We start from the raw sequence: 72,089 nt of genomic DNA on the forward strand, positions 1-72,089 counted from the left end.
AAATTAGGTCCAGATGTAACGGTTCGTAATTTTTCATTCGGTTGCGGATCAACTTCTCTCTTAAAGGGGCTTGCGGAGAGGGTTAAAGGAATGGCTGGTTTCGGACCTTTCGCAGTTTCAGTTCCTTTACAGCTTTCATTGTCCTTTCGTATCCCAAGAGTATTTGCAATGTGCCTGCCATCATCAACATCATCCAAAGGTGTCATATTTATTGGTGGGGGACCTTACATAATGCAACCAGGAAATGATCTCTCAACTTCACTTACCTACACACCATTCTATACTAATCCTATTGCGTTTTCAACATCAGAATATTACATTCAAGTAAACTCAATCAAAATCCGCGAAGCAAAAATTCCAATGTATAGCAATTCTACCGAGTATCGGTTCCGTATACTAACTACTATTAACACCTTAATTCCTTACACTGTTATGCGCACATCAATTTATAATCAATTCACTAGCATATTTAGCGAGCAAGCTAAAGCTATGAATATTCCTAGAGTGGCTCCGGTAGCACCGTTTGGCACTTGTTTTGATTCAAGGAATATTTCAGGTTCATGCATGGGCGCTGTTGTGCCAGTGATCAGTCTCGTCTTGCATAAAGAGAATATAGTTTGGAAGATATTCGGACCAAATTCTATGGTGAGGGTTAGTGATGAAGTATCGTGTTTGGGATTCGTCCATCGAGGTAATGACGCAAACATGCTAGTTATTGGTGGGTATCAGTTGGAAGACAATCTGTTGGAGTTCAATCTTGCTAAAATGAGGTTGGGATTTACTACAACACTTGGTAGACGTAGACAAACAAGTTGCTCTAACTTCGATTTCCAATAATAATAAGCAGTTATTGTTAGTTTTGCGCTTGGTACTATGATCAATTGTTTTTTGTCTGGTATTCGTTAGTTCTTTCGATTAGAGCGTCCACACTGGGCGACTAAACCCAGATATTTGGTCTTTTGAACAGACGTAGTGTGACATATTATAGATCAAATTTTGATCAACGATTAAAGTCCAGAGTATATTTGGTCTGGGACCAAGATTAAACCCAAATATAGTCGAGCGTTGGTATAGTCCACGCCCCATCACCAGACGGACGTATAGTCCACGTCCACACCAGGCGGACGTATGGTCCACGCCCCATACCAGGGCGAACGTATAGTGCACGCCTGGTTTTTTTTTCTTTTGTGTGGGGCGTGATTTATACCTCCGCCCCACTCTTTAAAAATTTCAAATTGCATGGGGCGGGCTTAATACCTCCGCCCCATTTTTTTTTATTTTTTTTAAATCTCCCTGCACCGGGCGAACGTATTGTCCCCGTCCCACACCAGGCGTTGGTATAGTCCACGCCCCACACCAGGTGAACATATAGTGTACGTCTGACCAAATTTAGTCTTTCCACCGTAGCGTCACACATCAGACTAAACCCAAAATTTGATCTTTTTTTCTCTCTTTAATTTTTGGTTATACTCGCACCACTACAGTCGCTCTTAGGCCGGACAAACAACTTGTTATAACTTGAATTTCCAACATTATTTGCTGTATTGGTTATTAGAGAGAGTTGTTAGTTGCTATTAAAATATTTGTAACTTGTCATGTTCTTGGTTCGGTTTTGATGTGATAGTCCTCTTCCTAATTATGGAGATGAAATAAAACAATCGAAAATCAATAACCACTTGATCCGAATTAGTAGGCAAGGTTATAGAGATACAACTTGCTCAGCCAATGCGCATTCGATCCCAAGACAAAGTTCAAAAGGATATAACTTGCACTTGGTATTTTCCCGGTCCAAGTCCCAGGCTGATGCGAGTTAATTCTTCAAACTTTCATGCTGGCATGCTGCAAAGCAGGTTTCATTGAAGAGAAGAACATAAGACGCTGGATGGTGATGATTCAGTTCTCAACTTCAGGAGTAATTAAGTTTCTAAGTTTTCTGAAGGTCCCTTGTTGTTTTCTTCGGGACCTTGATATCCGTTTTAACATATCGAGTTCGTGATCTAGCTAGCTCACTCACTGAGACGAGTCATTGATTGTTGAATATTCTTTATACAATTCGTCGGGTTAGGTCATAATTTTTAAAAGACGAAAGCGTTTCTATATTTCCAAAGGTACCAGCAGATTATGCTATATAGTTTCTCACCTCCTTTATGAGGCTCGGTAAACCAAGATTGACACCAATTCATAAAGTTTTTAGTATATACAAGAATATTCACATTTAGACCAAATCACACGGGTAATGAAAGCACGAGAGATGAATAAATGGGTTGCTGATTCATGACAATCATCATGCATAACACACAAAAAGGATCAGATTACCTAGTTATAGCATACAGTTTTGCGTTAAGAGATAGCATATCAACCTTCATTTTCCATATAATAAGATTAACTCCCGAAAGAGATTTAAATTCCAAATTTATGTCCAAATAGGATCATGAAGATGATTTGACTCTTGCTAGAAAGCCATATAGGCAGATTTTGTAGAAAATTCATCGTTTCGATTACCCAACAATAGAATCCTATCCTGGTTGTTGGCATTAAAAATAATATCTATCAAATCATGATTCCAATTTCTAGTTTCATCCATGAGATCAGAAACATTCTTTAGATCCATTGACCAAATACTATTTCTGTGATTATGGTCTTGAGTGGGATTCACATCGTTATTTCTCCTTTTGGCTTATTGTCTGATCCACTGAAACCATAAATCTTGTATGTTGATGGGATAAGTTCATCATCTCTTCCGCCCATAGTCTTGTAAGTATGGTAGAACAGTATATCAACCGAACTACCTGGATCAATTAGTATCCTATTTATTGCCCATGCGTCTGCATCGTCATCTTCATTTTCATCAGTTTTTGTTTATGGGTTGATGTCCAATTTTACCACTAGTGGACTCTCATGTAGTTCTCCACCTCATAGTACTTCTTCTGCGTTGAATGAAATTGGTTGCCTCTGCGAATCCTTCGATGGTGATATCATTGCCAGGTTGAGTATCTCTTTTCCGTCATTGTTTCTCGCATGAACTCGACTTAAGACATTATCGTGCAAATCCTCTATGCTTCTGAATGAGTGTATTATTGAGTTACAGTGTAAATTCTTTGCCTTCGCTCCCACTTCAATCAGATATGTCTACTTTCCATCTTCCATTCCTGGTGTCTGCCCTTCTAGTGGTGGCGGTGGTAAATTCTGTTGCTGCTGCATGCACTAGGAAATGACTTAATTTCCCCTGGTCTATCATTTTTAGTATGATTTTCTGCACATTCCGACATTTACTGGTGGTAAGAACAAAACTCCCTACTTCTTCCTGATACGGGTTCATGATCCATGTTTGGTGGTTCTGGTATGTATTCCATTAAGATCACTGGTTCCAAGATTTTATCTATTGCAGTATTTAGGTGCGGCATTTTGATCTCCTCCCATACCGTTCTATTTCCTCCTAGGCCTTGATTATAGTATCTTTTTTGCCCTCCAAAACCTTCCACTTGGTTATTAAGTCTTTGAACCTTGTTATTGCATATATTGTTATTGTATTTCCTTTCTCTATATTCTCTTTTGTACATCTCTTGATCGCTACTTTCCATAGCCACTAGATTTTGGTTATCTCCCATCATCCTCTTTTCTTGACTTCCTAGAGATGTGATTGCAACTTTGTTTGTTATCTTAGGGAGTAGACTTGTGTTCCCCTGTTTTGTGTTTGTATTCACAATGGGATAAGATTCCATTTCCTTTTGGTTTTCTTCAAGAGCGATGTACTCTTCTTGGTACTCATATTCTCTTCTCTTAGCTCATCATTCTGACGCGTCAAATTCGCAAGCGCTTATTCTTCTCTCCTTCTTTCTACGATTAGTCTTTGTCGGAGCTCCTCTATGGTCATATTCTCTTCGTTTTTTATTATTGGTCCTCCATCTCCAATTCTTACCTCGTCTTCTTCCGTTGAATCTGTATTTGCAGTATGAACACTTACCGCATCATAGTTGATGGTGTTGTTTTCCGCCGGTTCGCATTGGATCTGAGTTTGGACTTGCTTTCCTCGATTGTTCCTCTCTCTCATCCTTGACGATTCAACAATTTCACTTCTTCTTCCTGCGATTCTTCTGCTCCTTCTAGTTGCTATCACCTGTTCTGTTGTAGATTCTTGCCTCACCATTTGTTCTGTCTGGTAACAATATTTTTTCTCGACAAAGGAAAAAGTTATCTTTGAAGAACTTATAATCTTACCAAGGAAAATTGTTTTTCTGAGATTAAAACTTTTGGTTGAATTTTTTAGATCTAAAATTCTAAAACTTTCAAAGTTTGTTAATAGAGCGATGATAAATTATGAATAACTTTAAGCTTGCTTTTCTAGAAATTCATCAACAGGGTATATCATTCCGAGCTGATTTCTAGCGCCAAATGTAGTTGCGAGAAACCTCACAACCACACCATTAATAGAATCTATGAAACAATCTAAGAAATCATATCGAAATACTCAAGAACTCTTATTAAAATCTTAGAACAAGTACAAAGATATGAAGAAAACCTAACTCGGGGAGCAAATTACTTTCTCTCTCCTAAAATTCTTCCCTAAGCTCACCCAAAAAGATCTCTCCTTTTTACAAAGGTTCTCTTATATAGGAGTTTACATAGTGGAGGACAACTAATAAAGCCCCAAAATTTCGGATCTGACGTGCGTCAATGTCGCACAAGAGTTTACCACTGTCGCACAAATTCTTTACTACCGCATGGATTTTCACACCTTTCTCGTGAAATGGTTGTCATCTGGTTCGTCATCTTGGATACAACGTGTGCGCTTGTGTTCTCTTAATACTTACGGAGTTACTTCGCATATAAAATGAGTGTGCGATATTTTGTATCCACATATATTGAGACTTAGTAATGATATGCAACAAACAACTAGACAAAAACGGTGTAACTTCGTCTAACCCAAAACCTTTGGACTGGAATAGACAATTTCCAATAAATATACAAATGAATATACCCAAATGGATATACAAATGGTGTAATTTCCAATGGATATACCCTAAACCTTTGTGCAGAAACCTTTGGTTTAACCTTTGGGCAGAAATGGTGTTATGCAAAGGACACTTTGAGAAGTGGGGTTTTACTGTTTTAGGATATTTTGTTACCAATGGATATTTCAGGAAGCACCGACAATTTACATTTGCTACCGAAGTCGGATAGAGCAAACACAATGGTCTACGGGGTTCTTAGTTCTTACCCCACATCTCCACATGCAAGAAACTGGCAACCCCTATGAGAAAGTATGAGTTTTGTTCCTCCAAAGAGTGAACTAGGTACCGTGGAATTCCCATGCGGAGGTACTGTACAAGATCAACAACATAGAACTAGGTGGATAACGTATATATCACTGTAATATTATAGTGGTAAAGACCGTGAAGTAGTTATGTCATGAGTTCTTTTCTTTCTTTTTTTTTGCCGAGTGCTTGATACAAATTATGAAAGCGGGTATAGGTTAAGACCACTAAAGCTTTATTTCGTTTATTCAAACAACAGCCGTTTTTTTAGAGAAGGCCGATCAAACTCACAAGTCAAACACTTGGTACAAAATAGAATCAAATGAAAGAAATTGAAGGCTTTTATTTCAGCGAGGCAGTGAGTTTCATGCGCAACATGTGCATATGTGTGCTCCAATGTTAACTGAATCATAGTCGCACCTTACACTTCCATATCCACTAATAATATAGTGGGCGACGTATTCGTTACACGCGGCGTAACATAGATCACAGTAAGGCACATTTGCAATCCCTGCTACCCTTATACATTGGAATTCATAATCGCCTCCACCGTTCCCGCCCCCGCCCCCGCCATTGACGTATCTGCATAGGCAATACAAATATGACAATTAAAAAGACATATACTTGATTCTGCGTAGTTTTGGTTTTATAATTTATTTATAAGATGAACCTTGTTTTTGCCCAAGGAACTTTTACTACATGTTTAGATCAAATAATCCATGGATTTCCAAACTTATGCCAAATAAGAAAAGAAAAAAGAGAAGTAAATTTAGAGCATCGGTAGCTAGCCGGTAATTAACTTACCTGAAGCTGACAACAATCAAAAACACCAAGAAAAAGAAAGAGCGGAAACTTAAATGAGTTTTCTCCATTGCTTAAATTGACTAGCTAGATGTGATTTTGATCTTGTGAACTCGTTCGATTTATATAAGTTTATCGGAGTTGACATTTCGTTATTTTAAAGTGAAAAGCCAAGTAATCCTTTTTCTTCCAAGGGAAGATTATATCTACCAGCTGTTAGCGATGACATTATAACACTCATCACCATGACATAATTCTTGATTTTTAATTTTAATTTTTATCTTCTGTGATATTAAATATTACAATCTTGGGTTATAACTATTACATCATGAAAGGCTCTTCTACGAAGGAGGTGATAGTCAACTATGAGGATTCACCGCCAAGTGGTTGATTTTAAAATGTTAATCCGAAAAATAATGTTTGTGCTTAAGCAGCTAAATTGAACGTTTCCACGAAAATATGAGGATAACACTAGTCCGGCGCTTTGCTTACTTTTACAAGTACTTATAGTTAACAAAATGAATTTTTTAACAAAGTCTAAAAGTAAGAATCAGAAGCATAGTTACGTCACTTTCCATCACAGGATAAATAATAGAGAGTTGATCAGACCACCACTTCGAAAAAACTGCTGTGGACACTGGTTCTCCATGTTGCTAAAATATTTGCATAACCATTACTATCTCATAGTAGAAGTGTGAAAACCTGAAATTGATTTTAAAATATCATCACACAGTTGGTGTAACTGATGGGCGCAAGCACAAGTTCCATCAGCTTTCTTCTTTAACTTGTAAACCCATTTACAAGTTACCAACTCGGTATCTTTCGGCTTAGGCACAAGTTCCCACGTATTGTTCTTTTTGAGGGCTGAAATTTCTTCTTGCATCGCATTCTCCCATTCTAAAATTCCTTGAGCTTCTTTGTAGCATGAAGGCTCAGGACCAATCATATTTCCCGAAAGAAAACATGATGTCACAGTAATAGGATTTAGTTGTACCTCGTAATCTTTTAAATAATTTGGTTGCTTTATTTCTCTCGTTGACCTCCTAAGAAACCCTCCTTGCTGATTTGAGTTTGAAGTGTTACTCCCCCTGTCACTTGTAGTGTTAACATTAATTGAAATGTTGTCATCAACTGAAATCACTTGGGCACTTTCTGAACTTTTTCCTTCCATATGTACAAGGTCGTCATCATAATATTCCAACCTGGAAATATCATTAGATATTCCAACCTGGTAATATCATTAGAAACAGTGCAAAATGTCAATACCTCATCGAACATCACATCTCGAGAAGTAGCACACTTCTTAATTTCTGGATTCATACATTTCCACCCTTTCCTAGATGGATCATAACCCACAAAAATGCACTTCTTTTCTTTCGGGTCTAATTTAGTTATGTTACTCTTAGAAACATGCACATAACAAATAGACCCAAATACACGAAAAATAACTCACATCTGGCTTTTTATTAAACAAAATTTCAAATGGAAATTTTTCAGTACCTAGACATGGCAGTAGTCGATTAGCGACATGACAGGAACACTACTTTGCTTCAGCCAAAAGCTTTCTAGGAAGATTTTTATCGTCCAACCATGATAAGCTCACTGAGGTAAGGTGTGCATTCTTTCGTTCTGCTATTCCATTTTGCCGTGGGGTGCTTGGGTATGTCATTTTCCTACGAATATCGTGATGTCTGCAATAGTTAAGGAACTCATGTGACATATAGTCACCTCTATTGTCCGTTCTCAAACATTTAATCGTCGATTTGAACACCAGAAACTTTGAGAAAACTTCACTTTTATTTCCTATAAAATACACCCAAGTGTATCTTGAGAAATCATCAACGATTATCAACATATAAAGAAAACCACTGAACTTGGACCCATTACATTTGAATGTACAAACTCAAACATCTTAGATGAACGATTAACTGAATTTTTAAATTGAAGGTAAAGAGATTTACGGAATTGAAAACCTTGACAACTCACATCCTGTTGTATCCTGTCCAAATCAGGAATACCTACAAGTAATTTCTTTGAAATTTTTTTTGCATCAGCTGGTAGCCTATATGGCCAAATCTGGCATGCCAAATAGATGCGTGATTATTCCTACTATAGTATTTTCTACAAAAGCTTCACTTGCAGTCATGACAAACAAGGATTCTTTTTTCTTTCCAGTAAGAAGAACGTCCGCAGTTAAAGATTTTATATTCTAGAGAATTTTCACATCATTTGGACCAAAAAGAACATACTTTCCAGACTTAGTTATCTGATTCGACGGATAAAAAGTTCTTATTAAGTCCCGGCACATGATTGACATCATCTAGAGCTATCTTTTCGCAGCTTATGTTGTTAACTTTAATATTCAGCTTCCCTTCATTCACTACTGTATGCACTGAGTTGTCAGCAATAAGAATAGCTCTCCCTCCATAATGTCTGCTAACTGATGAAAGTAAACATTCATTTCCAGTTGCATGATGAGAACAAACAGAATTCACAATCCATTCCTTTACATAATCAATAGAAACATTCGCATCATAGAACTTCTTTGTTTCTTTGACATCAGCAACTTCAATTGAAAATCATTGCTCCCACTTTGGGTAATCTTTCCGCTTCTCATGAACTATGTTTGCATTTTCATCCACAAGCTATACACGACATCTCTACTGGGTATGACCTCGTCTTCCACACTTAACGCATTCAAGACATTCTTCATATTTTGTACGACACGTCCATGCTATGTGATTAGACTTCCCACACCTGTAACACTTAATGTTTTTATTCTTTTCTCGGAACTTCATCTCACCATCATCATGCTTTGCCTTTTATTTCGTGAAAATTACATCTTCTGAGCTATGCTTGTTGGAAATTTGCTTCATTGCAACACAGGTGTCAATCCACATTGGAAGCCAACTCGTCGTCCCTTCCTAGACCCGTTTTTTGCCTTTCTTATTTACTTAACTCAATAAACAACCTAAACGAAAATCAAATAATTCTGGAGAAATAATCACTGTGGCATGAGAACCAAATCCTGAAACATCAATATATAATCATATTTGATTTATAATAAAAGATCAATCTCTTCAAATATTATTCAATGAAATGCAATGGAAGACTCCTTATTGGTTTGGGGAATATGAGGGTTTTACAAAGAAATTGAATGGCTAGTTTCCTTATATCATTTTCTTTTTGATCAGTTATGTCATCTTGATCAAGAAATCAACAGTTAGACGGATTTATTTCAGCTTTCATATTCTTTTTGTCTTTGAGTTCGACAGCCATTCTGATTAGGCTCTATGATGCTTGATTGACAAACTTTAGAAAAATAATTGCGGGTTCAATCATGATTATATTTAACAAGATCCAAATGCACTTTACCAGGTGATTGATACAATCAAAATTAAGATTTTGATAGTTTGGATATTAGGATTTAATTAGGTTTCCTTGATTAACAATATTAATTTACAGGTGATGATTAGATTAATTTTTCTAAAGATAAAAATAATGAAGAGATGGATTCGTTTTAGATCTCTTTATGAAATCGATACTATAGTGATGAAAGAAAATAACAGTAACCTAATAATGGTTTTCTATGAAAATGAATACTTGGGTTGGTTTGGATGCCATCTATTGTTGGGTGTACTGGGTGCATAGATTCTGGGTGCCATATATCATTTTCGTAAATTAGGTTGAGGTGAGAAAAGCTCCAAATATGAGCTTCTGAGGCGGTGGATAAAAAAAAACGACATTGACTCAGGGCAGGCAAACCATCTGCAAAGTATACAAACCCATTGAAGACATCTTGATTTGATGAGCCATTTGTGGCTTTTAGTGAAATACTTGTTATCTTATAACACAATGACCAGTAATTAAATCTACTAACTTGTTGTTAATTAAGCTCACATATTCGGTATTAGGTAGTATTTGCTTGGAAGTTAGCACAAGACTTTCCCAAGTTGTTAATAATGACAATGACGAATTTGATTTATTTTAACTCAACTTGATCATATTTGCTTTCTTTTTATTTTCCAATCATAGTGGATCTGAATCATTAGATCGTTAATGAGGCGATGGGGAACATGAATGACCAAATAGAAAAGCAACTGCACACCAACTATCAGTGATTCTTTTATTTATCGGGCATTACCTAAAATCAATTTTTATAATTACATAAAAATGGGTGTATTAGAGCAACTGCAGTGGTGCGATCAAACTCAAAGACTAAAGACTAAAAATGGGGTCTAAATTTGGGTTTAGTCAGTGGTGAGACGCTACGGTGCTGGAGTAAATTTGGTGGAGCGTAACTGTTATTTGCGTCTGACTGTGGGGCGTAGATATAAAATACGTTCGGTGAATTTATTAACTGTTATTAACTAACCTCTCATCTATTTTGGAACATACAAAAAACTCTAAAACATCATCTAAAATGGAAAGAAGGGAATATGTTCGAAGTTATACAGGAATTTAAAACTGATCAAGCCTTTACTTTTAAATGTTTCTTTAATTAGGTGAATTTATTCAAATTTCTTCTCAAAGCTCTCGATAATTAATCCTACAAGTTCAGCATGATTTCCTATAATTTTTACTAAATATAATTTGTCCAATTTGGATTTTTCTCCTGCCTCCCACCATGAAAGCCGTCATCTACTTTAGTTCAAGTTTATATACTCACATCACAAAAGTTACAATAAATCCCGATTGATCCTTTACAAATCACACAAAATGTTGTAAATGACGATCGATTATTTATTTATGAGCAGCGCATTCATTATTACAACAGCAACACAAAACGGCGAACAAAGATTAATAAGCAGTAACAAGAAGATAGTAGCTAAGAATTATTAAAACAATAATACAATAAACAGGCGAGCAGCTTCCATGGTAGACTCGAGATTGATAGCTCCACACTTCACAGATTAAGGGTCACATTCAGTATAACAAGTGCAGACGTGCTTCCCTGTTTCTTCCTCATAGGTTATTTGGGCACACTTGATACGATTGTCAGTTGTAAATACAGTACGCAAACACCACCATGAACAGTCTTGGTCGGGATAATCTTGATACTCCGTATACGTACCAGTCCCGCCGCAAGCACCGTTCCATGGAACAAACCCCTCATACCCTGTACAGACTTTGCGTTGAGCGTTCAAACTCCTGTACATGGTGTAAACGACTTAGAATTGCGAATGAATACAACCATTACATACAGAGTATAGATGAAGTTACACACATAAAAAAGGAAGAAACAGGACTGGTCAGTACTTACACTGATTGGAGAAGAATTGAAGCAATGATGCAACCAAGGAAAAATGAAACTTTAGCTGCTGCCATGATAACTAGAGATATTGCTTAGTATCTTGATACTAGTTTGGTTTGTGAATACTAAACACAAGACCCTAACCTCTATTTATACAATAAAAGCGCTTTATTAAATTGTGATAAGATAAGATCCAAAATTGATTAATTAATGTCAATTAGTTTGGCTGAGCAAAGCTCCAACGCGGTGAACTATTTTATTTGCACGGAAACTACGTATTCAAGGATGAGGTATTAGCAAAGGAGATAACAATACGTGTTTGTGCGCATCCTGTGTGTCGTAGTCAATGTTAATCAAGAGGATAAACGTGAAATTTTTCTTGGGGCCTAACTTGATCTAGGAAGTGAATGTCATAAATCATAGATCCTAAAGTTTTAAATTAATGATGAGATTTCTCCGAAGATATCTAGGGGAAAAAACTGGATGAAGTATAAGATACCAGAGCATATATGGTCACAAAATTCAACATTTCCTTTCCCAAAATTTTTGTTACAAATTAAGAGTTCCCCTTGAAAGTTGGTTCTACAGAAGTGGGAAGGAAAACGGTACAAGTTTCTGCATTCACCAAGATGGTATACATAATTGGTAGATTCAGATAATTACACATATAAATACTTAGTATTTACTTGACTTGGTTTGTGAGTCTTCGTTTGCATTTAAATTCTGTCAAGGATGGCGATTTGCGAAGTTAGCTGAATATAACCTTGCGGCCGGCTAATTATTTTACTCGCACGGAAGCTACGTATATATGGTGTGATGATGAGCTATTAAGAAATGGAAAATGGAAGAGGCACAAGGAATAAAAAAAAAAAACACAAAGAATAATAAAAAATAGACTTTGAACAAAATGGAAGTTGACTTGCAACATTTGTAGGTGCTAACTGCTAGATGAAAGGACACTTGAATCTGTTTGCGAAAACCTTCATCATCCGATAGATGATACGGGAGGAGAAAGACGTCATGTAGCGAACGCTTCCTCTTATCTTGGCAAGGCTGTTGCGAAGTACATGACTGGCGGTGTACAATACTTGCGAAATAAAACTGAGAGACATTAATATTGCCTCTACGTGCGAGGAAACAAGCAGCTATTATGAAGTCCTTTCTCATAGGCCCGATCTTATCAGACTGGATATATGCCTATCTTTGGTGGGCTTCATGAAAGAACAACTCGAATTCTTACTTTTGCCTAGGGCCGAACAAAAAGTTCGGAATCGCGGATTACATCCGTATCCGTACGTAAAATTATGGGTGAAATCTAATCCGCAAAATTTATGGACCAGAGATGGGAGGGATTCTCAAATCAGTTTTTTATCGGTTTGATTGCGGTTGGACTTTGAAATTTGCGGATTCACCCGCATCATAACTGTTGTGCATTATTGTGCATATTCACCGCAAACGTATACGAAGACAAGTCAGAAAAGCACGACGAGGACAGATACGGAGGATCCGAGGAATGAAATGGGTATGTATAGTATATGGAAACTATGTACAAACCTCATTGCAGAAAGTACCAATTCATTTCCATACAAATATTTAAAGTTTAAACTTGTATAGGTATGTATCTACATGTGTCATAGAATTGGGGTGATGGTCTTTAAAAGCTATGATGCACTACGCACTTTGACTGTTATCTTCTCTCTACAATATGCAAGATCAAGCTTGTCACGTTTTATGTGACTGGCGCCACGCAGACTCTATATTGTACACATTTTTGGCACCATGCACCCTATAAAAGTCTATCTATAGCCCAATACGAGTAGTTGAAATTACAGATGGACGTAGTTTTCTTTTTTTCTTATGACCAAATTCGCGGTTATTCAGTATCAGGTCCGAATTATTCGTTGATCCGCGAATGTCAAATTTGCTGGTAATTGGATCGGACACGGTTGGATTTTCTAAATCCGCAATTTTGACGAATTGGACGCGAAAGATCCTAATCCACAATTATCCGTCCGTTGCAATCCCTATTTTTGCCGATCAAATAAAAAAATAGAAAGAGCCACTCGAATTTTAGCAAAAGTTGTATGGGTCCTCTTAACTCATTTTCCGTATATAGGTTAAGAGTCAATATAGTAATATTTTCTTTATCTTGAAAATTGTAATTCTATTAGATATTTCAAATTTTGTTTGGAATCTAATTATTTATTTTCCAGGATGGCTTACTTCCTCTTCTACCCTTAAAAAGTCAAGCCAATAATATTTTGGAGAAATAGTCGTTTGGTCCATTTATATCTGGGACCACAACAGTTTGGTCCAGCGGAAATATACGCTTCCTATTTTGTCCATAATTATTTAAAAATATTAAATGGACCGAACTGCCCTTCCATGTTAATTCCTACTTATTTTTTGTAGCAGTTCATTCTGTCTAATGAACTCTGGAGTTCATTATTTCAAATGTACACCTAATAAAACCTAAAAAACTTTGTTTCCTTATATTTTGTAGCAGTCTATTCTGTCTGATGAACTCCGGAGTTCATTCTTTCAAATGAACACCTAATAAAACCAAACTAAATCACGTATGAAAATAGCGTTCATTCTGTAAAATTAACATAGTACAAAACTTCATTATTATGATAAAAAAACATAGTTCATTCTTTCAAATGAACACCTGATAAAACCTACATGGGAACAGAGTTCATTCTTCAAATGAACACTTAATAGAACCTATAAGAAAACAAATTTCATTCGACAAAATGAACACCTATCAAAAACTAATTATTTCAAACCTAGAATTGAGTTCAACACCTAATAAATGAAGGTCTAAGAACATAGTTCATTCTTTACATGAACACACAAAAAAATCCATAAAAAATCAGAGTTAATTCTGTTTCATGAATTTCGTCGTCTTTATCATTCTTCAACATAGTTCATTCTAATCAATGAACTTCATCGTCTTCATCATCTTCAACAGCATCAACGACGAAGAAAAATACATAAATATTCGTCGTGTTGATCATCTTCATCGTCTTCATCATCTTCAACAGCAACAACAAACAACGAAAACGAAGAAAAACGCAAAAACTTCATCATCATCATCTTATTCATCGTCTTTATCATCATCATCATCATCAATAATAGCAGTATTAGAGAAAAAAGAGCCAAAAAACGTCGTCGTTCATCATCTTCTTCATCATCAGCAGAAACAAAAAAATGGAGAGAAGAGAAAAACTATATCTGAAATTAAAGAAGAGAGAGAAAGTGAATCTGAAAATAAGATATTTTCTACTAATGTTATGTATATATATGGACCCAAAAGGGCATTTCTGCTACCAAACGAAAATTACATCATTCCGCGTGGATATTGTCCACCCTAGGACCAAACAATAATTTCTAGAACCAAATAACAATATATATTTTAAAAAAACGAAATAGACAGTTGACTGAACCAAACTAACTCTAATATATTATTTGTAGACCTATTGATATTTCCTATTAATAATTTATTTTAGGATATTCCAGGATAAGTCAGAAGGGTCTTCTTAACCCTTGCATTCTAAAAGAAATCAAACGGGTGTAAATAGAACATCGCCCCTTCTCCAAAACCCTTAAACCTCGTCATCTCTCTCTTTTGTTTGCAATATATATTTCGCTTTCTTAAAAGTTTTTTTATAATTTAGTACTAACTTTCATAAATGGTTGGAAAGAAGAAAAATAAGAAATAGGTATCAAAAGATCTAATTGATAAGATAAAGATATAGATTTCAACCAATATTTTAAGAACCGGACCGGACGGTTGAACCAGTAAATCGGTGAACTTGTAGGAAAACGATCTGATTCATCTATGACCCAATAATATGTTGAAAAACCCTATTAACCCGGTGACTCGATCGGTTCAACTAGTGAACCACTAACCCAGCTGGGTTTTTAGCCTTTCGGGAGGTTCTTTTTCTGTTCACAAAAAGTAGTTTTGAGATTTTTTTCCCTTCTTCTGATAAAAGAGGAATTTGAGATATCAATGACGTATTTTAATTTAAATAAGGAACACATAAATGTTCTAGTGTGGCTGAAACTTGGGGGTTCTTCTTTGATACCTGAAATGGTGTTTCCCTCATCAATTAAATTAGTGTTGCTGGAACAGAAGAAAAGAAAATATATTGAGAGGAAAATTGATTTAAACCGTTATCATTTAGTATTTGGTAGAAATTATTTTTAAGCCCACAGCAGATGAACCACCAAGATTATAAATTTTCTCTTTTCTATTTCTTTCCTCTTTGACGTTTATCTTAGTGGTTCACTGGGTCAGTTTATATAATAGTTAGGGGTGTGCAACGGACGGACGGTTGCGGATTAGGGGTCACCCGCAACCAAACCGTCAAAGTTGCGGATTTGAAAAATCAAACCGTGACCGGCCCAATCACCCGCGGATTTTACATCCGCGGATCCGCGGATTGTACGGGCCGGTTGCGGATTAATCGCGGATTTGTTAGGCCAAGCCCACTAATATTAGAGCAGAAAATGTTCCATTTCGGCCAAGCCCACTAACAGCTCTAGTATAGTCAGTCACTTGTAGCTCCAGCAAACTTTGTCTAATCAGTTTATCTCGGAAATCTAATTATAATTTCTTCACTCGGTGTTCCTTCCAAATGACAAATCTAAGAAGTTACTTTTTCAACTGCGACAAAAGATGAATCATAAGTTTTCAAGAGCAAGAAATATATCTTAAGTTTTTCAATTTGAGTTATGGGCTTACTAGTTTTACTTTACTACCCAACGGTGCGGGTAATCCGCGGTTTTTAAAAGACAACCGCAACCGCACTGCGTGCGGATTGAGAACTGCACCCGTGTCCGTCCCATACATCTTGCGGTCTGGATGAAATCTGCAATTTTGCAGACGGATACGGGTCAAATCCGCGGTTACGATTTTTATGCTCACCACTAATAATAGTGAAAATTTATTATCTTGGTGGTTCATCTGGTGTGGGCTTAAAAACAAATGTTGTGTAGGCTTAAAAGAAAACTGCTAGTAATTGACCCCACGTGTTTGCAAGGGTTTTATGGATATTTCATCCTAACATTAAAAAGAACCCTAACGTCCGCCTCTTTCTATTATTTTTGAGTTCTAAAAGATAAACATCCATTTTAGTCCGCCTCCATAGTTCTCTGTCAATTTTATATAAACTGACACAGTGAACCACTGGTTGACCTACTGGTTAAACCAGTGACCCTTGATCCAGTAAGTTTGCCGGTTCGATGCCCGTATCAATTTTCAAAACATTGATTTCAACTCGATTTAGGCCCGATATGATATGTCAATATAAACCCAATTAAGTTTTTCATCAGATTTTGTATTATCATCTTGCAAGAAATATATAAACCTGGATACTAATTAAGATTATGTTACTATATAATCGTCTTTTTTTTTTTGCAAGGTGTTAATATATACCCAATTGAACTCCTTTATAAAATCATTCCACCGAATGTTAACTTTATTTTTTCGTTTCTTTTTTTTTTCCACATTTATAACAGATCACACTTATAAGGACTTGCAAGGTTCACTATCTCTAACTTGCAGCGCCAAATGACTCGGTAATCGGGGCAGCTTATATGCCGTTGGATGACAATATAGACGGTTGATAAAAAGGTATGGTGTTTGTCTTGTGATGACAAAAGCTATCAAATGGACGGCGTTTAATATAAACCCGACCCGAAAGTCCGGAAACTCCGGATATAGTAGTCATTAGACGGTTATAAAAGACTCACGGTATTGAAAAGTAATACCAATTTGTTTTAAAATACGGGATTATGTTACATAGTATATACAGTCGAAAACAATAAAACTTGTGTGTTCATCGTTGCCGGATCTCTTTCTGCCCTAAACCTCTCTCCCTCTCTTCGTGTTTCTCAATTTCGGCATCACACAAAGAAAATATCGACAGTTAGCATAGGTGCTATTATTGACCTCATGGCTTCCGTTAATATTATTAGGGTTTCATGATATACCTTTTTTCAGTAAAATCACCAAGAAGATTTATTTTTAAACAAACCTTAATATCCCGCGCCCAGCTTCTCCTGCATTTTTTCTTTATCTCTATGCTCATCCTATCTTTTTACTTTCACACGATATTAGTTATGATCATTATTTTGTTTTTGTTTTAATCATCGATTTGTTTAATTTAATTTTGCAGGTGCAATTTTTATTGGTAAGGTATGGATAAACAACCTAATTAAATCGCACGGTAAAAACGTATTTCATCCTCTTTCATTCTTTTCTTTTTTGATTTATGCTCCTGATGTTGCTCCATGTCTGTTGGTCAAGTTCCAAAGTTGGGATGATCTTGTTCTTTAATTACAGAATGACAATTAGTTTTATTTATCATATATTGTATATATGATTGCAGGTATCAACAAATTCAACACCCCTGTTCGATGTTGAGTTCATCGGCAAGGCATAATCCAGAATCTCAAGTTTCAGCACTGCAGTTAGAAAAGGGAACCAAACGTTCAGTTATCCATCCTCAAAGCGAGTTGAGCAGTTAACAGTAGCTAGCTCATTCTTCTTCAAGCTCAATTACTTTATTGTCTGCTTTTTTTTATGTGTATGAAAAAAAGTTGTCTACAACCAAATTAACAATCCATAATCAAAAGTCCGGTACACAATTGGAATTCTTCATCTAGACAATTGGAAATGATGTTGTCGCAGAATTACTATAGGTGTCCACTCTGCCGACCATGAAGATCAATCAAATTCACTGGGGAACAATGGCAACTGAAGTGTAATTACTATATAGTGAATTGTGTTACATGAGCATGGTTCTTGCAGGTTAGCTTTATCACCTCTGTTTTGTGTACACATCATAGTTTTTTCGGGGCTCTCAGATTATTATTGCTTAATATCACATCCCACAATGGTGAACTGTCTATATACAGTGCTTGGATTCTAATCATTATAATTAGGAAAATTGAAAAAAGATATTGTTCTAACGTTTAATTGTTTATTGTTCTAACGTTTTCATAGTTATACATGTTGAGTCGAAGTTGTGATTCATTTCCTGTGGTTCTATATGCAGATATACCATCAAAACATTAAGTGGTAAGTTGATTCTTTATCTCCATTCAGTGGTAAGCATTGGTGTAGCTCGATTATGATTCCGCTATTATAACCAAGTTCGTAGACGAGACAATTTCATCCATTAGAGAAGTAATCAACAACGTAGCTCAAGATTAAGAGGTGTATATTTCACTATCTCTTTTAAAACCCTAATTTTTCCTTTCTCAATAAAAATCAATTTAGTAAGTAATTGCATTTTTTTTTTTTGAAAATATAGGTTAGTTCTGATTTATCACCAGAAATTGTTAGACAATATTTCGAGCTTCAATTAGTTGTTGAGGTTTACTTAGCGAAGGAGACTGCTCTAGGGATGCTGCTTAATTTTGACCGGTTTAGTTTAGCCTGTTAATTTTGGCAGGGCTTTGAACCCAATAACACCTTGGTACTGTGATTTTGGAGTAAGAACATTGGTAATCCAATCCTTCGGCGTCACCTTCTGATATCCTTGGAAATCACATTATGATACTGTATAAGCCATTGGCTTAAAATAAGAATACGAATAAAATTGCCACTGTTTAATAGTTGCATAAGTGTTTGCATTTGGTACCCATAAGCGGTTTGACATAACAACCTACTTTCCGTAATTATCAGCCATTGCCGAGTGGTAGATGCTCCCTCATGGCTGACCGTTTTAGGACATGGCTAACCAATCCCATGTATTGTTCATTCATGAACTCCCAAATTTTGGATTTCAAGCTAATTATGATTTTGTGAGGACCAGTCTAAAAATGGAAAGGTTTTATTGTGTATGATCTTAATGGGTAACCGATGAGTTAGATGACTTCTGCACAAACTGTGACCGAGGTTCAGAGAGGAAAAGAGAAATATTTGTCTATGGTATTCAGCAGCGTACGAGGATGCCTTGAGGATCCTCTTTAAGTGTGGGGTTTCAATCTCGCTCCTGCAATATTAACGGGTAATTTGTACTTTGTATATTAATGGCATGTAAATTTTGGTTGCTGTTCTTTAGTTATCTTCTGGGTTACATGCTAAAATTTTCATTGTCTCTTTTCATTGGCAGATCTCAAGGTTAGTGATCATCTTTAAAATTTAATTGTGGATGATATATGTTTTCCAAGATAAAACCTTCAAGACATGTATTTTTATGCAAAGTTGCAACGTAAAGCTGCAGCTCTTCCTGTTCAGATTCGTTTAATTTTTCTAAACTTTGCTGTACCTGTTTATCCCATTTTGTAAACATTCCAAGAAGCTCTTATTTTGTTTTTTGTTTTAGGATTGAATAGCTACCGAGCAGCCCTACTGAAACATGATAAAGAGAGAAAATGGTGAATTGTGTATGTATCGACTATCTTCAGCATGTCCCGGTATGGCGCCCTTGCTTATATGGAGAGCAGCATAAGTAAACTTTTAGGATGGAAAATAGAAGTATAAGTTTTTTGGATGGACAGTCCTTTGTTTTAAAAAACATAGGAGACTGAGGCTTATAGTTGGGCTCTAGCTGAACACAATGCCAATCGATATACGATTATCATGATTATTCTTATACTATTGTTAAAACATGGGAATTGAAATGAAAGTGACTATGGGCCAAATGGCATGAATCAGGAGACGAGAAAGTCGTGGGTGATTATGAAGGTATTCCAATAACTGTTATTATTACTGTAAACTTTTCTAAGCGAATTTCGAAGTTAGTGGTTTGTTTACAATCAAACATTGCATGTGCTAATATTAAAACATGAACACTTGGCTTGGATTTGACCACTACACAGGTACAAACTGTCTATATATAGGGAACCATTTTGTATCTATATTTAGTAATTTACTTAGCAGGGAGGACATCACACCTGGAAAGTGATCTCTATATATAGGGAACCATTTTGTATCATCCAAAATATTAATTAACACTGCAGTGCCTATGGTGAGGGATAACTACATATATTAGATTTACTTCAAAACTCTCTTTGCAGCCAGATCTTAAACAAAACTCCAAGTCCTTTGGAGTTGGTTACAAAGACAAAGCCCTTTAAAACATAGTACCAGTAAATTTCTTTAAGAAAGTGCAGCTGCAGAACTGCATATTCTGCTTTAGTAACGGTTTCGTAGATGTATCGTCATCTTCTTTTTTGTAAGAATTTACAAACTGCAAGTCGGATATTATATTTTTCCTTTTTTGTCGCTGTTTTTTTGTAGGAGTTACGAGATTTCCTTTCAAGCACTCTACAGACAAAATATAGCTTCAAATTGCAATTAACGGTTTAGGTATGTTGTGTAACTCTTCTGCATATTTTTGCATAAAAAGAATTTTTTACCATTTATTAACAATTCCACACACATTAACATTGTTTTTTTGATGTTACAATTTGGACCGATGCCGTAAACACTATTGCCTGCAGATAAGCAATGCCTTCACATACATTGCAAAAACTATAAGCTCCGTAGACGAATGGTATTATATGGGATGACCTTCTTGCATCCAGGAGCTCCCTGGGACGGCAAGTCTTCCCTTGCTATCCAAGTGTCACACAATTTGCGTAATGAAACCAAGGTGAATAAGTCCTACTGAATTTCAAGTGGATATACAAAGGAAATTGCTAACTACGAACTATCAAAATTAACAGATAGAAGATGTGTTGTATGGGAGAACACAAGTAACATCCACATTGCTTAATTTTTTATTTTAAAGCAGTTTTCATTTAAAATTTCGGTAAGTCATTCTACATGAGAATGTTACCAACATCTATCTTTTTACCCTGCATATAGATTATAGGAAACATGTTCTTGTTCATGGCTTTGTTATGTTAACTTTTATGCTTCATGGATTCTGATAAAGATATTTGATTTCAGATTTATTTACAGGATCCCCAGTATTTTCTTTGTGTTCCTGCATATTTTTGTATCTGTTGATTTACTCATTCATAGCAAAACAAACCAAGAGAAAAGGACAGGATTGGTAACTTGCTTGACAGTGATATTGTTCTTCATTGTGATTGTTGTCGAGTTAAACCACCTTATATCAGTGGAATACTGTGGTTAACCCTCATAATTCCACCACACTGAAAATGCCTTGCGAGAGCTTCTCTTCGATTGCTTTTAAAGAGCTATAATCATGTAGTGAAAACACATATCCTCTGGGTTACACAATGATCATGTTATAATTTTTTGTGAGGGGACATTTGAGTTGATAGTATATATATTCAGTAATGTATGGACCACCATCTAGGAATTTTAGCTGGTTTTCTTATAGGTAATCAACTAAATGTATACATCTGGATTCGTCAGAATTCTCAAAAAAATGTAACCCTTTAAAAAAAAGATGCTAAAATTACCATGAATGGGTGTGGGGGAGTATTTGTATGTGTTTTTGGGACGGAAAAAAGCCAATGGCGTGTGATATGGTATTTGAATTTTGTTCTATGAATTTGCGAGGTTTTACTTTTGTTGTTCATTTTGAAATATCTAGCATGGTTGGTGGAAAGCATGAACAAAATTTTATTCAGGAGAATGATGGGGAAATAACAAAATAGGGAATAACTCAATTAACCTTTTCAGTCAAAAAGAAAAGGGGGCATAACTTGGCTGCTCATCTCTTTGGAAATCAGATCATGCTGTTGAAAAAATATAAGTTCAAATCGCTCATACTGCTGGTTTTTGCCCAATTGTGTCTGGAAAAATCCAAGGAACTGCAGGTACTGAAGATTGATGTGTTAGTAACAGGCTAACAGCAATGTTTCTTCCTCACTAGAGTAGGATCTAGGAGTTTCAAAATGACAAACTTACACCAGCTCAATTGAAGAAGATACTACTCATTATTGATACAAAATCTAGAATTTGAAGCCAAGGCGATGTTCCTCCTCCTCATCCCTCATTCATGGCGTCGGTATGATATACAGACTTCTTCATTTCTTATTTTATTTGATGTTAATCTGTTTTCTTTTCAATTGATCTAATCAAAATTTGCCAATTTATTTATATGGGAAACAAATAAACCTTTGGTTGAACATTTAATGTTAGTAGTTGAGGAGAAAATTCAGATGTCTAGAATAAAATGGAATATTTATCAGAAGGTTGACTTTTGAAAATATGGGCATGAAAATCAAATTAACATGTAGGAATTATGCTAAAATGAGTGGGAAAAAGAGATATGAATCTCGATTTCCTTAACTTAAAAATTGATGATTTTAGGGGTACTTTTGTTAGATCATTGATTTCGTTGTCCTTTTATTTATTTGGGAATCTTTATCTCCATGTGCCCGTGAATAAATGTTGTTACTGAGAGTGTGTTTAGTTACTTAACCTTTATGAGCATAATGTACCATACAGAATTGCAAATACGACCATCATTAGTATAGCTTCAAAGTGTGAATAATCTTCTGATTTCCCCTATCTATGGGTAAGTTCTGCCATAGTATGGTATTAGAATTGCATATTTATAAATACCCTATCCTCTTCCCTATTTTTCTATTGGTATTTTGGAACCCCAGCTTCGGAGCGAAGGAAACAGTAGGGCCTATAAGAGGTTACAGAATTAGATATATGAAGCTTAGTACATTAGGTATGTTTTTCGTCATTTCTCCAATGCATTCTATACATGTTTTTCAAATTTTCCTTGGTTCTTCGATTGCGCATGCCTTTTACCGGTTAATTGATGTGATTCTTAGGTTTTGATTGGCAGGTGCTTATTTCACACTGATGGATTTGTGCTCTTATTTTGGTTGACACAAGTAAAATTTACATCTCCTCTGTTTTTTCCTTCTACTCGCAGTTCACATGTCAATTGGTACTGTGTCCGTACTTGCAAAAGTTAGAGAAGGCAAAAGTCGTTTCATGTATATAAATTTAGGCAGCATGTTATACTTGGTGTTGGTGAAGGAGGTTTTGGCAGACTTTACAAGAGTTCTATAGTGTTTGTGCCAGATGCAACTGAAAGATGGTGCACACAGTGAACTGAAAAGGGGGGAATTAAAGAGACAAAGACCATTCCTGACTGAACTGAGTTAGTATCTGTTCGTCCAAATCATTATGTTGCTTATAAAAGCACCTTGGATTGGGACTATAGATACTAACCCAACTTTAGTTAGATAATTTCACAACAAAAGTTTAGAAAAACCATGGAAGATGATTCATACCTTTTATATGTGGTTCTCTAATTGTTGAAGAATTTATAATTCTTAGAAAGCAACAGAGATTCATGATTATACATCATCATTTATGAAGCTCGTATAGAGCATAATTTGGTTCATATTTATAGGTCATCATCAGCATCGGGTGCTGCTAAAAGGACGTATCTGCTATATGGAAGAATCTTATCAACATCCGTAAATGATAAATCATAGGTCGAACCGGCAAATCAAAAAATTTGGGTACTATCATATCTCTGTGCATCGGGTAAGTTCACGATCTGGAGATAAGCGGACTCGGACGCTGGCATCCACCACAGGGAAAGACAAAATGTTATGGTGGTATTAGTTTTGTTTTATTCATAGTGCAATTTCAACAAATAAATTGGCAGCATGAGTATGTTGGTTGGAATCTATTGTAGATGTCATGTTTGAGACATTCCGTTAGTAGTATGGAAACCAAATTTAGAATTTGCACATGTAGTTTCCTTTGACGTTTTGGAGTACATATATTTGCATATGTAGTTTTCTTTCCATGTTTTCTTTAGTTTCGGGACTCATCGGTGTCCTCAGTTGATCTGTGTGTTTGCAGCATACTTCTAAGAACTCGGGTATTTGCATTGATATCTACGACAAAGTCGGCACTGAAGGTGGTGCTTCTGGGATCTTTGGAGGACTTCATGCAGAAAAGAAGAGGAAAATGGAGCAGGAGGAAGCTGAAACAAGTATGAAGATTTTTCCTCACTTTCAAAATAAGTATTCTTTGATTGTATCTGATCAAACTTTGAATTCTTGATTGCTTAAATGGCTAAGCTCCGTTGATTTAAGGCTCTAATTTGGGTTGAAAGTACTGATTTATGGTCTCTTATTAGTTATTACTATAATGTTTAGTTTGTTTGCCATATTATTTTAACTAGGGGAGTGTCTTACTTATGCACTTATGATGTACAATTCACATGGGATCTAATTGACATGTCTCTGTATGTCAAAGAGCCTAAGACCTCAAACTCTTCTATTTTCAGAGAGCTAACCGAGGATTCTACTTATACATTCTACGTAATAGGTAGCCATTTGTCATCTATCCCTATGTTCTAAGGTTATAATAGTAACTTTAGGTATCAGCTTATAGTTAATGAACTACTGAGTAAGCAGCTTAAACATCCCTATCTTATTTTTTTCCTTTTAGGAGTAACGGAATATTTGCATTTCCAGGTATTTCTATCAACCTCTTAGTGACCAATCCTTGCATTTCATGTCAGTATGACTGTAATTTCATGTTGTTTTACTCAGAGGGTGGGGATTATATAGATTTCTTGGAAGACTACTAGATGAAATAGGAAACTGTGTTCCTTCCTCCTTGCACTGAAAGAAACAATTAGGATAAGTAACTCTGAGCTACATCTTACACTTCCACTGTTATTAAAAAGATATAGCAAGTTGTAAAATGTTTAAGATTTAGAGTGACGGAAACATTGTTGAAGCTTTTCAAGACTCACAATCTTTTGCTGGCAAACCCGTTGGAATATTTGGGTTTCAAGGTAGTGGTCAGGAAACAATTACAGAAGTCTCCAATTCTGCTCTCTACCTAAGCAGTAACAGATTATTCATTGAAAAGCAATGATTAGAGAGGGTGTGGGTGAACAAAATAAGGGAGGGTAATGATTATGGATGACTAGGGACGTCCAAGCATTCCGAGATGTTCCTAGCTCTAGGATCTAGAGCACTAAAATAAGATTTTTCACATATGTTTATTATCCACTTCATATTACACCTGTTTTTCTTTTACTATTACAACGAATCGTATCCCCTGTCGCACATCTTAGACCACCAGTCGCATTTCAGTGGAGCTCTAATTGCTAGCTGTAACCAGCACTTTGATTGGATACTCCATCTAATATCACATTTAATATAAGGCAGTGTAATCAAGTTAACATCTCTAAGTAACCGTTTATCTTTTTTTTTTTTCTTCAATCTCCATGAGTAGGATCAAGTGTCAGGGTTCAATACTTTCAGCATCAAATAGGTTGAGGTGGAAAAGCAATGTTCACGGTAACCAGGTACAGTTTATCAAGATGCCTTGATAGGTGGTTGCATTATTCAAGCATGAACATGTGGATTAAATTCAAGAATGAACACGTGGAGAATCAACAACGGAATTGAGAGTATATTGTTGCAATGCCAGTACCTATCACATATCTATGATACTTATATACTTTTTTAAAGTTTCGACACCTCTGGGGAAGAAGAATTACAGGCTAAAGGTAGGAGCTAATCTGTAGCCAACACAATTACATCAATTTATAACTCTTTTTATCCCCAAGACAAACACGTATAATGTCTAGGTATCGATGAATAACTTTTACAAATTTATCGAGTAACTTTTACCGTGTGACTTTGTAAATTTGTTAAATTTCGATGATTAAAATAAAGTTACAGGGTTAGTACTTCCAAATCCGAAATACTTAAAAAGATTGTATCAAACAGTTTACAAAGTTCCCTAAAACTAGGAGATTTCCAAAACCAGTTAGAATTTCGTATATAATAACATGGTTTACTGCTACATAAATCTGGAGAATAACAAAGTTTTTGTATGACAACAGTTGAAGTTTCAAGAAAATAAAAGATATAGTTTAGGAGATCAATAGAAAGAGAAAATATCTCTCGAAAATAAGATAGTTCAAACTTCGGATCAAAATAGTTCAATGGATGAAGAACATAGCGGTATCAATCAACCAACTTTAGGTACGGTACGACTAAAGAAACTCTGCACACAATGCTCTTAAGTTCTAAATTGAAAACCGATAGATTCCGTGACAAATATGAGTTGAGTCGGTATATACTATATAAGGAGAACAGTGTCAGTAAGATATCCCGTTTTCGTGGTATTATCCGATTGAGTTTTATGAATCGAAAAAAAAATTGGATTAAAGATCATTACAATAGGATCATATATATGAACAACGAAATAGAAGACAAAAACATGAGTCCGCAAAGTTTATGTAATATCAAAAATTTGACAGAATGGAATAGCGTCACGTTCTATGAAGCACAGATACTTCAAATTCGATGACGTGTCCGTATCGGACGCCGTATCAGTGTCAGATACTTATGGATACGTATCAGATACTCCATTCAAAGTATCTCTTTTTCATTAATTACGAAAAAAATAGGGGATACTCTGAGATACCTCTCGGATACTCTAAGCGGGGATACTTCCTCTAATATAAGCATATATAATTTTTATCATTGGAGAAAAATTGGAGCATATATAAATTTTTTTATTTAATGAAGCGAAACAAGAATGTAACCATAGTAATATTCGTCTCCTTTCATGAAAAAATGAAATTCTACGGAAGTAGAAAGTATAATGTGGGATATTAGTGGAGATAAATTCAATTCACTAGACGGTGTAGGAAAACTTGAAGTTGCAAATATTTTACTTTTCGAGCCAGAGCTAGAAGCGGTGCTCTATGATGAAGACAATATTGATAAGTGATGGGCGATCGAGATGTTAGATAGCTTTCATATATTTTATTTTAATATTCCATATAGTATTAAAGAAGTATTTTATTTTATGTGATTCTTTTTACTAAAATGAATTATTATAAAATTAAATAATTTTAGTAAATACACGTATCCCTGCGTATCCCGTATCCCCATTTTTTGAAAATTTACGAATCCCCGTATCAGTATCCTGGTACCGAAATCCCCGTGTCAATATCCGTGCTTCATAGGTCACGTTTAGCAAATTTTTAGAATTGGATGACACTGACGAAATCAACAATGCCGGAAAATTTATACAATTCATCTATTTTCAGAAAAATGCTTGAAGCTTATTTACTGGGGAAAACTTTCAGAGAAGATTCAGCATCTAATAAGGCGTCAGATGCAAAAGAACTACGTAGACATCTTTGTACGTTTAAAAGTAGATATAATTTATGTTTTTAAGATATTGTTTTTGAAGAAGAAAATACTAAAAGAAATATACGGAGAAGTGATTTCTTTCCTGGGAAAACAAGTAACGAAACAGATATATAGAGAGCATGTCAATATGAGTCTAAAACCATGGATCCGGAGAACAAATAGAAGAATTTACGAAATATTATTACAAAAATGAACAAAAGGTTAAAAAAAAAAAAGAAAAAAGACAAGAGCATAGGATGTTAATATTCAAAGAACACCTGTAACAAAAAAAAGTGTTAGCATAGATAGAATTTGGGATCGAGAAAGAATGTAAACAAGCAAAAAAGTCTTATAGTGAATAAAACTGAAGAACGAACATGGGAAGTCGAGCACAACTCAAAGCCATATATATTTGGTTTTGGGTTAAATGTCTAGCAGAATTCAAAAAATATTTCATGAAATACATGCCGATAGGAAAAAATAATGTAATATTGTTTTTTCTTATCACTCAAAGATTGTTATATATGCTTCAAGAATAAAAAATTTCAAATAAAAAAAATCAGGTCAATATTTTTTAAAGATGAGAGCAAATTACTACATATTTAAAAGTGTATATGATAGCGCTTCGTTTTAAACTAAGTTTGAAAAATTTAACAAACAATAAAGTGTTGAAAGACTTGATATTAATAAAACAACATGAGAACAGTGCAGGCAAAAACTAGCCAACAGAAAAACTTATTGACTAATACGAACCGATATAAAAATTTGCAGAAACTCATTAACAAAATTGGAGTCGAAATTTTTTAGCACTTATAAAATAGTAAATCAATAGTTCCAAAAAACAAATTAATTAAAAGCCTTAGATAGGTACATATTCATAGTAATCTGCACAAATATCACGTTCAACCAAAATAAGATAATAGTAATATATGTTGACTAAAAAACAACATGAAATCAACATAAAGTTTAACGTAAAACGTACCATGGCATTACCTTTTAATACTATATAACTGCTAACATGGACTTATCCATTCTTTTGATTTTTATTTTTCGGTCTTCAATTAGATGATTGATTTTAAATTAAATCTAACTAGGGATAATTATTTATGAAAGTAATTGACTGATATTATTTTTTCAAAATATAATTTTGTTGGAACTGTGTGGGTAAATACAAAATGATTCTATTAGTGTTTACAAATATTATAAAAATATGAGTTCTATGGGATGATATAGGTTATCTATTATATAATTGACTAAGTTATAGTCTTTTTAAAGTATTTACATACGTTACCTACGTTGTAGTATTTTTTTCGTTGCAAAAATATAAAATATATACATTTAAGACTAAAAGGAGAGGTTGAGTCGGGGCCTTAAGACTAGCCCTGAGATACCCAATGTTTGAATAATTGATTACGGTGATTTTCAATTCTCAAATATACGTACATTCAATATTAGAATGAGAGGTTGAGCCGGGGCCGTAAATACCTAGTATTAACTGAAAATAGGATTATAAGAGTATGCCGGATCTGACTGTGCCTTAACTTCGAAGGTTTTGCTTTCCTTACTAAAACTGCGCCCTCTCATCATCCAGTTTACCAGTTCTCCCAAGAGATTTCATATTTCTAACATCCTTGGGAGTCTAGGGCCTCTAGGCCTACTAATTCTTGAATCCCACTGGAAGAGTTGCTGGTTCGGACCTTTGTCCTTTCTTACCACGTAAATGGTTAACGCTTCGAGCTTCACTAGCATTTCAATACCGCTAGGAATAGGCATTATATATCACCCGAAGCATGGTAAATGAAACTTCTCAATTCTACCGAATTATTGATTTCTGTGGTAACTGAATAACAACTATATATTGCTACCGAGGTTGCTAGTTAGAGACTCGGGTTGCTGGGTAATAATGCTTTTAACCCAAAACTGTCAATCTTATATTATGGAATTAGGTAACCCTTTTACGTCTAAACCAGAGAGATTAAGCTGACTTACGTAAGTTTCTCAAGGATCCAGTTTCTTTAGTATTCTTTCAACATTATTTGTTGAAGGTCCAAAATTTGCAAATAGAATAGCTGGGTAATGGAGACATGATGAGTTCAAGGTACCTCAGATGTTGAAAAACAAAAGGAAGGAGGAGATTCCAGTTCGCCACCAAGAAAATAAATTATAGTTGAAAGAGAAAGAGAAATCAAAGTTCCATAAACATAAGAGTTTGAGCGTTTTAGAACATCTTTATGTGGGGACTGTCATCCCAACTAGGTTGGCACCACCACCGATCATTATCTGAGGCAAAATGTATTAATTTTCAAAACAAAAACCATAAACAAAAATACATACAAAACTGAAATTTATACTCTATTTGTTGTTGAAACCAGATTAATCCAACTGCTCCCAAATGAGTTACTTGTCCATCTCCCGCTGCACATGGCACGTCTTCATCTCTGTTATTCTTCATGGAGCTCCCCACATGCATATTCGACCTCTTACAATCCATCATCATCCATTTATTTATATCTACAGGAATTGCTCACCTCTTCCTGTGAGTTCTGAAAACGGGACACTATCACGTTTAATATCCAGAGTAAGTGAAGAAAACTGGAACGTGATACTGCGCCCATGTTGAACATACAGTGATGCAATAATATTAAACCACCATGTCTTTACCTTACTTTGTCGATACCTTCATTGCTGATTATAATCCATGCATGGAATTTTGTAACTCTCTGTTGGACAACTTTCAACGTAAACTAATACCGTGCTGGATATGTAGATGGCTTCCAAATTGAATCCTGCATGATAATTAGATTTTTAGGAAAAGAAAAACAGATGAAAATGCAAATTAATGAAAACAGAGAGAGAGAATGAGAAGGGACCTGTTGATGTTGGATGGATGATATGAATTGTAGCAGAGCTATCTGATCGCATTGGACCTCTTCAAACCAGCACCAACAGAGAGCTCTTCAAGAAAGGTCAAGGATGACTTATTGAGATCATAAGGTAATGACTTCTCGAAGTTATTGCAGTCGGTGATTCTTATATTCCGGAGAGAAGACCATAATCGTAAATCTGGTATAGATTTCAAATTAGGGCACCACTTGATATCTAATCGCTCAAGGAAAGGAAAGGAATTCACAGTTGGAGGAAGTGCACACCATTCTTCCAAGTTTTTCATTTTTTCAATTGTAAACCTCGTTAGCGAAGGGAATAATGTTGTTGTTGTTTCTTTTTCCTCTTCTTCTTCCTGCTGGTAATAAAATTGTTTACCCAAACTCTTCAGTGAATGCATACCCTCAATACGAAGATCCTTAAGACATGGGAGTTGACCCAGGCCTACAAGATTTCTACAGTTGCAGTTTTTAAAGAATAATACCACTAAATTTGGAAGAGAGGAAGATGAACTCATCCACTTTGGAAGCTTTAAACCAGGAAAACCCTCGATCCACAATATCTCCAAATTAGAGTGAGGTTGGAGACCTTCCAGCACCATAGTAGCACCAGCAGCCACTTCTTCATCTTCTTCTTCGGTTTTCCATCGTAGCCATAAATCGTCAAGGTTTAGCTTGTCTTTTAACTTGGCCGTCTCCGCCTCTATTTTGCCACCTCTCACATTCTCTAGATTTAGTATCTGTAACTTCCGAAGGGAGTTTAGATCTGCTAATTCATAGATAGAACTAGTTCGGGTGGTGCAGACTTCTTCTTTCGTCACCAGGTAAGGTTTTAATACTTCGAGGCGAGTTAGGTTTTCTATGCCACTTGGCATTTTTACACCATCCGTTCTTTCGCCGAAAGTGAGTCGTCTCAATTCAACCCAATTCTTAATGTCTTTGGGAAACTTGCGAAGAAAATAAAGGTCCACTGACTCTAATTTACAGAGGTTGCTAGTCAAAGATTCAGGCAATTCATATAAATTAGAAGTACCATTCAAATCAAGTGATCTTAGTTGTGTCAAAGTTCCAATGTTACGAGGTAGTGCTTTTAATCTCCAGCAACGGCGGAAGGTTAACTTCTTTAGATTAGAGATGAGACAGATTGAGTCGGGTAACTCTGTGATTATTGTGTATGAAATGTCAAGGGAAGATAGATTTTGGAGAGACCCAATATTTGTCGGTAAGGCACTAACATCACAACACTTCATATTCAAAGTCTGCAAATTGGTGAGCCTAATGATGGAATCAGGTAACACTTTGGTTGCTGTGTAAGAGATATCAAGATGACGTAAATTTGTCAAAGAACCAATTATGTTGAGAATGTTTTCAATAGTTGAGTGTTGATGAGAATTTCCGAAATCCCGGTGAAGGTTGAGAATGTTGAGAATGTTTTGAATAGTTGAGTGTTGATGAGAATTGCCGAAAGCCCGGTGAAGGTTGAGAGTCTGCAGATTGTAGAGTTGACTGATGGATACAGCATGAAAAGATTTAATACAGGAATAACTGAGGTCAAGGTACCTCAAGTGTTTAAACTTCAAAGTTGAAGATATGGTTTCCTGTGTAGCAGAATCAAGCCGATGAATTACACGAAGACGCTTGTTACTAGCTGAACTCTGACAAAAATAACCTTCTTGGCAGAAAACTGTGCGCAGTTTTTCTGCATTTTTGGAGACATTAGAAGATGGTCTTGATACTTCTTCCATCATTAACCGCAGACGACGAATTCCAGATACATCATTTTCCATTTCACTTGTGTTTAGAATCGTGACTTCATGACTACCAACGACACTTAACGCAAGATCATGCACCAAATCATGCATTTTGAACGTTTCAATGTCACCTAACTCATCATCCGTTTCTACATCTTGAAAGAAAGAGCTAGACAACAAACTAAGGAAATAATCATTACCAACATATTCAGGTGAGATTTGATTTCTTCCCGTAGATGGATGAAGGAATCCTTCAGCCATCCACAATTGAATCAGTGTTTCTCTATTAAGTTTATGATCTTTGGGAAATAAACTGCAGTACGAGAAACACTTTTTCAAATGAGAAGGTAAATTATCATAGCTCAATTTCAATATTAGTATGATTTTGTTCGGATTTTCTGGTGTATTGAAAACGTCATCGTCTCTGATCGCTAACCAATCAGATTCCTTTTTTTTCAAGCGCATTAGATTTCCGAGAAAAATAGCTGCAAGTGGTAAACCACCACATTTTCTCGCTATCTCCTGGCCTATTTTTGACATAGTTAGACTCTCGACTGCTCCGCCTAGAGAATAAGCTCTATTCTTAATGATTAACCAGCAAGCTTGATTACCTAAGGTTGTTAGATTGTACGGTGGAATGTTACCCCTAACGATAGATGCAACATTTTCTTTACGTGTAGTTACTAGTATTTTACTCCCTTGAGCACCCCCGCTTAAATAACCCTTAAGTTTCTCCCAGTCTTCGGCATTCTCGTTCCATAAATCGTCTAGTACCAACAAATATTTCTTCCCACTAATTTCTTTATGAACTTTCTGTACTAGCACACCGACATTCGAAAAATCATCACACTTTTTTTGAGTAATGGACTCGAGAATATTTTTTAAAATTAGATAGATATCAAACTCCTCAGAAATACAGACCCAAGCTCTTGGCTCAAAGCTTCTCTCAATTGAGTGGTCTTTGTATACCAATTGAGCTAGGGTCGTTTTCCCAAGTCCCCCCATACCCACTATGGACACGACTGAGATATTTTCTTGTGGACTAAAATTATTGGATGATGATGATGAAGGATCAGTCATCAATAACATCTCTACTATGCGAGATTTATCTTTTTCTCTTCCAACAATTTTAGAATCACCTATGAAAGAATGTGTAATTCGATCTAGTTGTTCAGTATTTTGATCATCTTCAAAGCTATGTTCCAACTTAAACATAACGTTGTCCTTAGAAATTCCATCTAACTCTTTATTAATGATTTTGATTCGTTTTGCGACTTCCGAACCAAATTTAATTTTAGATAGGACTGTTACCTTCCCCGCGTTTCCATCTTCTTGGGATTGACGCATAACTTCATAAGAAATTTCATCCAAAAGGTCGTCAGCATCATATGCAACATCCTGGAGCCTTCTCAACCAGAGCTGCACGATTTTGTCTTTCACCTGCTTCTTTTCAGCATCAGATGTAACAGCAGCGATCATCTCCAGTGTATCCTTGAGCTTTTGCAGATCTTCGTTTACAGCCCCAACGTTTCCAATTTTTTTGGCAGCAACAGAAACCAGCCTTTTCATGAACCCTGTGGCACCGTTAACAAAGATCTCTTCCAACGCCATAATAATGATTTCAAGAAGAGAAAGAAATAACAGAATGGATGGAAGAAGAAAGTAAATGGAATATATGATCTTAAGTTTTTTTTTCTTTCTTTTTTTTGTGTTGATGACTAAGAGTAAGTGATTACAGTTATGTGAAATTAGCCATATATAGGAACTGCACAAACATATGCACAAAGTCAAATGCAGCTAGCTGTGCACATGATCACCAGCTTTCAATTAAATTTGATGATCTGATTAAGTTGACTTCTTGCCCTGCAGACGAAGGTGCATTCAGATCCAGGCAACCACTCCTTGCCAGACAACAACATGTGATGTGAATGTGTGCAAGTAGATTTTGTTTTAGTACCTAAACTTGAGCAAGACCCGCTCAACTTGAGTTCTTTTATTCAACAACCTGATGTTGTTTAAGTGTATCAACAACTTAATTCAAAATTTAATAATCCAACTTGAATAAATTTTAGTTAACTAATATCAAGTGCACCAAGCTACATGGGGAAGAAGACCAATCAAGTGGCTAATAATCAATTGCCAACTGCAATGCAATCATGCGGACTACCTGTATGTGCTCGTTGGACATACTGCCTAATCTAAATACATTTACCATTAGGCAGTATGTCAAATAATGGGTACTATTTGTCTTAATCACATTTTCTTTTGTTATAATTCAAGTGGGCGGAAGATAAGATCAAATAGCAATTATGCAAACTACCCGTGGGTTTGGAGTACAAGATAATGTGGGACTAATAGTCTCAACATGGTGGCTGTCATTCCTGATCCTTAGGTAGGCTGAATACCAATTCATTATCGTTCGTGAGTAACTAGTGCAGTATCAAAGTGTTTTACTTCATCCATATTAGACTACGGTAAAGCATTTTCTATATGTGTGGCTGCAGCTTGATCCAGCTGTTAAAGAGGCATTTGATGTTGCAACATATATGCATTTCATTTTGCTCAGAAAACTCCCCCGGTGAAAGTTGAGAATATGCAAGTAAGTACAATATCATTCCCTTCCTTCTGTCTTTCTGGTCCACATTTTTCAGTATGATTGACAATCAAATAAATGCGTTCTAATTAAACGAGGACTCCGAATTAAAAGAATTCCAGGGCCTCATTCCACTTTTTTTGTTTAATCTTTCTATCCTTCTCTGTTTATCAAAATTATAATAGTTGTCTCTGATTCAAAGAGCCATATGCGGGGATGATCCAAGGTTATATTTTGCCGAGGATGTTCTCCTCACAAAACCTCAATCAAAGATAAAAAGTAAAAGATCCCCGTCCTATCATGAATTAGTAGAAAAATCAATAGTGAAATGGACGTGTCTTTCAGTTTTTTCTTGAATGTAGAGCATATCGCTAACTTGACCCTTTATTTGTTCAGGGTGTTAGATGCAAGCAAGTATCAAGGTGCATTACTTCTGTGGGTCTTTATGTTCCTGGGGGAACTGCAGTTTTACCTTCTACAAATCTCATTTTTGCAGTGGTAATTTGTCTAATTTTCTGTTCAAAGGGAATTCCATTTTTGTAATTAATTTTAATTTCTTGTTTAACATATTTGGGCTGGGTTTTGGTACGGGCCATAAATACACGGCCGTCTACGGGCCCAGTTAACATAAATAGAACCAAAATCAAAAAAGAACCTTTAAGGTGTCTTATCCTCACAAAATCCGATCGATTGATATATACGCCCGTCGATTTGTTCCCAAAAAAATTCCTTAACATTGGTTTGCCAACCAACCCTTAGTCGGTCCACGCATCCCTGCATGCATACCTAACTGCATGCTACTAGCCTCCCACTACCTGAGTGATTGGTATGGCCACACAAAAGGTGTGGCATACGCATGAAAAGTAATGTCTAATCACTAAATTTCTAACTTTTTGTTTGCTTCAAACCAAAATATTACTAAAAGGCAGCAGTTTTTAATATCGCCAAGAACAGCTAAGGGTTAAGGAAACTTAAAAATTGCAATGGCAAGACTCTTCAATATTTCAATGTTGGTCGTCCTCTTCTTTGACGGAGCAGTGTTAGCAATTGCAAGAGAAGCGCCACTTCCATCAGAAGAACCACTTTCTCCAGCTGATTTGGCAGCACTACCACCGGCGCCAGATCAATGTCAGGTGCATGTGGATGAGATAGAACAGATGCCAGTTTCCTGTGGAGAAACATTGGAGAGGCTCATGAGGAGTAACACCTTGCCGGTTGCAAAAGATGCAGGCTGTTGTAGGGAGTATATTCAAAGAATCACCAAGTCATGCTGGGATGCACTAATGGAATGGCTGGAAGCTCTTCCTCAACAACAAAGATATTCTAGATATTCCATCAAACTTCATCCATGGTCAGACAACACTTGGAATACATGTCTGAACCTCACAAAATCCGATTGATCGATACGACTGCTGACCATGTTAATGAAATGGTTAGGCATTTCAAATTCAATAAAATCATCAATCTTTTTTCATAATCAATTCATTCTGTTAAAGTTTATAATATCCCAAAGGATTACAATTCACAAGAAAGATCCACTTTTAATTCCAAAAAATAATATGTTTGAAGCCAAATGTGTAAGAATTTAAAACTGATCAAGCCTTTGCTTTTTAATGTTTCCTTGTGCCTAAGGATTACAATTTCACCATGATTTCCTATAATTTTTACTAGTGTTCCTCTATGATTTGTCCAATTTGGATTTTTCTTCTGCCTCCCACCATGAAAGCAGATCAAGTTTATATACTCACATCACAAAAAGTTACAATTGAATCCTTTACAAATCACACAAAATGTTGTAAATGATGGTCGATTATTTAATTATCCGCGGCGCAATCATTTTTACAACAGCAACACAACACAAACAAATAAACAATAAATAAGCAGCAACAGGAACCATAGTAGCTAGGAATATGAAAACACTCATAGCTTTCCATACTTGGTAGATTGATAGCTCCACAGAATATGAATTCCATGTATCCATTCAACGGTTTCATTTGCTGCTCCACATGAACACTTCTTACCCACTTTTGTTTCTGACGAGATCTAATGGGGGATGATCCATTGGCAGTCGCAGAGAGGCCTGGGGAGTTCGGACAATGTAGCTGAAAGGGCAAGTCCACTCATCTAGTAGGAGCCCTCTCATTATCATTGACCCTCTCTCATCAGAGTGGATGACTGTAAAAACCTTTGAAAGTCTGAATCAAGAAGGATATATTAACCTTCATCCATGGGCAGATAATACATGGAATACATGTCTGAAGCTCACAATAACCAATTGATATGAGAAATCGTGACGAGTTTACTTCTTTTTTGTTTTACCACGGAATAAAACGTAAAACGAAACATTTAAGTTTCACTTTTTGTTGTCTTCATTTTTTTCACTATATGTGTTTCTTGTTTTCCTTTCTACCATATATAGCAACGGTTATTTTTAATTTCTTGTTCCCAATAAATGAATGCAAAATATCGGATTTGAAAATTAAAATTATAACAAAGAGAAAGCAGGCAGATCTACTGAGATGGGGGGTGTACCACGCGATAGTGGAGGGAAAACGCAAATGAAAATGCACATGGGAAATGCTTTGGTTTAAAACTAAAGTTGATTTTAGTGTTTTAGTTGAAACGTGAAGGTACTTACAGGTAAGAATCTACTCAATGAGAAGATCGGGATTTAAACTTAATATAATGCGCAGCATATGTTCAAAAACGCACAACCAACAGCATGTGTCCATTCATTTGCTTCTAGTATGCAGCCCGTTTGCACTATATATCTAAACTTAAATTGCTGAACTTCCGATCTTAGTTTTCCATCGGTTCAAACTGATTGTGCATTATGTTGGGAATATATATTTAAAACATAAATTGAATTCCCAATAAAAACGTTTTTAATAGCAATTAAGTTTTTCATAAAAGAAAAATTAATTTTATTAAGGTTAAGTCCTATGGGAGAGATATTTAGCTTCTAGATTGGTCATTCACGTCAGCTTGGGCAACCTTCTAAGTCCTATGGACAGATATCTAGCTGCTAGATTAGCCATCCACGTCTCTGTGAGCGCCGAACCATTTAGCGTTTTTCTTAGCGCCGAACGGTTCGGCGTTTTGGTTACTTTTTGAGCGCCGAACGGTTCGGCGCTTAAATCTCAACCGTTAGATTTTTGAGATTTTTCTGAGTGCCGAACCATTCAGCGTTTGTGTTACTTTTTGAGCGCCGAACCATTCAGCGTTTCAATCTCGCTGATAGTGCGCCTGCGAGCAAATGCTAGGAGAGAGAAGTAGCCAGAAAGAGTGTTAACTTTTCCCCACACTTTTTTCATGATTTGCAACACTTTTTGGCCAATCTAGCAGTCCAATCTCTCCCATAGGACTTAGCCTAACATTAATTTTGACCGTTACATATTTGTGGTTTTAATGGTGTTAACTCCACTATAATAACATTTTTAATAGCATTTAAATGTTTTGAAACTCTTTACTATAAATCAGAATTTTGGTTTGGAAAAACAAAATGAGAGATGTATGTTCTTTAATGTTTGTTTTTTGATGAATAGAAAGAAGAAAATTTTTAGGAGCCTTCTTCATATAGAGAGTTTTTCTTTTACTCCATGGTTCTATATCTCCTAGCTAGTTCGGAAGAGAGTTTAATGGTCCAAATGTGATGCGTAGGAAAGTCATCACTACTGCTGTTTGGAAGATAAAAACGGCAAACGGCAACGGAATCAAGTGGTGATTCCAGCGGGTGCCGCCGTGACGGCAGTTTGGGGCAGTCAGTGCCACCAAGAGATTGTGCTCTTTTTGGGGTTAGGGTTTTACAATCAGGAATGGTTTTTTTGGATTTGACGATCTGGAATGGTTTTACATCGGGTTATTTTGGTTGGGGTTTGGGCTTTTCTGCACATATTCGAGTTTGAATTTGTTCGTTTGGAATCTTGGTTTTCCTACTTATTTCTTTTCTTCCTTATTTCTATTTTCTTAACGGTTTTTAGCATCCGGAAACCTATCAATTTTGGTAAGATTATACGGGGACATAGGCTATTTACAACTAGTATGTAATAGCATTGTCATATGGTGTTAGCTAGCATTTTTGTTTTAAGGGTTTCTTTATATTCTTTGTTTTTAATAAAATCTTCTTTTCCGATTAAAAAAAAATAAGACCTTACGAGTAGCGGAAGATGCAGGTTGCCGTGGGGAACTTATTCAAGGAACCAAAGTTTGCTGGGATGTAGTAATCAAATCCTATGAATATATACATGGCAAACAATATATGGAACACATGTCTCAAGCTCACAATAACCAATTGATATGCATAAGAAATCGGCACGAGTTTACTTGTTTTTGTTTTACCACAGAATATAACGGAATTGTTGTCTTCATTTTTTTCACTATATGTGTTTCTTGTTTTTCTTTCTACCATATATATCACAGTTATTGTTAATTTGTTGTTCCCAACTTTAGTTCCCAATTTCCAAGGTATGGATATCTTTTAGGGAAAATAATCGTTAGGTCCTTTTTTAGTTGGTCTCATGTCTGTTTAGTTTTTTGGGGAAATGTTTTTACTGTTTAGTCCATAATTATTTAAAAATATTAAATGGACCAAGTACCTTTTCGTGTTAATTCCAACTTATTTTTCGTAGCAGTTCATTCGTCAAAATGAACTCTTATTAATTTCTGCTTAATTTTTCAGAAAAACTATATGATACCAGAGTTCACTCCAGAAATGAACTCCTGATAAAACCCTATATAAACCAGAGTTCATTTTAGAAATGAACTCCTGATAAAAACAGAGTTCATTTGTAAAAATGAACAACATCGTCATCATCATCTTCATCTTCTTCGACGTCTTCAACAGCAGCAACATCGTATTCACCATATTTATCATTTTCATCATATTTAACAGCAGCATCAAAACAAAAAAGAAACAAACGAAACACAAAAAACTTCATCACCTTCGTCACAGCATGAATACTAGTGAAGAAGAAAAACCCAAAAAAACTCCATTGTTCATCATCTTTTTCAGCAGCAAATCTTTATAAAAAGTGTGTAAATCAATCAACGTCTTCAACAATAGTAGATCTCGAAGTCTTCATCATTTGTATATATGTGGTCATCCTAGAACCAAACCATTATTTCTAGGACCAAACATTAATATAAGGGTATTTCTGACACAACAAGATAACAATTACATCATCCATGATGTCACCCTAAGACCAAACCATTATTTTTAGGACCAAAGTATAATATATCTTTCCAAAAAGGACTAAACAGACACATGACTACACACATGACTAAATCAACTGGACTAGACTCTCACATTGTCTCCATTTCCTAGAATCGGGTTATTCTTTTACATCTGAACTTTAGAGTCTAAGATGAAGTAAGTTCCTCAAAGATCAAGTTTCTTCGAGTATTTTTTACATGGGATGGACACTTTCTACATGGAAAGAACTGAGTTGAACGTGCCTATGATGTTAAAAGACAAAAGTAGGAGACTGAATCTGTAGACTATCACCACCGTGAGAATAAATTAATCAATTGAAAGAGAAAGAAAAGTTCCAAATACATTAATCAAACCCTTTATTTAGCATATCACTATGAGGGGACTGACCACAGCCAGCAAAAATGATTTGCAGAGGCAACAAAATATACTAATTATTGTGAAAACAAAATTAAGACCGTAAATAAATGTATAAGAAGTGCAATTTAGACTGTCATTGTTCTTCAATTGCTCCAAGATGATTTGTCCATCCTCCTATTGCACGGCTTTATTGGAATAATAACTTGTCGAAAACCTTACTCTCAAAATTCATGGAATTTTGTATGTGTGGTAAAACTTCAACGAAAAATCATTGAAAACTAATAACGTGCTGGATATGTGTTCCATAGATGGCTCGATCAGTTGCAATTCCAAATTGAATCCTGCAGGAGCAATTAAATTAATGAATGCAAAATATTAGATTTGAAAATTAAAATTAAAACATAGAGAAAGAATGAGAAGAGACCTCCAGTTGGTGTGTTGTTGGATGATATGAATTTTAGCAGAGCAGGCAGATCTAATCATTCTCCTTCATCAAATTTCGGTAATTTGTATCTACATAAAGCTCTTCAAGAAAGGTGAGGGATGATTTCTTTCTTGAGATCATAAGGTATTGACCCCTTCAACTTGTTGCACTTGGAGATTTTTAAACACCTGAGAGAAGAAGACCATAATCGTAAATCTGGTACATATGCCAAATTACCGCAGCCAAAGATTTCTAATCGCTCAAGGCAAGGAAAGGAATTATCAGTTAGACACCATTCTTCTAAGTTTTCCGCATTTTCAATTGTAAACTTCGTTAATGAAGGGAATAAGGTTGTTGTAGCTGCAGTACCGCTGTTTCCTTCTTCTTCTTCTTGCTGGTAATAAAATCCTTTACCCAAACTCTTCAGTGATTCCATACCCTTAATTTGAAGAACCTTAAGACATGGGAACTGACCCAGACTTACAAGATTTATACAGCTGTTGCAGTCTTCAAATGTTAATTCCACTAAATTAGGAAGGCAATAAGATGAACCCATCCACTCCGGAAGCTTTAAACCGGGGAACCCTCTGATGTACATTATCTCCAAATTAGGATGAGGTTGGAGACCTTCCAGCACCATAGTAGCCGTAGCAGCAGCAGCCAATTCTTGATCTTCTTCATCGTCTTCTTCTTCTTCATACCATTGTAGATCCAAATGTTGAATATTTTGCTTGTCTTTCAACTTTGCCCTCTGCGCTTCTACTTTACCACCTTTCACATTCTCTAAATATTCTATCCGTAACTTACGAAGGGAGTTTAAATCTGCTAACTGGTGGATAGAAGAACTGGAAGTAGACTCATTACCTTCTTCTTTGCTCACAATGTAAGGTAATAATTCTTCCAGGCAAGTTAGCTTTTCTATACCTATAGGCATTCTTACACCATATGTTATTCCGCCCTTAGTGAGTTGCCTCAAGTCCACCCAATTACTGATATCTTCTGGAAACTCACATTCTGCACCAAGCTTCACCATCCTTGATTTACAGAGGTTGCTAGTCAACGACTCGGGCAATTCTCTTACTCGAGTACATTCCAAATTAAGTGACCTTAGTTGTTTCAAAGCTCCAAGGTTACGGGATAGTGCTCTTAAATTCCCGCACCAAGTGGTTTCTAGCCTCTTTAAACTACAGATGAGAGTGATTGAATCGGGTAACTCTGAGATTTGTGTATGTGAAATGTCAAGGAAGGATAAATTTTGAAGAGACTCAATATTTGTGGGTAAGGAACTAATATCCTTGCAACGATTCAGATTTAAAGTATGCAAATTGGTCAGCCTTGTAATGGAATCAGGTAAAACTTTGGCATCTGAAGAAAAGAGATTTAAATGCTGCAAGTTAATCAAAGAACCAATTCCGTTGAGAATGTTTTGAACGTTTTTGGAATTACGAAGGTTGAGAGTCTGCAGATTGTAGAGTTGATGAATGGACTTGGAATGAACATCTACAAGATTGGAAAACCTGAGATCAAGGTACCTCATGTGTTTAAACTTAAGACTGGAACATATAGTATCCAGATTTTTAGCTTCAAGCCGATTTACTACACGCAGACGCTTGTTACTAAGTGCTCTCGGATAAAAAGATCCTCCTTGGAAAAAAATTGTCCTCAGTTTTACTGCATTGTTTAATATATCTGTTTTTTGTACTTCTTTTTCCATGATTAACTGCACCCTACGGATCTGAGAAAAATCCTTTCCCATTTCACTTAGTTTGAGAATCATGACTTGGTTACTGCCAGAAACACTTAGCGAGAGATCATGTACTAAATCATGCATTTTGAAGTATATAATGTCACCTAAGTCATCCTTGATCACATCTTGAAAGAAAGAGCTAGACAACAAACTAAGGAAATAATCATTACCCACATCTTCGAGTGAGTTTTGATTTCCTCGTGTAGATGGATGAAGGAAACCTTCAACCGTCCACAATTGAATCAGGGTTTCTCTATTGATGAGATAATCTTTAGGAAACAAACTGCAATATGAGAAACACTTTTTCAAATCGGAAGATAGATTATCATAGCTCAATTTCAATACTAGTATAATTTTGTTTGGATTTTCTGGTGTATTAAAAACGTCATTGTCTCTAATCGCCAACCAATCAGATTCCTTTCTTTTAAAGCGCATTAGATTTCCGAGAAAAATAGCTGCAAGTGGTAAACCAGCACATGTTCTTGCAATCTCCTCTCCTATGTTTGACATAATTAGAGTCTCTACTGCTCCTCCAGGAGAAAAAGCTCTAGTCTTAATAATAGACCAACATTGTTGTTCGGATAAGGTTGTTAGATTGTACGGCGAAATTGCACCCCTAACAATAGATGCAACAGTGTTTTACGTGTAGTTACTAATATTTTACTCCCTCGAGCACCCCCACTTAAATAACCCTTAAGTTTCTGCCAGTCTTCGGCATTCTCGTTCCACAGGTCGTCTAGTACCAACAGGTATTTCTTCGCACTAATCTCTGAACTTTCCTTACTAATACATCGACACTAGACACATCACATTTTGTTTCAGTAATGGACTCGAGAATCTTTCTTAAAATAAGAAAGATATCAAAATCGTCGGAAATACAGACCCACACTCTTGGCTCAAAGCTTTTCTCAACCGAATGGTCTTTTTATACCAACTGTGCCAGGGTCGTTTTCCCTAGTCCCCCCATACCCACTATTGACACAACTGAAATATTTTCTTGTGGACTAAAATTATCAGATGATGATGATGAAAGGTTCGTCATCAACATATCTACTATGCGAGATATATCTTTTTCTCTTCCAACAATTTTATAGTCTCCTATAAAAGAATGTGTCATTCGGTCTAGTTGCTCGAAATTTTCATCATCAACGCTATGTTCCAACTGAAACATAGCGTTGTGCTTGGCAATTTCATCTAACTCTTGATTAATGATTTTGATTATTTTTGCCATTTTCAAACCAAATTTAACTGTAGATAGGACAGTTACCTTGTTCGTGTTCCCATCCTCTTGGGACTGATGCATAGCTTCGTAAGAAATCTCATCCAAAAGGTCGTCCACATCATATGCAACGTCTTGGAGCCTTCTCAACCAGATCTGCACGACTTTGTCTTTCACCTGCTTCTTTTCAGCATCAGATGTTACAGCAGCGATCATCTCCAGAGTATCCTTAAGCTTTTGGAGATCTTTATCTACAGCCCCAGCTTTTCCAATTTTTTTGGCAGCAGTAGAGACCAATCTTTTCATGAACCCTGTGGCACCATTAACAAAGATCTCTTCCAATGCCATAATAACAAGTAAATGAGTTCAAAAAAAGAAGAAAAAAATATGAACTGATGGTCGAAAGAACAAAGCAAATGAGATATATGATCTTAAGATTTTGGGTTTTGATGATTAAGAGTGAGTGATTGCTGCTATGGGAATTCAGCTACATACAAAAGATTGAAACTCAACAAAAATATGCACAAAGTCAAACAAACAGAACTAGCTGTAACTGTTAATTACATCATAAATAAAATTCAATTATCTGATTAAGTTGACTTCATGCCTAGATGGAATGTGCATTCAGACCCAGACAACAACATGTGATGTGAACATGTTGTTGGGAACAAAATATCGTGCTAAGATGTAAGATTTTGTTTATCAACTAGATCGAGCAAGACCCGCTCAACTAATGAAAGTTGATAAATTATCCAAAATTTAATAATCTAAATTGAACTTTATTTTAAGTTAATTAATTTGGATCAAAGCAGCTAAATCTCTAACCCAAGTCCCGCACAACATTCCTATCGGCTTTCCACCACTTTTCTGCTCTTTTCGCTCCGCAACTCATCTAGTCTTTATTTTGTACCTAAAAATGCAAAATTAATTAATAAAAATATTTATTCTTGAAAACAAAGAAAATACAGAATATGGGATAAAATGTAGAATTAATGCGCATAAAATGAGTTAAATGCCAATAAAAATGATATAGAAATATGCACTATTTGTCACTCATCACTCAACTCGCATGTATGCTCATTTTAGAAAATTTTAAATTTTTATCGGGAAAATGGTTATAAATTGGAGGCAGCACCACGTTAACTCTTTCCAACCCACTATATCCATATAACCTTACTTTCATATTCATTTATAATTCTTTGTCGGATACACGAAAACACGAAAAATCATAAATAAGATTGTTTCATTGGACCTCTAATAACATAAATTACAACAATTGATAGTATTAAAATCTCAAACATATATGTCCAACAATACAGGTATGAGTTTGTCCAAGTTGATCCAGGAGTTGGTAGTCTGTAATCGACGTCCGACGGTTATTTGCTTATAAAGGTTCCACATTAATGGAATTACGGAAGCAAGAAACAGAGAAGACTCTTATAATCAAAATAAATGCTATCTTAATTCTGATTCAATTTTCTTTTTCTCGTATTACACTTAAAGACTATTGTACTACATGATTTTCTTTTTGAACATGTATATTAAATAAAATGAACTAAATTATCATTACACGAGGGAACGTGATAGTCACAGAATCACTTAAAAGGATCTGATTAATAAAATGTGAGATTATCTGGTCCCATATTGTACTCGAATGATTTTCCGCTTGGCTTCCGTTTGTTACACAGTTTGTTCCGCCGTCGCTTGGTTTCCTTCTCGATAGCTGTGTTATATAGTGTAGAGTGGAATTTGGCGCATTTTTTATTTTATTTCTGCAATCATTTCTGAAACATACCAAAAAGTTTATGTTGGGTATTTATGAAGCTTATGAGAAAGTTTTGGTTTCTAATGTCTCTGTCGTGAGAGCATTAGTTATTCCCAAAGATTACGGAAAAGCCATCACAATTTGGGAATTCAAATTCTTACAAATGAACCTTGTTTCCGACATTCCTGGATAACCCTAACAACCCTATTAACGTTTATTTTGATCCAATCTGGTTCGGGTTTAGTCCATTCTAATGATATGGTTGTTGTTCTGACGGCACTAGATCGGACAACATGATTTATCCCATACAAACAATATTATATTACTGCTCATAGTCAATGGTTGATTCAGTTAGCTCTTTGACAATTCAAAACCCTTTAGATTGCCTCCATGTGTGTCAAGCCATATTCACAGCCGTCCATGACAATCATATCGGCCTGCTATGCAGACAGTCCTAACCAACGCATGAGCCATTAGATCAAAAAATATAGGCGGTGGCATTTTCAACCCTAATCTATATGGCAGGCCTTTCAGCCTTTAAATGCAGCTCTTCTCTTCTTCTTCTCGCAACTTAATGAAACCACGGCGGGGAGATTTTTAACTCTGGATCTCTTTCATTGATTTTCTAACTACGGCAACACTAAAAAGTACAATGATTTTTCCTCTCAATCAAACAATTTTTATATGTTTTGTCTTTGGCTATTTTGTTATGAAGTAATTGTTGTAATCTTTTCCAAGTTTCTTGAAGAGAAAATCTAGATCTTTCTTTGTATGAAATATCATTAGTTCATTTACTGTTAATGTTATGTTTTAACTATTATGTTAAATCTTATCTCCATGGAAATTCACCGTATACTGTATCTAGAAAAGGCTTATCATGATTCATGACCAGCTGCTGTAACTGCAAGGATCTTAGGCTTATCATGATTCATGACTAGCTGCTGTAACTGAATTCACAGAAGTTGCAGCTATTTTGCAAAAATCAACGAGTAAAAGTTCATTCCAGAACTTAACAGAAGAAGAGAAACAGAACTTTTTTTGTTATTGATTCATAGACATATATAAATTGGTTTTACAATACACACAAATATATATAAATTTTTCCTTGAACTAGGTAAGATAGTTTCCAAACTTAAAGCAATTTCCTAAAATACAAAAGACTTGTTTAACAAGATAAACGTTATGTAACACACGTACGGTATGCCTTAACACCCTCCTGCAAGCGTAACGGGTGATGTTGAACCGTTAGCTTGAACCTTAAGAGAGAAAACCGGTCTTTTAGACAGAGATTTGTAAAGATATCTGCGATTTGAGGTTGAGATTTTGCAATATTTCGAAATACGTCATCAAAACTAAACATGGTAATTCTAAGAGAAAACGTGGAGCCGTCGGAATGGTTTACTATTAGTAAGCAAGGAGAAGAAGAGACAAGCTGGCTAACGTGAAGGTGGATAGAAAATAGATGGGTTAGATGTTGGGCTTAGAGGGTTTGGTGGGTTTGGGATTAAAAATTGGGATAAAATTAAGAAAGAAGTATACCTGGACCAGACAGAATGGAAGAAAATAAATAAAGATTGCAAAGAAAAGATTAAGAATTAGGAAGAGTAATGGGGGATGAAAAGAAAAAAAGATAGAGAAGTTGGGTATTGTATGTAGGGAGACAGAAAAAGAGAAAGTGGAAGAAACAATAGAGGAAGAGGTATTGCCGTGTTGGACGGGGAGAAAGAAAAAGTGGTGAAGGATTTTGTAGCACCCTGGACGATTTCTTTTTTTTTTTTAGATAAACGTAAATAAAAAGATGGTTGATAGGGTTTAGAAGAAAATATACGGAGATCTTAATAGGCAAAGAAGAAACGAAAGGGTAAAGAAAATTAAATGAAAAAAATTACCAAGATATATTGTAATTTGTGTCATCAAGTTTGACAGTGATGATATGGTGAGGTTGTGAAAAAAAATCAGAGGAAGCCATCATTGATTGAAATGAGTTGATTACAGTTGAGAGAACAGATGTTGTAGAGGCAGCGGAAGACATGAGGATCAACTAGTCTGATACCAAGATAGAAAAACTAGGGTTTTGGTTTAACTTAGAACTTAACAGGAGAAGAGAAACAGAACTTGTTTTGTTATTGATTCATAGACATAAATAAATTGGTTTTACAAGACACACATATATACATAAATTCTTCCTTGAACTACAAGGTAAGATAGTTTCCAAACCTAAAGCAGTTTCCTAAAATACAAAAGACTTGTTTAATAAGATAAACGTGTGTTATGTAACACACGTACGGTATGCCTTAACACACTTGCTTGGCATCTCATCAATTTGAGTACTGTAGTACTGCTCTGTCTCTGAGATACTTAAATCTTGGTTGAGATACTTAAATCTTATTGAAGAAGAAGACAATTCAAAATGGCAGATTGCTAAATCACAAGTCATTCCTCCGATATCATTAGATTTATCTTTGAAATCCATGTATTTGATATTGAATCTTTAAAAAAAAAATTATGTTTTCCATGGTTGACTTATTTGAAGATAATGTATGAATTCTTATTATTTTAATGAAATCAAGAAGTAGAGGTTTTTCTTGCAAACCTAATGGCTTAACTACTCTCTCCAGAGAATCGGCAGTGGGATAGTTACTTCTTCCCTGTCCATGGTCATATATAGCAGCTAGTGGAGCATAGAAGGCTTGGAATCGCTCTAGAATTTGGATTTACTGATGATAAAACAGCAAGGGTTCCTACTGCTGTCTGGTGGTTGATTCTGCAATACGTCTTGTTGGGTCTAGGGGTTTGTTGCATTCTTATGTTTCTCAAAATCATACATAGTATTTGATTTTAACTTGAGAAAATAACACAGTAATGGAATCCGTCTGGAATCATCATGGATCATTCATCACTTCCTGTTTCTAACTTGGAAAAAACAAACAAATTACAATTGAAAGAGAAAGCAAAGAATCCAAAACATGTAAGACTTCGATAACCCACCCCTTTTAATAACATCACATCGACTATGGGGATTGTCATCCCAACTGATCAGGCAACAAGATATGTATACCAAACTGAATTTCACACTCTTATTGTGCTTCTGCATTGAGTAGGAAGAGAGGACAATAAACCAGATTGCTCCGAAATGAGTTACCTCCTAATGCACGTCTTTAATATTAGAATAACCTATAGAATCACAACATTGTAAGATGATCAGATTATTCGGAAAGGATTTTAACTAACTAGCTCCATGAAAAACTAAATCATTACAAAAATCAGAATTGAAAAAAGAAAAAGAAAGAGAATGAGAAGGTGTACCTAAATATTGGTGGTTGATGTAAAGAATCCAATTGCAAGATGACTATTTACTTCTGCTCTTCTATATATCATATATTGATATATAGTATCGACATCATTATCGAACAAATGGGAGGGATTTGACGAGATCATACGCCTATTCCAACTTTTTGCAACCCCTTATTAAGACAGAACAAAGTAAATCTGGTATACATGCCAAATTACCGCACTCAAAGATATATACTCTCTTAAGGCAAGGGAAGGAATTATGTGGTGGCGGAGGTGCTAACCATTCTTCTAAGTTTTCCAACTTGACAATTCCCAACTTAGTTAACGAAGGGAATGATGTTCTTCTTGATGTTGGTGTAGCAGCTATTGCACAACCTTTGCTTTCTTCTTCATCTTCTTCTTCTTGTTGCTGGTAATAAAACTCATTACCTATATACTTGACCGAATTCATTCCTTCTATCCGAAGATTCTGAAGACATGGAAGTTGACCCAGACCTACTAATTTTTCACAACTCTTGCAGTCGCTAAACCTTAATTTCACTAAATTAGGATGACAAGAAGATGATCCTATCCACTTCGGAATCTTTAAACCAGGAAAGCCCTCAATGGACAATCTCTCCAAGTTTGGGTGGGGTTGGAGACCTTCCAGTACCATAATAGAATTATTTTCAGACACTTCTTCTTCTTCTTCTTCTTTTTTGGATCTCCATTGTAGACTCAAATATTGAATGTTTAGCTTGTCTTTTAACTTTGCCCTCTCTGACTCTATTTTTCCACCTCTCGCATTCTCTAGACTTACGATGGATAACCTCCGAAGGGAGTTTAGATCTGCTAATTCTTGCATAGAACCAGAACTTGAATTATGACTGCAGGTATCATCTTCTTTCCTCACGATGTAAGGAACTAATTCTTCGAGGCGAGTTAGGTTTTCAATACCCCTGGGAATTCTTACATTTTCTATCATCATTCCCTCATACTCCAGAGTCAGACGTCTCAACTCCACCCAATTGTTAATGTCTATGGGAAACTTAGAGTCACATCTAAATTTCACTATCTCTAATTTACAGAGGTTGCTGGTCAAAGACTCGGGCAATTCTGTTATTCCAGTACCAGTTAAATCAAGTGACCTTAGTTGTGTCAAATCTCCAAAGTTACGAGGTAGTGCATCTAATTGACTGCAATATTTGAAGCTGAAATTCCTTAATTTTTGGAGGAGGGAAAATGAATCGGGTAATACTGAGATTTTTGTAAATGAAATGTCAAGAGACGATAGATTTTGGAGATTCCCAATACTTGAGGGTAACACGCAAAGCCGACACGATCTGATAGCTAAAGTATGCAGATTAGTGAGCCTCGTAATAGAATTCGGTAGAAATTTGGCGTCAGAATGAGTGAGATCTAGATGTCGCAAGTTAATCAAAGAACCAATTCCTTTGACAATCTTTTGGAAATTATGTGAAACATGAAGATTGAGAGTTTGGAGGTTGTAGAGCTGATTAAGGTTGAGGGTTTTGAGATTAGAATAACTGAGGTCAAGGTACCTCATGTGTTTAAAATTGAAACTGGAAGATGTAGTTTTCACACGACCGGAAGGACCAAATAGCCGATGTATTACACGAATATTTCTCAGTGGACTCGGAATTTCAAGAATTGTATCAAACGGAGAAGCATAATCTTCTTTTTGAAAAAAAATTGTCCGCAGTTTTGTTGCATGTTTTAATACATCAACTTTTTTTTGTGATGTTCCTTCCAACATTAATCGTAGCCGACGAATTCGAGATACATCATTTTCCATTGCACTTGTATTTAGATATGCGACTTCATGACTGTCAATGACACTTAACGCGAGATCATGTACTAGATCATGCATCTTAAATGTTTCAATGTCACCAAAGTGGTCATCCGTTTCTACATCTTGAAAGAAAGAGCTAGATAACAAACTAAGGAAATAATCATTACCGATATCTTCGAGTGAGTTTCGATTTCCTCCATGAGATGGATGAATGAATCCTTCTGCCATCCACAATCGAATCATTGTTTCTCTATTATATCTCCAATCTTTCGGAAACAAACAACAATATGAGAAACATTGTTTCAAATGGGATGGTAAAGTATCGTAACTCAATTTCAAAATTGGTATGATTCCACCGTTATGATTTTCTGGTGTTTCTAAGCTTTTGTTGTCTCTAAAAGATAACCAATGCCTTTCATCACTCTGCAAGAACATAAGAGAACCAAAAAAGCTTGCAGCAAGCGGCAAACCTCCACATCTTTTTGCTATTTGCTCTCCTATAATTTTCATATTTGCAGTCTCAGATGCTCCACCTGGAGCAAATGCTTTGTTCTTGATAATAGACCAACATTCTGCTTCAGATAATACATTTAGATTGTAAGGAGGAATTAAACCTTGCACCACTGATGCAACTATTTGACTGCGTGTAGTGATTAGAATTTTACTGCCAACTGCGCCGAAGTCCAGGACGCTCTTAAGTTTATTCCATTCCATGGGGTCTTCATTCCACAAGTCATCTAGAACTAGCAAATATTTTCTTCCTTGTAATATTTCTCTAACATTTTTTACTAATACTTGAGGGTTTGAGAACTCTTGGCATTTAGAAAATGTGGCGGACTCCATAATGTTTTTTAAAATTTTAAGAACATCGAAATCATCAGAGATACAGACCCACATTTTTTTTTCAAAGTATTTCTCTACTGATTTGTCACTGTAGATAGATTGTGCTAGACTGGTCTTTCCAAGTCCCCCCATGCCCACTATGGATATGACAGAGACTTTTTCATGTTGATCAGAATTTACAGAAGAAGATGACGGTGAAGACACTGACGATGATATGCTCATCGTCGTTAACATCCTTACTATATTTGATCTATCTACTTTTCTCCCTACAAATTTTGAAACATCTCCAAATAATGAAGTAGTTAGCCGGTTTTGCTGGTATCCACCGCTGCTAGTACTGCTATTAGTTTGAAAATGAAATCTTTCCATATCATCTGCTATTTGATTCAACTGCGTATTGATACCTTTAATTCTACGAGACATTTTTAAACGAAAGGCAACTTGATTGGATGATGAGAAGAAAACTTTTACCTTACTGTTCTTATTAGATCGACGCATAGCTTCGTAACAAATTTCATCCAGAACATCATCAGCATCATAAGAAACTTCCTTGAGCCTTTTTAACCAAAGTGAAACAGCAGCATCGTTCACCTGCTTTCTCTCCGCATCGGATGTTACAGCCGCAATAACCTCCAATCTTTGTTTAAGCCTTCTCAGCTCATCCTCGACACCCCAAGCCAGACTAATCTCATTGCAAGCTGTAGTACCCAACCTTTCTAAAGCACCTTGAAGAATACCCTCGAACGCCATTGTAAATGGATACCAAACGATTGAGATTGGATTGAATGCAACAGCAAGAAGAAAACAATGCAGAAGCTTAAGAAAAGTGTTAGCAGAAATGTTATCATAGTGTGTGGTATCTATATATTTGTAGAAGATTGAAAACATAAACTGAATTCAAAATATAAATTTTGGCACGCGCAGTGGTCGGTTATTATTATACACACCCCAAAACTCTAGATCCACGCCAACTGTGTCCTGGTCGTTTCCTGCCATCCCAGCTAAATTAACAAATCTGATAATTGTCGGTAACGGTGGAAAGTTGGTAAGCTTGTAATTCAAAACTATCTTACCCAACCACCCAACATGAACATGATTCTTTTACAAGGTTTTAGCTCGAACTTCAACAAAGCGTTACGCATGAAAAGAAGTGAAAATTTGAATTAGATTAGAAAGTATGATTACTTTGAATTACTACATAATAACATGTTTGCTTCCAAGATGCTTCATTTCCCCGGTTATCGTCCCCCATTGTTATCCACATCCCGTATTGTTAGGGGTGTAAATAATATCCGAAAATACTCGGCCTATCAGTACCCGTCTGAGTCTGTACCCGAAGTAGCCCAAAACCTGATATGACCCGTCTCTTATGGTCTGGATTAATTTATTGGGCAGACTCGGGTTTTGTAATTAATTATGATGCCTGACCTGATATCCGGCCTGGTGCCCGGCCTGAAAGCTTTTTATATGCCATCAATCATTTAGTATCATCTTAAAAAAAAACTTAAAAATTACCATTTTATAATTGTCAATTGTGTATCTATAAAAATAAAATATATAGTTTTTTTTATTTATAATTAACTTTTTCCAAACATTAAAGATAATATATTTTCTTATTTAGAAAGTTTATTGTATTCTAATTAATTATAACCGATACTTGTACACTCAGGCAAGAAGCAACTTGCTCATTATATGATCAAGGACACATTATTGCTATTCAAGCAACTTGCTATTGAACCGGATGTCCTGATGTTGGTTAAATGCCAGTAATAAAGAATGTTCATCAGTCCTACTTCACCCAACTTTAGTCTGTTAAAACATCCTATCTCCTAGCCTTAATACTTGTGTTTCCGCTGCTTCCATAATTGAAGTATGCGAGGCGAGGTTACTTTTATTTGCTTGCTGCTTTGATATGCCCGCATAATATATATGCTCTTTTTTCTTCCATAACTAGCTCATTATATGATCAAGACACATTAGCATTCCACTCCTTAAGCCGGAAGTCCTGATGTTGTGTGTAATGGACTAATTTGCTGCTTTGATCTTCTGGGTTCTCGGGTATGAAAAGTTTTTGTTTTCTTTTCCTCGACTGGTAAAGGAATGTTTTACTTTTCTTTTTGATTATACTTGCTGTGGTTTGATCGTGGCAATGATTTTGAACTTATTGGAAGGTGTTCTTAAGTTTTACCCTTGTTTTTGTTAGTCTTAAATTCTGCTGTGATCCATTTGGTTATTGTTTGATTCTAATGGATAAATTTGATGAGAAATTTGTTTATGAGGGTGTTTTAAATTTTGGGTACTATTTGGAATGGTTATCTGAGGATGCGATTGTATTAACGATTGACAAAGATAGTAAGATGTTTGTAACAATGTCACAGAGAGTTACTATAGCCAGAAGTACTTTTATAGTTGTGTGTGCGAGAATGGTATCAATGGAGAAGTGCTGGGTACATAGGAGAAGATTCTGATTGGTTCCAGAAAAAAAATGCGAGTTGCCGTTCTTCAGCCTAGATTAGATCCCTAAGTGTTCGGTGGAAATTTAAATAGTTTTCAACTGAATTAATATGGAAATATTGGTGGTTTTCACATGAAGGTATACATAATGGTACACATGTGTTTGACATATTTTTATACTTATCTAGGCCTGCAGAACTGAAAACACATGTAAAAAGACAGGTAAAGGATCACCTAGCTTGGTTGCTGGTAGAAGTAATTTGATGGATTTTTTTGTCGAGTTGTTACAATCTACGAGTGGTTTGTATATGAACGGGGAGCAATGGGTGTGTTCTTACAGCTGTGATGTTTTCATTTTAAGATCTAAATGTATACAGCAACCACCATTCAAAATTTCAACTATCTTCTATGGGTTCTGTCAATTACATCCTAGTTTCCTTGTTCATCACCTGGCGGCATCATAAACAGAAGGCGTAGCTAGCCATTTTTTAAATTACTACTCTGAATAGGACTTGGCCTTATGGAATTTGTAGTCATGGAATGGACATGACTTGGTTAAAATGTTTTCTTTGATTTTTTTTTTCAAGAGGAAAGTAACCTTGACCTATAGAGGACTGTGATACATGGGGTAATAAGTATAATCCAACACATTGGAGCACATCTCCGTGAAATAATTTTTGAAGGAGAAGACTCAAGCAGAGTGGATTTCATTTCGTGATACGCACAAATAAAATCTTAAAAATCATCGTATTTTGATATCCAAGAAGAACTATGTGCGATAGATAATACTCTTTACCTTATTTTAATCAAAAATTAGAGATAAATTGTGACAAGTTCGGTAAGCAGATTTGTCGATTAAATTGAGATACAGAATATCTCAGCAACAACCGGCCAGTAAACTTCTTTTCCTTGGTATAGCTACAGCCGTCATGGCAAATCAAGATTAAAGTTAGCTAGATTTTAACCCATAAACATTAATCTTGGTACAATATAGCATAGATTAACTAAATTTCTGGACCTTTACAGATACAATCTATTCACAACTAAATCAATCTAAACAAGAAAATCAAACTATGATACAATCAAACCTAATGCAACATAGATTAAAGAGATAGGGAGAATGATCAGATAGAGCTAATACATAGATTTTCCATCATATCAGCGATCAAACCAATAGGGAAATTAATCTAATCATCACCATCATTCTCTCTTCATCAAATAAGTATTCAGATCAAAAATGAAATAAGAAAATAAATCAAGATTATTAAGGCATCAGATCTCCAAGGTGTTTATCATCACTGAACCATCAGATGCAAATTACCCATTTGATATATTGTTCCTCATGTGCCATAATCAATAGAGATTCAAGATTTGCACTTCGAAAATGATAACAAGAGAAAGAAAAACAGAAATCAAAAGAAAAGCTTGCCCAATTTTGCTTGAAGTGTCGATGGCGGCTAGGTTTCTGAGATAAGGTGAATAACAATGAGTTGTATATTTAAGGATAGGATTTAGGGTTTTGTACCGCTATCAGGGTTATTTAAGTAATAACGATAATTATTTTGAGATGAATCATCTTAGCCGTTGAATTATGTAAAGGTACGGAAACCGTCGGTTTGATTTCTTTAATAGCTAGCACTGTGGTTAGCCAACTTAGCCTACTGTAGCCTAAATCAGAAAAACCGTTTTTTGGGACCATGATCTTATTAGGCCACCTACCCTACAATGATAAGGGATGTCCTAACAATAATTCTACGTAGCAAGTTTACTAATTTTCCCTTAACCTAATTAACATTAACCCTAATACTTACCCTAACCGTCGAAAGCAAACCAAGCAAAATCCGGAGCAGCAACTAATTCGTCGCGACAACCGCAAGAACAACGCCGAATCTTCCATGGGACCGATTCGAGGGTATTTCTCGACAAACCCATTCTTTTTAATTTGTTTTTCATCGATTCAATTGAACAGAAATCATCAAAATAGGCTTGGAATGGTAGTTACAGTGTTGGGTTCGGTTAGATCGTGTTTTCTATTTGCCCTAGGTTCCTAACCGAACTCACTGAACTGAAGAACACGAAGAATAGTTCGGTTATATGTGATTCAGATTATGTAACTGAACTCTAGGGTTAATAGCATAGAAAGAAATTTTTTATGAGTTCGGTTTGTTCGCAAAATTTCCATGCAACCGAACTCTAGGGTTAATAGCATAGAAAGAAATTTTTTATGAGTTCGGTTTGTTCTCAAATTTTCCATGTAACCGAACTCTAGGGTTAATAGCATAGAAAGAAATTTTTTATGAGTTCGGTTTGTTTGCAAAATTTCCATGTAACCAAATCTAGTGTTCCAAAAAACATGACAACATGCTAAAACATCCAGGAGAAGGTTTGGTTACCTTCACAATTTTACAAGTAACCGAACTCAAGCGTTGAACTTCTGATTTATTTTAAAGGTTGAGTTCGGTTACCTACAAAATTTTACAAGTAACCGAACTCAAGCCTTAAACTTCTAATTTTTTAAAGGTTCAGCTCGGTTCGATCGCAAAGAAATTGTAAAATTTCTATGTATCCGAACTATAGGGTTAAAAAAATTAGACAAAATTTTGTTATGTAATCGAACCTTGCTGTTATTCCCATTATTTTGAGTACTGTAAGAACCGAACTATGACCTACGAGTTCGGTTCGATCGCAAAGAAATTATAAAATTTCTATGTAACCGAACCTTGCTATTATTCCCATTATTTTGAGTACTGTAAGTACCGAACTATGACCTACGAGTTCGGTTCGATCGCAAAGAAATTGTAAAATTTCTATGTAACCAAACTATAGGTTAAAAAAATTAGAAAGAATTTTTATTATACAACCGAACCTTGCTGTTATTCCCATTATTTTGAGTACTGTAAGCACCGAACTTTGTTGTTATTCCCATTAGTTAGGTTACTTGTTCATCCTCACAACTAACCGAACTACACCTTCAGATGAGTTCGGTTAGTTCTTCTTCACATAAACTAACCGAACTGTTCAAAATCCAGTTCCAAATCTTACATTTTTGGGGAATTTTTACCAATTAAACATACATTATCTATGAGAGGATGGAAATGAAAAATCAGATTCTTCACTTGAGTACTCAAATGGGGTGTATTAAAAATATTTTTTATTTTTCATGTTTTTCTCCTTCATCTTCTCTAACTCTAATCTCACAAAAATTCTACTCATAATAATTTACTTATCTAATAATAAACCCATATTTTAATTTAATCTCATTAATTATGTTTCTAATTATTTTTAACTAAATCATTTCACTAATCATAACCTAAAATGTATTATGAGGTTAGTTTAGGTATTAATATAAATATCAGATACGGAGTGACCTAGAATTACTTCCAATGTCTTTACCCAAAATAGAACCATGGTCCCCCAAAAAAAACCATGGTCCCCAAAAAACGGTTCAATCAGAAACTCTAAACGCGGCTTCGCCGAAGACGGAGAAAAAGCAACCCCGTTGGTCTTTGGCCACATGGGCCGGAAACAAAATTTCCGACAAATTTAAGGTGGGAAAAATTGAACGTCCAGCCAATATAGTTTAGTCTCTTACTCTAAGTCCAATGACCTTTCATTCTAGCATTTAGATTGGAAACCCACCTCAACTATAACAACCTGCCAAGTCATATGGCCATTCCAATCTAGTATTATATGTGTTGAATGGAACAACGAAAAGTAGAATTAGGTCGCGGTGGATAGAACAATGCAGATATCCTCTGCGCTGAACCATACAGCGAAAAGTCAATTTTTGTTGCCCGTAACCATTCAACGAAACTATTTCGCTAATAGTTCACATACAAAATATATCCAGAGAGAGAAGTAGTGTTAAAAAATAGACAACGACTTTTTTCTAATCTGCAATGCTTATTGTCTAATTAAGCAGTCAAATCTATCCCATGGGACTTAGACTCAGGCAAAGTTGTATAAGTGGAAAATCCAGATATTTTAGATGAAGACAAATTTTAGGTAAAAACAATCTAGCTGTTTGTACCGTCAATAAATTAACTGATAGCCCGCTAATCAAGTCTGTTTAGCCCGTGAAAGAATATTCTAAAAGTTTCCAGAAGTCTTGTTTCCCAAGTTGCTAGCATATCAAGTTTACCTAATTATGGTATACATCAACTATATAAATAAATGTATCATAAACCATAAGAAGGGATGGAATCCCATACTAGCTAACCCAAAGAAATAAATGTATTATGATTATTGATAAAATCACTCCCTACGGGATTCTTCCGTGGATATAAGCATGACTCGCCAAACCACGTTAAATTCTTTGTCTTATATATTCATCTTTTGCTAGTTTTGTAATTCTAATTTCGCATCATAATCACCAATCAATCGTGTTTAGTGCCTAAGAGTAATTTTGGTACAAACATTGGCGCCGACTAAGGAGATTCGAGTGAAAGAATCGTGTTCTCTACGTTAAAACTTTTTTGGTAGGAAACAACAAAAATCGTGCACCAGATTCCATGCAAAATAATTATTATTATGGTTCATCAGATGAAGAAACCATTACTAACCAGTTGAAGAAATATTGCAAGGTGGAAGAGATCTTTGCGAGGTTGAAGAGAGCGTTGTGAGAGTTGAAGAAAATGTAACCAAAACAGTAGCAGAAGTGTTGCAAATACAATAGCAACAAAATAAGTGTTGTAATCGAGCCAAGCTGCACTTCATCTAGCCAACTCTCAAGGAAGCCGCTTCAGAAGAGTCGAGTTGTTCGAGCCGCTCAGATCCTCAACCAAGTCTCCAACGAGCCAAGCCTAACCCAAAAATAAGGTTCACTAACTAGTCCAACCGATCTGGTATAGTTCGATCCAACCCGTCCGGTTCAGTCTTGGTCCAACCTGATTCAGACCGTTCAAATCCAACCAGTGTTGTGTCAACAACTATGGCCAGCAGTAAGATGTCAGCACACAAGTACACTCACTCGTGTTATGACATAAAAACTACATCCATGTCAGCATAATAGTTACATTCAGCATCGCCACATCATCATGTTGATCCAGTCATCAATGCCATATCAACAACATCATGCGCGCTTCATGAAATTCTTGTTTCGTCAATAACTTATTCATTTTAAGTCCCAATTGAGTGATTTTTCGCTCATTGGAATTTTCTTTCAATTCCCTACAACATGGACGTAAAAATTCATGTTTTCAAGAAACCTTAATGTGCACTTGGAGTAGCAACATGATTGGGTTCGAGGTTCGTGGATACCGACACGATCGAGTTTGAGATGAATATTTCTTAGACCCTTCAATATTTAATCTTTCATTACATGTAAAGAACCTCAAGCCTCACCTCTTGCTTTCGTAAGTCTTGCACGAGAGTATGAAAGACTTGCACCTTGGAAAGCATAAAGTCTCGTCTCGACCACGAGCCCATTACCTGATGTTGGTCCAAAGACTTGTACTTAACATAAGCAAAAACCACCCTTAATTCCCGAGCAGTAAGCGCTACAACCTTGTTACGTTGCAAGCAACATGCCTTGCCCCAGCCGCAAGAACGCACACTATATTCCTCTTAATACTTGACTAGCTCTCCAGCGTCAAGTCCGCCACATGGCGAAAAAAATCTCCTAGCACGTGAGAAAATTTATTGCAGGTTACCACAGTTGGGGGGGGGGGGGGGGGGTCTTTGTAATATCTCTAAAAATATTTGGGGCCGAGTTATGACATCGATGATCGACGCAGAAAGATAAACAAACTTGTTAACCGCCAACAAGTTGGAGATTAAGAGGGGGCGATGTTTGTACCATTAATAAATTGACGGAGATCTCGCTAATCAAGCCCTTCTGTCCCGTGAAAGAAAATTTCAGAAGTTTCCAGTACCATGTTAAATTTTTTGTCTCCTCTATTCATCTTTTACTAGTTTCTAACCCTAATTTCGCATCACTATCACCAACCAATCGTGTTTAGCGACTAAAAGTAATTTTGGGAAAATCACTCCTATTTTGGGAGCACATCTTTCTAAAGAAGAAAAACAAACAAAATGATTGGAATATAATTCCGAGAATAACCATTCTTTTTCCGATTTAATCGGATCTATCTCATACTTTTATTTGTCTTACTCCGGTAATCCTTTTCCGTCTCTTGTTGGATATCATGGTATTATATACTCTTACGTATATCTCGATTTAAACTCACCGTAACCTCGAATTACCATAAATGAAAAGGTTCTTTGATTTTATATTTTAACCAATGATGATTAACCCAATTATCCAGGGGTTGATTTTATACCAAATAGCAATTAAAGAACGTCCCTGTCCTTGGGGACCCGAAGCCGGTGTTCACACCAGTGGAACCCGTAAAAAAAATCAACATAGGAACGGAAGAAAACCCAAAGATGATCAAAATAGGGACCATAATGGACGAAAAAAGAGAAGATTCATTAACCAAATTACTTAAAGAATACGCGGATATATTCGCATGGAGGTTAGGAGACATGCCGGGGATTGATCCGAAAATAATCCAACACGAGCTACGCATCAAACCAGGCACGCAACCTTGCAGGCAAAAAATAAGAAAAGTTACACCAGAATATCAAAAGGCGGTAGAAAAGGAACTGCGGAAACTACTAGAAGCAGGCTTCATCAAGGAAGTCAAATACCCTACATGGATCTCCAACATGGTCGTCGTTCCTAAGAAAAGCGGAGGGGTTAGGATATGCATCGACTTTACCAACCTCAACAAGGTGTGTCCAAAAGACAGCTATCCCCTACCAAGCATAGATCAACTGGTTGAAGCAGTGGAAGGGTACGAAGAGCTGTCATTCATGGACGGATATTCTGGTTACAACCAAGTAGCCTTGGCAGAAGAAGACCAACTACATACAAAATTCTACACCCCGCACGGCCTTTAATGCTACACTAGAATTCCCTTTGTAATTCGAAACGCAGGGGCAACTTACCAGAGAATGGTCGATACTATCTTCAGGCCATGGATTGGTAGCACCCTAGAAGTCTACGTTGATGACATGCTCGTCAAAAGTAGGCTGCGCAAAGATCACACTATATTCCTCTTAATACTTGACTAGCTCTCGAGCGTCAAGTCCACCACATGGCGAAAAAATATCTCCTAGCACGTGAGCAAATTTATTGCAGGTTACCACAGTTTGGGGGGGGGGGGGGGGGGGGGGTCTTTGTAATATCCCTAAAAACATTTGGGGCCGAGTTATGACATCGATGATCGACGCAGAAAGATAAACAAACTTGTTAACCGCCAACAAGTTGGAGATTAAGAGGGGGCGATGTTTGTACCATTAATAAATTGACGGAGATCTCGCTAATCAAGCCCTTCTGTCCCGTGAAAGAAAATTTCAGAAGTTTCCAGTACCATGTTAAATTTTTTGTCTCCTCTATTCATCTTTTACTGGTTTCTAACCCTAATTTCGCATCACCATCACCAACCAATCGTGTTTAGCGACTAAAAGTAATTTTGGAAAAATCACTCCTATTTTGGAAGCACATCTTTCTAAAGAAGAAAAACAAACAAAATGATTGGAATATAATTCCGAGAAGAACCATTCTTTTTCCGATTTAATCGGATCTATCTCATACTTTTATTTGTCTTACTCCGGTAATCCTTCTCCGTCTCTTGTTGGATATCATGGTATTATATACTCTTACGTATATCTCGATTTAAACTCACCGTAACCTCCAATTACCATAAATGAAAAGGTTCTTTGATTTTATATTTTAACCAATGAGGATTAACCCAATTATCCAGGGGTTGAATTCCCAAGCTGTAGGTTAGGGCGGGGCTTAATTCTCGTTAAATTACCATCATGGTCCATGCGCACCAGCAACTGCATTTGTATGCTTGCCATCATGGACTAAGGGGCTCCTTAAAACCGTTAACCATCAAGGTCCATGATTTCTATCAACCACCAACTGCATTTGTATGCTTGGCATCATGGACTAATGGGCACCTTTGAAACCTGGCTAAATCGGAGCTAATGTCACTTAATTAGGGCCCATAGCTACATGATAAAATATGATTATTAAGAAATAATTTATACAAATCCCTTGTCCACTATTTACGTTAATGCCTAATGTGCCTTTATTAAATTACTGATGATTAATTAAGTTAATATTTTTTAAATTAATTAGTGTGTGAGTTTGATTATAGGGTTAGGATTAGAGTAGAAATTCATTTCCATTTTTAAGGTTTGGAGGGAAAGAAGAAGTATAGGGAAAAAAGAAAAAACTAGGGTTTGTGATTTTCTTAGAAAATTTGAGTAGAAACTGCTGGCCTCACATTGAAAGTTAGGCCAAAAGATTGAATTCTAGAGCTTCTGTCATCCGACCAATAGGAATTGAGAATTTAGAGATCTTTTCGGTATACACATCAATATTTAGATACCAAACCTACTCGCAAAACCAAACTGATACCGTAATTCGTGAGCTCGAAAATAAAACCCTAATTTCCATTTCTGCTGCCAATTTCCCTCTGCCTATTTTTCTTTGTTTGTACAGGACTAAGAAACATTTGATGTTGATTTCCCTCTGCCGGTTCTTCTTCATTTTTACAGCACAAATAAAACGCATGCCTGCTGCCTTATTTCTTCTTCTTTGGTTCTTACAACAACATCCAAACCTGTTGGCATGCGTAGAGAACAAAGGATCTTCCGAGTTCTTTCTAATGGCAAGAGACCTAAAATCTCTGCTGCCTCTCTTGTCTTCTCCGTATTCTTTCATCTTCTTTCATTTTTACAACAACATCCGAAGACGTCAAGGTACCCTCTTTGTCAATTTTGTTTGGTTGTCAATTTATTTCGAGATTATTAAGTTTTGAAATATATGGTACCTCTTCGTAAATTTTATTTTAAATTATTAAGTTTCTGTCAATTTACTTTGAGATTATTAATTTGGTCGTATTCTCATCTCTTGCTTAATCTGGAAGATGTCTGCAGATCCCCCGATACTACATGCACCTCAAAAGCCGTAAGGTGTTACAAGGGGATGCCTTTAAATAATTTGCAGCGGATTGAGAAGCATTACAAGTCCATGGGGAAGTTTCCGATGAAATATTTTCGAATAACGTCTTTCGAATTGAAATTCTATTCGGTACTTGCTTTTGGGGTGGTTAAGTTAGTCAGTGGCGGAGCCAACTTTTAAGTTGTAGGGGGCTAAACAAAATTTTTGATAAACAAGGTGGGCTAGAATCTAATAATTTTAAAATTGGGGGACTAAATTCTAAAAACTAAGGGATTAAACGTAAAGAAACTAAAAACTAAGGGTTAAATATGGATTTCGAAATTTTTTGGGGGGTTAGAGCCAGGGTTAGTCAACCCTTGGCTCCGCCCCTGAGTTAGTGAGAAGTAAGTCACATATCAAATTTGATTCCAGTTTAATTTTTTTGTTTGCATAATTTCAAGCTTCAAGGATGATAAACCAAATGGTCGGATTCTTTCTGTTCCCATTAATTTTCACCTCTTAATATTCTCGGGGTGAGTACTGTTTAACTTGACCTTCATGTATGCATGTATCTGCATATTAAGGGAGAATACAATTGGCAAAGTTCACAAGATATATAGTTGATGTTTCTTCTTGAATAAACTTTTCATATTTCTTTTTGCAGCATCCTATGAAGATGATATCCAAAGGAAATGCTAGACCTGTTGATGCACATGGGAATTGAAGAAGTTTGCCGAGTATGCCATAAACTATTTCCCAATATATCATTCAGGTACTAATGATTTTCTTGAATGTAGCTTACGATTTCTCTTTAATGAAGTGATAGGTGTAAGTGATTTTGATACTTATTTTTATCTTTGTAAATAAGAATAAGGGAGATGTTAATGCGGCTGATAATTCACAACAAGTGGCTTTGAATTGGTCAAGATGCAAGGGCTGGCATACAATAAGTATATAAAGTAGTAATCTATAGGAATTATTACTCTTAGGATAACCTAAAATGACCCTGACGCGGTACTGTAAAACCCTTTGTGCATGGATATGTACTTGAAAAAATGTCTCAAGCAACAATGTGAAAGGAAGCTTTGTTTACTGAATTATATTTTATAGATGTAACTTGAGTTTTTTTCCCTCATTCGCTTTGCTATACGTTTATCATCTGGCGGGTATTGTTTTTGTAAATAGTAGATTCATATGAGTTTCCCCCCTTTACTTTGCTATACTTGATTACTGGAGTATGAGTTTTCCCCCCTTTATTTTTCTATATTTTACAATACATTAAGTATCCGTAAGTGGTAGATCCAGATGACCTATGTTTCCTCCTTTGCTTTGATACGTAAATCATCCGACATGTATTTTTTTTTTGAATATGATGTATCCATATGAGTTGTTTTTCTCCCTTTCTTTTGCTGTATTTGATCATGTATTATGTATTTATTTATGTTTGAAATATTTGGTATAATATGCTTTGATTGTCGATGCGACTTAATGTTTATGCTTCACCAATGGTATGGTTTCCATTAAATCCTATTTTCAAAATAAATATGTCAGCTCCATGTTCTCATTTTAACCGTATCTTATAGGTTGTGGAGCCTGATTCAGTGCCTAAGCGTGTTTAATCTGACGAGTAATTTTCTTTACATCTTTCAATTTATGTCCCATTTCTCTCGAATGACAAGATTTAGAGTGTAAAACGAGTACAAGCACTACAAAAAAACCAACCAAAGGCTACTTGACCAATGGTAGTGGCCTATTCAAATCTTTAATTGCCTAACAATTTATGCAATTAATGTTAGTTGCCCAGGCGTAGTGCCGTAAGAGGGTGTTGTTTTATGTTTAAAGCAACAAATTCGCACTGGTTAGTTGGTCCCCATGTCTAAAGCTACTAGTTTGGCCAGTTGGCCAACAGATGTCACCTAATAGGTAAAGTCACTAATTTGTGTAGTCGTCAGGTTATTAGCGAAAATATTAAGGCAACAACTATCTTTTAATTGTTTAATAGATTTTGCATTTAGAGATTCATCTAGTGGCCAACAACATAAAACCACTGGCTTTTGTAGTAGTCGTTTCATATGCCTAATGGTTTAAGACACTAATTCTTGTCTAGTTGTGGTTTAAGACACTAGTTCTTGTCTAGTTGTTCAATAGGTCACGGATAAATTATTTCATGCATTTGCAAAAATATATATGCAACTAAGTTTTAGTAGCCAATCTTTTAGGCTACAAGTATCTCTAATAATCCCTAGTAGCCAAATGGCTAAAAGCTACTACCATTGCAACAACAACAGTAGCCAACTCATACATGAAACCAACTTCGGAGTTCCAAAACTTAAAGAGCCACTAGTTCTCTAGATTTTAAATAGGTAATGCTACTAACATCTCAGATGGACCGGTGAGAGGGCTGATCTGGGCTTGACCGGTGCTACGGACCCAGACCTGGAAAAAAAGTCCATCCGTAAATAACTTCCCAAATTTAATGCATTACCAAATATTAATAAATAAATATTAATTGAATTTCTATAATTAACAATAAATACTAAAAAAAGAGATACCAAAAATAATTTTTTATTTAATAGCATTCGTTAAAACAAAGAAGTTTCCAAACAAAAAAATCAAGAATATCGTAATCCCACCCGAGATATCAGGACCACAAGACCAAAAAAAAAAGAGAAAGTTCTTCTAAAATCTAAGCTAGATCTTTCTAAAAAGAGACTCTAAATAACAGAAATAATAAATGCATCTAAACCTCAACATATTCTTCTTCATCATCCTCTTCGAGTTCCCTGTCCGGATTCTCCTCGTCATCTTCTTCTTGACCATCTGCAAAGGCCTCTACATCCTCCTCTTCAGCTTCCATATCACTACCTTCAAAGGCATCTCGATGTTCATGAATTTGACTCCCGTGCACATCAGCATCTTCATCATCATCTTCCGCTTCATCATCAGATGATAATTCCATAGCCGGCATGCCATTTTTAACAAGATATTCATTCAACCACTTCTTTGTCGCGTTCGGACCTGTTTCTTTCTTAAGCCTTTTGTTTTCCTGTTCCAAGGATGCCATTCTTACTTTCAATTCAGCCGTTTCTTCTTCTTTTTTCTGGTATAAACTGTAGTTAGTTGGATGAGCCTTGCGACGACATTTACCCGAACATCCAGCATTACGAACTTTGTTAAATATCTCTTCTGGAGTGTCATTAGTTTCTCCCGATCTGCGGCTTCCTTCATGGCCTTCATTTTTTCCTACACATTAATTTAGAACACAAATTAATCACAAAGTAGGCAACCAGAATCAAATGAGTTTGGGCAGGCAATAGCAGGTTGAAGGAAAAGAAGAAATACTGACTACAAAGTAGAATTCCATAATAAAGAACCGTACTTAATGTGGCCACTATTCACAAAAATTCCCATAATAAAGAACCATACTTATTCACAAAAATTCTACCAGGAGCAGTTTTCACTTAACCGATGATAAGAAACTCAAAACTCTGATATAAAAATGCTGCATATTTTTCTTCACTTAATCTTTTGGCAGAATGAGCACAACAGTGCATAGCATAATTTTGCGATTCTATCTGTGCAAATCATGATTGTGTAAATAATAATCTATAAATAGATACATATCAAACATGTTTCATCAATGAAGGATTATTTCTTACACTCATTTCTTTGCATTTGGCGTTGATTTTCTTTTCAGGATCATGGGTTCGTCGGAAGAAAGTCACTGGATCACAAGGCTCTCCGGCTTGCAGCTTTGAAATGGAAAACATCATCATATAAAACAACATATCATGTAATAAACACATCTGACTCGTAAACAATATCATTAAATAAAACAATTGAAGCAGGCATAATATATACCAACTCGTATTCGATACTAGTGAAACTTTTGTTGCCATTACTGTGGTTGATACCTTTGAGTTGCTTCGCAGCCGCAGCAAGACGTCCTCTTTCAGAATTTTTCTATCGCATGAGGTAAAATGTAAGTTAATATGAAGTTAAGTGTAAGAATGCGGACATATATAAGACAAAATGTTAATAAAAGATCACCCACCCCAACTCTTCAAGTCCAATCTATATATATAACCTTATGGAAAATCTTCCATAACCAAAACCAAACTCTTGTATATGATGTAAGCTACTTTACATCCACATATAATTTATATTCTAAACGAAAAATACAACAAGAAATGATAGCAAGGGTTTGCAAAAAATGAGTTCAGCTGTATAAGAGTGCCCTTGGCAGTGCATTCTTGTTTTCAAACCAATAATGAAGTGCAATTTTAAGACAAAAAAGAAAAGATAACTTGTGTAGTGTTTTCCAGTTCCACATATCATACCTAATTGTCCACTCCCATGACTTAAAAAAAACATCATATGTAAACAGTAAGCAAATAGATATACCTTGAACGCATCGGTGGTGAAGTGCTCACACATGTGAGCCCAATCACGTTTGTTGGGGAAATCTTCGGGAGGGTGTGCCAAAGCCTCCAGGTGGCCATCTGATCCAGCGAACCCATCACCCCCAGCTTTTTTGTATGCTAGACGAAGTTTGTGCCTGTATGCCTTATAGGCATTCCTCATCACGTCTTTGATCACTTTGACAGCCACTTCATCATCAGGAACGAGAATAAAGTGGTTTTATATGGCCGAAAACAACTTATTAGAGATAGCAACTAAAAAAATTCTAAACTAAGAATAAAATAAGTAACATTAAATTATTTATACCCGGACATTCTGGATCACTCGGGCAATCTTCTGTTCAGGCATATCATCAAATTTATCATATGTTAGTGGGCAATTGTCCCTTTGCCTTACCCACGACCCAATAGAGTTTATAAGCTCATGTCTATAGTGACCACAAAATTTTTCTTTAAAAACGTACACGCTTATTTTCTCCTTCCCCCTCTTGGCAACCGCAAGATTAGTCGTTTTCTTTCTTGTGGTACGTTGTGTTCGACCTATTTAAGAAATCAAAGATAGCATACATGGAAACTATTAGCTAGCCAGAAAAAAACAACATTAAAAAACAAAATGCCTCTCACATAAATATACCATCTTGCAGTGAATAGCCAACTTCTTCATTATTTGCTACAGGAGAATTAGACGGTGATCGCGATCGGTTGGGTTGCGAAAAATTATGGTTTTCAGCTGGAGAATCATGTAGATTGTTCCGCTGTTGTGATCGGCGAGATTGCTGCGAAGATGAACTTCGAAGAGCATTATGCTTTGATTGATGAGATGTTGAACTTTGAATAACTTTTTGTGTTGACCGATGAGATGGCTGAAGAGATGCTTGTGTTCGATTATTATGCAATTGATTTGAATGTTGTTGTATTTCATTCTCTGCGGGAGGTGGTACAGAACGACGACCTTGACTTCTCATAGGGCTATGTAGACCATTGTATTCCTTCTTCAGATTTCTGTGTACTCCTATGCGGTGTCCTCTATGGGATATCCTTGGAGTTAACAGAAAATCATTGTTCAGAGGTGATTCCATTGGATGCACCGCGCATGATATTACACCATCCCTACTTCTCTCAAGCACAGGTGACTCAATTGGTGAACGACTTGGCAGCACAGGACGTGTTCTTCCACCTCCCCTTCCTCCATCCACTGGTGACTCGATTGGTGCATGGCTTGGCAGCGCCCGACCTGTTCTTCCAACTCCATTTCCGTCGTGCACCATTGACAGAGCTGCTTGCAAGCGACTGCTAAAGTCATTCAATTGGTGTTCTTGTCCCTCCTTGTTTTTGTCTCCTGCAGTATGACATTTAAGTAAGGCATACATATTAATTGCTAAAATTACCTAACAATACACAACATCGGTTATTGGTTCTATAAGGCAGAATTCAAGAAACATTTGAAAAATTCCCAGCACTCTATTGGGCATCAATCAGCAAACACTACACTGTGTACTATTACTTGTCATTGAAAATTATGCAGAAAATGGCATGTAAAATTCTAACTCAGTTTACTTGTTCATAACTGAAAATGTTATTAAGAGAGGAGACTTAGATACAAAAAAAAGGTTATTGGTTACCAATAAATTGAGATTGCTGCACATTTCTTGGATTTCCTCCCTGTCGTGTGTACATGGGATTCGCAATTGCAATTGAAGAAGCTTTAGCTCTTCGCTTCTGTTCTTTTTGTTTTTTAGTAGTGGATTCTAGAAAACAACCATGCATATTAATCAACACACAACACAAACAGAAAGTTTATGCCTTCATTAAATCATAAGGTTTATTCTTAATTTACCGTATTTTCGACGCAAGGCGGAATCCCCAAAAAATAGGCTCTTTAGGAGAATCGAATAGTATCAAATTATACTAAGTCGCTTACATAGTTTTTGTATTGTTGGTTAAAGAATAATCATCACCGTTTTGTTTACCAACATCAGAGTTATATATATGACCCAGAACTATGTACCTGTATGTACATATTTCATCACTCGCCACGTATCCTTGGAGAGATACGTGGGAGACATATAAACCCAGGGCATCAAGATATGATGCCACACGGGGATAGCCAAGAAGCGTGTCTCATCAGATCGTCATCTGACAAATCCGATGGCTAGGGATCGAGGGGCACTGAGATACAAAGCATCGAGAAACACTGAAAAGCACCCAAAGACCCACTTTATCCCATCTCAAGAAAGACCCGAGATCGACGGCTAGGGATAGCCCAACTGACACAGAAGTGACCAGACAAAGAGACACTTGTCTGACACGAGCAGACTTCCGTCTACCCGCATTAAAGAGATAAGCACGTGTCAATCAGCTCGTGGAATAGGCGAGGATAACCCTTCGTATTCAAGCTCCGACCGCGTACATCTGCGTAATGGGCACAAAGCACAAGAAGATAAGATTACAACGGCACCTCAGAAATAGGACCCACGTTCCAACCCTGTAAATACCCCTCCCCACTAAGAGAGAAGGGGACGACCGATACAGAGCAATTATAGGAGATTATAGGAGAGAGAAATAGGAAGAGTAAGTAACCCTCTACTTCCACAGACCTATGGATATTCAAAATTCATTCGACTATCTTTGTAATCATTCAATACATAGTGAAACACCAGCTCCGTGGACGTAGGCCTTAGTGTCGAACCACGTAAATTTGTCTTATTTACATTTCAGCACCGTACATTCTGCATGGAATTTCTTGTGTTTTACGTTTATACTTGATTCTCTGTTTATTCTTTTATACGAACATTATTTATGATAATATCCGACTAGACAATGACAAGCCCAAGGGATTCGAGTCGATGAATCGATATAATCACCCCCTTTACACTTGCGGCGTGTAGTTCTAGAATTAGGATGTGCGTGAATATTGTTTGTGAACACGTGGATATCGTCGTGATTTACGTGCTCACAATCTGGCGCTAGAAACAGGGACTTTTTCCCGGTAAAAGATTTATCCTGTGATTTCACATTAAACACGCATTATTGTTGTGATTTCAAAACCTTCTTTTTATTTATTCTGGGTTCATGGTCTTCATTTTCACAAACACCATTTCTAAGTAGACAAATCCACGGCTATCTAGCACATGATTGTTTTCCTTTTCAAAAGTATTCTGAAAACAAGGTCCATGATTGTTTACTAGAGGATTTGTATTGAAAACTAGACCGATGAAGTCTTTGTCTCCCGGGCAGCTCGATTCTTTTTATTAAGGCCCCCGGGCAGCTCGATTCTTTCTATTCCAATAATTTTGCGAAAACTATACCGAATGACACTAACCCGATCCTCGTGGATATCTTTGGTTCTCTTCATTTATTTCCTTCTACGCAGAAAAAGAAGACTAAAATGGAAAAGATACTAGAGGCAGGAAAAACCAAAGTCTCATCAAAGGAAATACCGAGGATTACCCCGGTCATGACCCGAAGCAAGAAGAAAGGAGACAAAGATAAAACAGCTCCTCAGAGACAGGACGCTACGGAAATCACCTCACCTGTGAACGCTAATTCCATTGCAGCCGCGGCTCTCAAAGCAGCAGCCACAAAGAACGACGCTACTGTTGCGGCTTTCCAGACTACAGAAGCTAACAATACCTTGGTTTCAAACCAAATCCATCAACAAAAAGAAGGGGTGGCAGAATCTATGACACATCAGCCCACACATCCACCAGTCTTCGGAATGCCGTCAACCAACGGTCAGAATCAAATCATACCAATGGTTTTAGCACCGCGGGTGGAAGCTCAACTGAGGGAAACAAACTTGGAGATACCAACAGTTGAAGCTGATCCTCTGCCACCCTTAATATACACAGTAGATGAAGGGGGAACTATGGCCATAGGGGTACAAGCCGGAACTCCCAATCAGGGATCAAATCAGTACCACCAACTGATGGTAGAGCTTGAAGAATTGAAAAATAATCTACGCAGACGCCGTAGCCCTCCTGGCCAGGGAGAACCAAGATTTGAAAGATAGGATGGCCCAAAGCACGAAGATTAGCCAACAACAGGACAAAGCAAATTCTAAAGCACCAGAGGCTAACCAAAACCGAAGAATCACCCTAGCAAATGCCGCTACAGGAAGCAGTGCATCCGACCAATATGCCGCTACAGACTTAGACTACTACGACAGTAAAGATCGAAGGGAAAACGCTCGACTGAGCATGAGAACGTGGGATACTACTGCGTAATGGAGGAGCTGCGTGATGAGATGATGGCTGAGATCAGACGGATAAAAGACAGACAAGGCGGAGGAAGGCTTGAAGAGGTGATGAAAGAAGCTAACTCCACGCCCCTAACTCATCGCATGGAAAATACCCCCATTCCGTTAAAGTGCCATGTTCCAACTTTTGAATGCTATGACGGATCCAGTGATCCCGCGGCACATATCCGGTATTATAATCGTATCATAGCCCGATGGAGTCAAAACGATGCCGTCCTCTGTAGGTATTTCCCATCAAGCCTGAAGGGATCGGCTTTGTCTTGGTTTGACAACCTGCCACCTGATTCCATCAACTCCTACGATCAACTCGCAGAGAAATTCTTGAAGACCTACATGTACAACAAAGCTGTCAACACCGGAATGGATAAACTCTTTTCTCTGGAAATTGGTTACAAGGAGAACACGAGGGAATACACCAACAGATGGCACAAGATCTGCCAAGCCATGGGGAGTGTAGATCCTATAGTAAGCATCAACTGCTACAAGTAGGGATTAGACCAAATTAGTCCACTATTTGTTGAGATCCACGGAAGCGTACCTAAAACAGAAGGAGATCTCCGAATAATTATTGAGAAGCATGCTCGTCTTGAAGAAATCCAGCGTGAGAACCCGAGGACACAAATGCAGAGATCTCACCGTACCAATTCCGCAGAACAAACCGGCGGGGCCAAAAGAAATAGCTCAGTGGAACTACCGCACGAAGATAGGAAGGAACGAAG

The 72,089-nt window shown here is 36.3% G+C and overlaps 4 protein-coding genes, 2 long non-coding RNA genes and 3 other non-coding genes across 11 annotated transcripts in view; 1 reads left to right on the top strand and 8 right to left on the bottom strand.

The window, feature by feature from the left end:
* LOC113276037 (basic 7S globulin 2-like) overlaps positions 1–837 on the top strand; it is a 1,330-nt gene extending 493 nt beyond the window's left edge. The window contains exon 2 of the mRNA XM_026525633.1: positions 8–837. Within this exon, the coding sequence (XP_026381418.1) occupies positions 8–837 (830 nt within the window). The remainder of the gene's footprint in view (positions 1–7) is intronic.
* A 9,939-nt stretch (positions 838–10,776) lies between these two features.
* LOC113340091 lies at positions 10,777–11,448 on the bottom strand. Its single transcript, XR_003355320.1, has 2 exons — positions 11,320–11,448; positions 10,777–11,207 (listed from the first exon to the last, which is right to left on the bottom strand). It is a non-coding gene; the product is annotated as an uncharacterized LOC113340091 (long non-coding RNA).
* An 18,092-nt stretch (positions 11,449–29,540) lies between these two features.
* On the bottom strand, positions 29,541–33,774 carry LOC113323949 (disease resistance protein RGA2-like). 3 transcript variants are annotated; one of them, XR_003347904.1, is made up of 3 exons: positions 30,270–33,774; positions 30,061–30,185; positions 29,541–29,942 (listed from the first exon to the last, which is right to left on the bottom strand). XR_003347904.1 is itself a non-coding variant. In XM_026572294.1 (2 exons), the coding sequence occupies exon 1, from the start codon at positions 33,641–33,643 to the stop codon at positions 30,308–30,310; it is 3,336 nt and encodes a 1,111-aa protein (XP_026428079.1). In that variant the 5' UTR covers positions 33,644–33,774; the 3' UTR covers positions 29,541–30,185; positions 30,270–30,307. The 3 variants fall into 3 exon arrangements, 2 of the variants coding, with proteins under 2 accessions (XP_026428079.1, XP_026428085.1); XM_026572294.1 differs by having other exon boundaries at positions 29,541–30,185; XM_026572300.1 differs by lacking the exons at positions 29,541–29,942; positions 30,061–30,185 and having other exon boundaries at positions 30,353–30,462; positions 30,549–33,774.
* Positions 33,775–40,217: 6,443 nt separating this feature from the next.
* Positions 40,218–43,448, bottom strand: LOC113340099 (putative disease resistance protein RGA3). Its single transcript, XM_026585320.1, has 2 exons — positions 40,619–43,448; positions 40,218–40,535 (listed from the first exon to the last, which is right to left on the bottom strand). Exon 1 carries the CDS (start codon positions 42,873–42,875, stop codon positions 40,722–40,724), a length of 2,154 nt encoding a protein of 717 aa, XP_026441105.1. The 5' UTR covers positions 42,876–43,448; the 3' UTR covers positions 40,218–40,535; positions 40,619–40,721.
* Positions 43,449–48,791: 5,343 nt separating this feature from the next.
* On the bottom strand, positions 48,792–52,050 carry LOC113276045 (disease resistance protein RGA2-like). Its single transcript, XM_026525636.1, has one exon. It carries the CDS (start codon positions 52,026–52,028, stop codon positions 48,792–48,794), a length of 3,237 nt encoding a protein of 1,078 aa, XP_026381421.1. The 5' UTR covers positions 52,029–52,050.
* Positions 52,051–54,554: 2,504 nt separating this feature from the next.
* Positions 54,555–54,659, bottom strand: LOC113342294. The gene has a single exon (XR_003356580.1). It is a non-coding gene; the product is annotated as a small nucleolar RNA snoR109 (small nucleolar RNA).
* Positions 54,660–54,850: 191 nt separating this feature from the next.
* LOC113342240 lies at positions 54,851–54,938 on the bottom strand. Its single transcript, XR_003356535.1, has one exon. It is a non-coding gene; the product is annotated as a small nucleolar RNA Z102/R77 (small nucleolar RNA).
* A 58-nt stretch (positions 54,939–54,996) lies between these two features.
* On the bottom strand, positions 54,997–55,085 carry LOC113342192. The gene has a single exon (XR_003356505.1). It is a non-coding gene; the product is annotated as a small nucleolar RNA Z101 (small nucleolar RNA).
* Positions 55,086–65,884: 10,799 nt separating this feature from the next.
* On the bottom strand, positions 65,885–66,601 carry LOC113340109. Its single transcript, XR_003355336.1, has 3 exons — positions 66,553–66,601; positions 66,351–66,443; positions 65,885–65,934 (listed from the first exon to the last, which is right to left on the bottom strand). It is a non-coding gene; the product is annotated as an uncharacterized LOC113340109 (long non-coding RNA).
* Positions 66,602–72,089: the final 5,488 nt, after the last annotated feature.

The sequence above is a fragment of the Papaver somniferum genome, chromosome 1 (genome assembly GCF_003573695.1).
Source record: "Papaver somniferum cultivar HN1 chromosome 1, ASM357369v1, whole genome shotgun sequence".
NCBI lineage: Eukaryota > Viridiplantae > Streptophyta > Magnoliopsida > Ranunculales > Papaveraceae > Papaver > Papaver somniferum.

Bases quoted from the DNA above. Each gene is read 5' to 3' on its own strand.
- LOC113276045 (XM_026525636.1), bottom strand. From the start codon at position 52,028: ATGGCGTTCGAGGGTATTCTTCAAGGTGCTTTAGAAAGGTTGGGTACT.
- LOC113340099 (XM_026585320.1), bottom strand. From the start codon at position 42,875: ATGTCAAACATAGGAGAGGAGATTGCAAGAACATGTGCTGGTTTACCA.
- LOC113323949 (XM_026572294.1), bottom strand. From the start codon at position 33,643: ATGGCGTTGGAAGAGATCTTTGTTAACGGTGCCACAGGGTTCATGAAA.